Raw genomic sequence first — 72,089 nt, forward strand, 5'->3', positions numbered from 1 at the left:
GCTATTCAGATATTGCTAAGTGTCTTCACAATGAACTGTCTCTACTTCTTACAATAGAACCCTGATTTTTTTTCAGGGCAGCAATGTGTCTAGCTAATACAATCTATTTCCTAGCCTACTTTCTGTAGTTCTGGTAAATTAGATGTGTGCTGAGAATTACTGGGAAAGTTTTACTTTCCTGATAAAGGTGCCACCCATTTCTTATTCCCTAATTCTTCCCTCATCTTCTTCCTGGCCCCAATGGATATGAGAAGCTGGAGGTAGAATGTCATCTTGAGACTATGTAGGGTCACCAACTGTCCTGGTTTACCAGGGACTAAGGAGGTTTCTCAGTGTGTTACTTTCAGTTTTAAAACTAGGACAGGTTGGTCATCCTACCATGAGCTGACAATGAAGTGAAAGATACTTAGGATGGCAGAGAGAAAGATGAAGGGGGCTTCCCGAGTTCTGTTGAGCTACTATGTAAGCCATGCCATCAGGCTTTTTATTACACAAGAGAAACAAGCCCTTATGTATTAAGCCATTGGGTGTGGGTTCTGTTACACTTGCTCAGACACAATCTCTAACCGCACTCACTACCTTGATACAATCTGGTCTCTTTGAAGTGGATCATAGTCCATTTGAATGGTGTAACCTGCAGTTGTGCAGTGAACAGCCTATGCAGCTGTATCTGGTGACCCTTACCCAAACTACACTTCCCTAAAGCCATGAACCTCCTAATGTTTCAACCACGATTTGACCTTACAGACAATCCTCTTTTTCAGATACACTCCTTCTCAAAATATCTCCAAACCATTTCCCTTTCTTTCTTCCATGTGAACTCTTAGAAAAAAGGATTACTTCTCCTTCTCAAAGTGTACCTCTCCCAGGATAAAGTTGGTCATTTTTCTTCCCACCTCCTCTGGGCTCTCAGTTCACCTGATCTGATTGAAAAATATTCAGTTTTATTATCCTTTTTTGATTATAACAACCAATTTGATGAGATTCTCACATAAAGGTATGATCCTTGGGTAAACCAGTTTGTCCCCATGTTAGATATTCTAATATTAAAAGTAAAATTTTGATTTTTAATGAGTTTGTTCACCCAAAATTTAGATCTATCTTTTATCTGCATAAGTTTCTTAATTATGTGTTCTTAGCAAAATATAGAATCCCCTAAGAAAAAAGAAACAGAAATGAAACAAAACCTTTTTATTACTTAAGGCTAATGCTAAACCAAAATGTTTTATTCTTTTTAAATTTTGAAGTAGTCAATCTCTAGGCATTCAGAAATTAAATCAACATTATTGAGATTATGTGCTTCTGATTTAGATTACCCCCTGACACACCATCCCAGTTATATATAAAACTATGTTGGCAAATTGAGAGGGCAGCTTCTGATTCTCATTTATTTTAAGGCACTTTGCTAGAACCAGATGTTTTTTGTTTGAAAATATCATATGGCTGTCTGACAGGCTAGAATCAGAGATGTTCTTGTTGAGTAAAGGTTTCTAATATGATAAGAAATATGCAGTGGGGAGAAAAGAAACTTGGAAATAAATATAAATTCTCATTCAGTCTATAAAATTTTAAAAAGTTCACTTCTGTCTTATTTCTCTAGTTCTCAAATGGATAGAAAACTAGGATGGTATAAATAATGTTTCAGTTCTTCAGAACTACTTCAATTTCCCAAAAGACTAGATGAAGAGAGAGACAGAGAAATAACGTAATAATTGCAGAACACTAGGATATTTCTTATTTCCATCAGGTAGTGTTTTAGTTATTTATTACTATATAACAAATGACTCCACAACTTAGAGGCTTAAAATAGCAATCATTTTGATATCTCTTATGGTTCTGTGGTTCGACTGGGCTCAGCTGGACAATGCTGCCAGTGGGCTCACCTGGGGCTCTTCGTGAGGTTGCATTTAATGGTAGCTGGGGCTGGAGTCATCAGGAGGCCCAACTAAGATGCTGGGCTGGCTGGACCTCTCCACATCTCCATCTGACCTCAAGTCCTCTCCATGTGGCCTTCTTGTGTGGTCTCTCCACATGGTCTCTTCAGCAGGGTAGCCAGACTTCTTCAATAGTGATTCCCAAAGTTGAGCATTCCAAGACGGGACACAGAAGCTGCCCGTCCTCTTCAGATCTAGGTCTGGAGTGAATATAACATCACTTCTGCCACATTCCATTGGTTAATGCAAGTCACAGGTCAGACCAGGTACAGTGGTGAGACAACTGCTTAAGCGTGTAAATTTCATCAGGTATGGTTCCTTGGGGGTGTCTCTGTCCTACCTACTCTGGACTGGTAGCATTAACAGTTGGAAGAAAGGCATAAAAACATTGCTTCCTTTTTCAGGAGCATGGGGATCTATACATGTGCCTTTCGGAAAATAATTTGGGATGGTATTTTCAGTATGGTTCTAGAATAGCGATCATCTCTGATAGGGGGCTTGCTGTGTTTCATGGTTAAAAGGCTTGGCAGATGGCGGACCTCAAACAATTCAGTTCCAGACTTGGGATTTTAGTCACATTTTTCAGTCAGAAGAATTTTTAAAAACAAAGAGGGCTTACTCAAAATTAAATGAACACGTAAGGGATGAGCTAAAGGAATGATCACATTTTAGGGTAACTGAAGAGTGCTAATAAGAAATATAGGCACCCAGATAAAACTGACTATTAAGGAAATTATCAATTACCTTTCGGAGGTCATTTGACATCTAGCCTAATAAAACAAACGAGCTTTCTGAGAAGTTAACTGCCTGCCATGGGCCTCTTGGCGCTGCACTGATATATTGTACAACTGTCTCTGCCTGCACCATCACCATTAATATAAACGAGTTCCGTGGTAACGTGTGTGGGATAGGAAGCGTGGGATTCCCAGGAGCCTCTGTGACCTTAGAAAAATGCCTTCCAAGATGAGTTACTCCCACAGACACTTCGTTCAGCTTATTTTTATGCTTTCTAGTATATAATACTTATCTTCCAAACTAATACAAACCTATCTCTCAGAGGTTGCTAATACCAAGGCATGTTGGCCTAGTGAGTAACAGGCCTGGAAAAAGACAAAATAAGGAATGCTTCTAGAAGAGCAGAGGACAATAATATCTCTCATTTATCTGGGAACCTATCAAGTTAATAACTATGTACAGCAAATTGAGATTAATTATATTAATATTTCACTGTAATTTGGTCAAAGAATGCATAGTGGACATAATAAAGTTATGCAAGTCTACTTTGATCAATGACATTTAGGATTAGTTTCAAGTTACTATAATTATATCTAATTATTGCTATTTTTACATATAACCACGTGACATAGGAGTCAGGAAGGTAATATTGCTAAATCAGTTTCGATTGTCCTCATATGTTTAAAATGAGGTTCAGAGACTACTTCATGAATGACTTTTATTAGGATGAAAGATTTGATAAAAGGATGATGGCGACTCTGTGTTTGGGTATGGGCTTATAGAATAAAAAGTAGGAAAATGCAATTATAAGAATCCATTGGAGGGACACATTTTAGAGGATCCTAATTTGCTTCTTTAAATTCCTTGCTGTATTTGAGAGGTAGACCAGAAGATGAATTCCGGATTCATTCTGTCATGTGTACCGTAGGTGTAATTTTGGAGTCTATTGAGAGTTTTTGTTCTAAAAGATTGTAGATAAGGTGGAGCCTTGTAAGCAGCTACTCAGTAACCACAGCTAGTGTGTCTGAATTCCCCTTGGCTGGTAATTCTGCAAAATAGATCTTATTTTGGAGTTTGTTTAATTCTTTGAAAGAAAGGCCTATACCTTACACATTTTGTAAGTAAAAAACTCTTTTTAGGCTTGTCTTCAAGAACAGGAACAAATACAGCTGGCAACGGTAATTTTAACATGTAAGGCTTAAAGAAGCATTCTTTTAAAAAGGGTATTTAAGAGGGCAGCCACAGCTGGATGTTCCTATCATTATGCTTACTTTGTCAATCAAAGGCTTTCTATAGTCTAGGACCACATCAAGTCCAATTAACATAACTAACATAACTTGTGCATGTTTGTGTAAACCGAGCACTGTTACTATTAGTAGTATTAAAATAATCTGGAATAGGTTTAGTAGACCTTCCTTCATATTTATTTCCAGCTTCTACCATGGTCGTGTTTCATAGTGTGTGAGATACATTAGCAATGAACAGAGTTCTTTAAATTTGCAGGGAAATCTGAAAGACTGCCAGCAATAACTCTTTTCTGGACTCTTTCCAGATGCAAAGTAACTAACCCCTTCCTCTCAAGGATAGTGTGCAGGATACTAGCTGAAAAAACAAAATTCAGCTTGATATGAGAGGCTAGGTATAGCCAACTCCTGGTCTTGGTAGTAGTCAGTGAAACTTTCAAGCTTGCTGATCCTACCAGGTCCTTGGTGTGCTAGTCAGGTGTGACCTGGCCTGCTGCTGCTGCCTTTGACATGCATGAACTCACCAGGCTGCCACTTCTGAGAATCAGTGGCAAACATGGAAAGTTAAAGGTAAAGTATATCTGAAATACATGAAACAGAGGCTGAGTCACCCTGTAATAGAGCATATATCAAGTAGGCTGAATGATTTTACAATGAACAGCGTTCTTTAAATTTGTGACATAATCTGAAAGACTGCCAGTGATAACTACTTAAAGAATTACTTTGTCACAAACTACTATGTAAAAAATAGATAAGTAACAAGGATATACTGTACAGCACAGGGAAATATAGCCATTGTTCTGTAATAACTTTAAATGAAGTATAATCTATAAAAATATTGAATGTTGTACACTTAAACTAATATAATATTGTAAATCAACTCTACTTCAATTAAAAGAGATGAATTACTCTGTAAATAAACCTGAGTGACCTACACTAGTTAAACTAGAGGACTAAAATGAGTCCTCTAAATTTTCACAGCATTTCATTGAGAATCACTGAAACTCCAAAATCAAAGTGTTCGTCTTCTGCAGATTTTTAAAGTATCGTAATTACTGAAAAAAAAGGCTTCAAAGAGAAGATACTGAAATTTATCTCAATCAAAGAAGGAATTAAATGTATTACTTGATGAGAGTACAAATATTATAAAAGACCCCGTTTTCAAATTTATAATTGGGCTTTGGATTATCTCAACTTGTGGGGAGAATCTTGATGGAGCTGCTGTTTTTAATTGGATAAAATTATATTTTGTATCCAAATGGGTTAAAAATCAGAAGACATATAATTTTGCAGTATCTAAATTTAATTGAAACCATCAACATAAACATACATAAAGAAAATTTATATGAGGAGCTTTGTTTTATAAAAATTTTTGTTGAAAGATGTTACTCTGTTTTAAAAAACACACACCTCAAAAAAGATTTCAGCTGAAAAAATTGTACATTTGAGCTGAAAAACAGAAATTAGAATGTATTTTATAAGAATATATTTTCTTTATCAGAGTTTGCTTTGAACTTACTACGTACCTCAGTACTTACAGGAAAATTTTTCAATTAGAATTGTTATGGTCCACCGAGAAGCATTAGTTGAAGGCGTCAATAATTTCAAATTTATGCAACCGTGAAGAAGATTTCAGGCAATTTTATGAACAAATTAAAAATAAGGAAAATCATATTTAAGAAAATGCATTCTTTAGAAAAATACCAGTACTTGATGGTGGAGAAAATATGCTAAGAAATTGATTAAAGTATGTGAAAATGCACTGAGAGTAAATATGTAAATACTCTGCCTATGTCATTTTTAGCATTCAGGTAATTGGTAAAAAGATGTTTTGTAAAATTTGGTATGTAAATATATATTTATGTTTTAATATATATTTTATTGTTATTTTTTGAAAAATAATGTTTAAATAGAATATCTCTGTCAAATACAATAGAACCAAGTTTTCAGTCAATAAATATCTAAGAATTATACAATTTTAATTGTTTTTATTGTCTCCTTTTTGTTCTCAAAAATGCCCTGGTTTGGTCAATAAATAGGCCCACTAAGCCAGACTTTTTTTTTTTTTTTTTAAACAGTGGAGATTTCAGACTTTTGGTGAGAGAGACAGTAATTTGGCCGAGAGGAGTTGGAAAGAGCTTAAAAAATATCATTGCTTCATATCAAAAACTGGTGAGATAAATGGATATTCTGAAAAGAAAGAATGGCTATAGCAGTCCCAAGTTTCCTTTGCCATCTGTGTCCATCCATCTTTATACCCTAGCACTATGCCCAGCATAATACCATACCTATAGTAAGTCTCTAAGTAAGTGAGTGTGACAAAAAGGAACAGACATGCTTTACATGCAAGGAAACTTGCTACATATCTACAGGGGTGTGAAGGGCACAGTCCCTGCTGTTCAGAAGTTTTTCTATTAGGGAAAGCAAAAAGCCATAAAAATGAAACGTGAAATAAACTTTAAAGTAAAAAAAATTCTAAATGGGTCTGAAGATTAATTACAGCTTAGTTATTGCTGAAGTTATTTAGAACAGCTTTCCATGATGGTTAGTTACCTTAAAAAAATAGGCTCACTAAATCAAAAGTTTCTGTAACTTCTCTCCCTATTGGGCAGAAATTATTTTAATTATTGTATTAGCAAATAGTTTAATGGAAATGATTAAACGATGTACATATCTCTTATTTAAAATTTTCTCTAAGCATATAATTTTACAACCATGAAACTGAAAGAGTCAACTTTTCCAATGACAATAATGTATGGCAAACAAGTTAAGTGGTAATTAAAATTGCTTAAGCAAACTAATATCAAAATTGTATCTTTTTAAAAATCAATTTTCATCACTCTAATTCTTGAGGATTTATATTCTTCTGCCTTTTTTGCTTGTGTTTTGGAAAAGAACCTCAGAATTTGCAACAAATGTGTTAAAGTTAAAGATTAAGATCAACAAACCTCAAATGCCATGGATAGCCAAGGAATAAACAGAATGGAAGAGTAAGCACAAGCACAATCCATTTTTCTAGTTAAGAGTGAGAGCTAAACTTTGGAATTCCTAAAAACAGATGGGAGACTGGCTCAACATTTGAGAAATAAGCACATTTAAATTAATGGAGAATGGGAGGAAAGCTCATGGTTTTAGCATAAATAATAAAATAATAAAGATACATTTCCTACTCCATCAGTTGACAGTACTTTCCCAGCAGAAATCTGGAATCTAATCCAGGTCCACGTGAATGCAAACAACTGGCTTGTCTAGTTCAAAAGTGACTGCCCTGTGGTCAGGTTCTCTAGGGCAGTTCATGTTATTCTGCATTCTGACCTCGACCATGGTCTTTTTCTCATATAGTGGCCTCTGTGGGTAATCAATCGGTCCAGAAGGGCAGGGGCCTGAGACCCAATCGTGATTGCTTTCAACCTCCATCTGGCTATGTCCTTCACATGAGGCAGGTGGGAACATCGCCCCACACCCCTACGATTTTTAGTTTTACAACCTTCTACCCGGTCTTTACTTGCTTCTCTTAGCCCCAGACTGAGAAAGTTAAAGCATCACCGGAATTTAATAGATTGAAAGGGGACCCGGATGACAGGAATACAACGGGCCTGGAGTGGCCTTTGGGGACAAGAGGGTTAAGGGAGTGGCAAGGGGCAACACTCCCAGCTCAACTGCCCCTCCTAACATCGGACACGGCCCCCAAAGCCAGCGGAGTCCCTCAGCCTGGAAGACAAAGGAAGGCTCAGGGCCGAGTGGTGAAGAGGGGGGGGCAGCGACTCGCGTGAGCTCGGGGACGCGAGAACGCAGCCCCCGCCCCCTTCTCCGCCCCGTCCCCGAGAAAGGCGGAGCCCCGAGGCGGCCCCCAGAAAGGTCTCCCCGCGGCGCAGGCAGCGGGTCCCAGGCGGCTGCACACGCCCAGGCACGGGCGGCGACTGGACGGCGCTGTGGGGGGAGGGGCGAGGCAAGGGGGCGGAGCCGGCGGCCGAAGAAAGGCCTGGCGGCCGGGAGGGGCGGGGCTTGTGCCGAAGGGGCGGGGCTGCTGGGCGGGGCGGAGCCGGCCGGTCCGGGGCTGCCTGAGACAGTCACTGCCCTGACGACGACGGCGGCGGCGGCGGCGGCGGCGGCGGTTGGCCATTGGGGGCTGGGAGGAGCACAGCCAAGGCTGCTGGGGCAGCTGGAACTGGCAGTTGCCGGGGTCCAAGAGGAGGATCTGGATCCCGGAGCGTGCTCCGGGCCGGGCGGAGGAAGCGGCTGCAGCTGGAATCTGGGGAGCGCTGGCGGCGGCGGCGGCTTCTCAGCGAAGCAAGTGTCTGAAGCTGAGAGTCCTCGGCGGCGGCGGCGGTGGCGGTGGCGGCGGCCGGGACCGAGGTAACCGAGGGGCGGCGGCGGCGGCGGCGGTGGAAGCGAGGCCCCACGCTCAGGTCGGATTCTTGGGGGCATGTGCCTGGGGCTACGACCTGACCCACCCACCCAGCCACCCTGTCCAGCCTCCGGCCCCAGACCCGACTTCTCCCGTCGTTCCGCCGCGGGCCGTGCGGGGGCGGGAGCGGCGCCCGGGGTAGGGGCGCGGAGCTGGACGCCGACCGGAGGCGACCCCTCCTCAAGGATTGGCAAGGACGTCGGGCACCCCCTCCCCCTTCAAAAGACACACCCCGATCTCGGGGCGGGGCGGGGTGTCGAGGCGTTCCCAGCCTTCTGGAAGGAAGACCTCGGTGTGGAGGCTGCACCTCCGTCCGTGGCCTCTCCAAGGTGGCCCCCCTGTGGCTCCTTGGGGCTGTTGAAACCAAAGGTGGTTCCCGTCGCTGGGAATCCCGGAGTTCCTTTTGTCTATCAGCTGAAACTAGAGGCCGGAACTGTAGGCGAACACCCACCAGTCCTGAAGCCCTCTGCTCCTTATCCCTTTCCTGCCTGGAGGGCATGCAGCCTTTTCTCCTGCCACAGTAGTAGATTTCATTCCTAACCCCCCTCCGAAACGTTCCCCCCTTCGGCTCAGAGGAAGGAAGGATTCCCATAGTACGTGTGTTTGGATTTATCTTTCATGTAAGCTCACCCGCCTTTTTTTCTTTCCAATCCATTCCCATCTAGCCACAACCCTGATAATCATCCCCTAGGTTTTTTGCAAACTATCAACAAAGAAGTGTGGCTAGTCGTGTAAACAGAGTCCTTGACTGGCTGGGCTGTGCAAGTTAATGGAGCTTCCTGAACTGGCGCTGTTCTACCAAGCTGGTTGGAAAGACCTTGTTGGCTAGAGTTAAGGATGTTACTGCATGTGCCTAAAGTCTTTTTTTTTTTTTTTCTCCTTTCTACAGTGAGGTTTTAAAAATCCAGGGTAACTTGATTAAAATGTAGCTGTTTGGGAAGCCTAACTATAGGCAGAAAAATACAGAAAGGAAAATGTAGTTATGATTTTGGGGTAGTTGTCCAACTTTTTGAAACTGCCAAAGATGAAGTGAATGGATTTTTGAGATTACTGTAACTGGTAAATTGTATTCTTTGATAAGTAAGCTTCTGCATGTGATATTTTGCACTGAGATATTTTTGTTTTATTTTAGTTACTGGTGGGAATTATTGATTACCTGGACATCTTAAACTGAGAAGCCTGTGAACAGGTTCATTAAGAATCTATCTTGAAAAATGCATTTTATGAATGCTTTGAATTAAGGAGGTGTTAACAGTGGTTTGCCATTTTTGCCACATAAGAGACAGTAATCTGAAACAGTTCCCTCCCTGGCAGTTGCCAATATGCTTAAAACTGGCAGGGTCTAGTACTTTGAGTGACTATCTTTCAACAAGGAGTAGAGCACTAACAATCTACTGTATAAATGTAATCTCTTTGGTAGCATTTACTATAATGGACACCTTTTCTGCATCTAATTTTCAGATACAGACTTAACGCTTGCGATCTGGAAAAGCATTTTGTACAAATTGAAAGATTGGGCTTTCTCTTCAGTTTTCCAGATGTATTGTCTCATCTGCATACTTGAAACATCCACAATCACATAAACTCCAGATGTAACCATGGAGTTTTGCGACCCATCAAGATATAGGAAAAGTGTTGGCCAAGGTTCGGAACCAGGCAGTTTTCCATCAGTTCAACAATTCATATAAACTAATATATTCTCTGCTGATGATCAGGAATAAAGAGCCAGATAAAGTCATGCACATTCTGTTGGCAGATGGACTATGTGGCTGTTGAATTTTACTGTAACTGGTTACTCTGTCATTCAAAATCAACTTAATATGCAAGTTACGTCCTAATGGATGTAAAGACCTGTGTTGATGTACCCAGATTCTAGCAAATGTTGACGCTAAGAAACCTATTATGACTAATCCTTGGGAAGAGAAAGTCTGCAAAATGGCTCAAACGAGTTTACTGCAGGGGAAGCAGTTTTACTGTAGGGAGTGGGTTTTCCACAAGCTTCAGCATTGCCTCCAGGAGAAAACTAACTGCTGCAACAGTGCTGTCAACACGCCACCCCTTGTAGTGAATTCTGGGAATAATGCTAGTGTTGTCTCTGGAAAAGGAGCTGCCTGGGGTGTGTTATTGGTAGGAGGGCCTGGCAGTGGCAAGACAGCCTTATGCACTGAGCTCTTGTGGCCAAGTTCACCTACAAGCTTGCAGAGAGGTTTACATCGCCAGGCTTTGGCCTTTCATTTCTGCAAAGCCCAGGACTCTGATACTTTGTGTGTTGGAGGGTTTATTAGAGGTCTGGTTGCCCAGATCTGCCGCAGTGGACTTCTCCAAGGATATGAGGACAAGCTAAGGGATCCAGCAGTTCAAAGCCTCCTACAGCCCGGGGAATGTGAGAGAAACCCAGCTGAAGCATTTAAAAGGTAACAATAAGTATGTCATGGTGTTCTGGTTTCTGTGCAAAAATTAAAGTTTTTTTGTGTTTGTTTCTTAACTTTGCCAGTGCTTTTACTACCGCTGTATATTTGGGGATAATCTGTGGTTATGAATACACCTGTTTACTTTGTTGAAGGAAATAAAATTTAAGCTTTGTATTGTAAGGATATGGATTAAAAGTATATCTTTTACTTGTTTAATAACAGAATGTGAAGCACTGAAGAAACTTAATTTGAGAGGTGTGGTATTCTTGCAGACTTTTTAATGTGTAAGTGCCGTCCAGTAAAACTCAGGGCAAATCTGTTATCTTTTGCTGTGAGTCATCAAAATCAGCGTTAGAATTGTTATATCATTCTTAAATTAATGAGGAAATAGGTTAGGCAATACCTGTATCACAAGTATGAGATGCCAGGTTTGATGGACAGTGTTCAATATGGAATCACTGTGTATGGAATCAATAATGCAGTCTTTAATATTAAACTTAACTTTTAAGAGACTTAAGTCTCTGTACATAAACAGCTCTTTTCCTCTTGACTTACTGCTTTTTCTGGAGATACTATCACTAGTTGAAGAGCTGAGTTTTCATTTCTTATAAGTACTTTCATAAACTGCATTTATTGACACCTTAGAAAATGTTTCCAAGAGCTTATAGTCTAAGTTGAACTTAGTCTAACTAAATTATGCAATTTTTCTTATTGGAATTAGCTATGTAAATTTCTAATACCTTTAAATATTTAAAATCAAGTCTGATAACTATATTTTTGATATATTCTGATTCTAAGCAAATCTTTCTCTATAGTATCAGATTTTCTTGAAAAAGATCCTTCTACTCAGATGGATTTTCTGTAATTTTTTTTCCTGTGTGAATTTTAGTTACTCATTGAAGGGGAATAAGAAGCAAATAGAGCTGTGTGTAAATTGATTTTTATTAATTTTGATTTTCTGATTGACAGAAGGAGCTAATCACTTTGTATTCCCAGTCTGTACTTGGTTAGGGAAAGCCTAGTCTTTCCACTTGGACCATTTTGGTGCTCTTATTAATCTTCCACTGGATCTTTCAAAAACTTGGGTCACTTTCTTTTTCATTAAAGTAATGAATCATTAAATAAATTAGGTAACTTTGATATTGGAAAAGCTGTTTCTGATAATTCACAGAGCTACATTTCCTTCAAGACTGCGAAGCAGTAAGATAACCATAGTTGAATGCACACATGAGATCACAATTAAAAGTTAAAAAGAAATATTTTTACATAGTCTATGGCATTAGATGATCTAGGCCTCTGCTTTTGGACAAATAGTTAAGATTTCATTGTGGGTTTTATTAGTGACTGATTGACTTGTTAGATAAGTCCTTTAGAGAGTTTTATAGGAATGTATTTTTGATAGGAATTTTATTTAGGCAGGGTTAGATGTAATTCAACAAGTAGACAATGGAGCAAAAGATAATTATTTTCAAAGAGTTGCAATATTTTGAGGGAGACAGAGCTGGAGGTAATTATAACATGATGGGAGATGAAATATACACAAAGAAAAGTATTTTTTTTTTCATTTTTGACAAAAACAACCTCCCAAACCAGTTTGTGTATTGTTACTTTCTTAACATCTAACACTTGATAATATTGATGGCTTCATATATTCATGTGTGAAACAATTTAATAAAAATAGAAAATTGATAAAGGTAAATCTTAGTTCTTCACAGATCCACAAAGTTGGGGAAATTTCAGAGTGATTCAGTAATTAATGCTTTTTATCTGCTTTTCTTCGGTTTTACTTCCTAATTTTTTATCCCTATTTTTTTTACCCTTAATGATACTAGATATAGTATGTAGTGCTGCAAGCTAGCTTCTTACATGAAGTCACATAGCTAAGTGGTAACTTGTTAATTACCAGTTTTTTGAAATCATATTTTCTTCACGATAATTAAAGACTGAAAGGAACTTTATGTTAATCTTAAACTTCATGTTAAATATTGCTACTTCTTTTTCTTCTGACATGGTAGAGTATAGTCTGTTGATTCTGAGATTTAGTTGTCAAGAAATTTCTTCTGACACCTATTCATTCATTCTTACAGCAAATGTTTATTGAGAGCCTTTTGTGTTTTAAGCACAGTTCAGCTGGAGATATTTATTGAGAACTGTCTGTGTGTTACGTGGAATTCAGATGTGGATAAATCAGTGAACTGAACAGACAAAATACCCTGTCTTCATGGAGCTTTAAGTTCTTACGCTAATATTTATCTTATTTCTATAAAAAGAAATAATATTGATACTTCGGGTATCAATATATAGATACTTGCTGTAGATGCAGCACATGAACATTTTAACACGAATGGAATTAGATCATCTGTTGAAGAGAATGATGAATGAAGACACATTAATTTCTTATTTTTGTTCTTTTCCATTTTTCTTCACTGGTTAAAGTGAAAAGCCATTGTTACTACATTTAGAATATATATATTTTATCTGTTTCTGTTGGTGGAACTAAGTTGATGACAATTACATTTTTACTTGTTTTGAGAACCAAATGCTGATTTCTTTCATTCTGCCTCCCACTTCAGGCTTTTATTGCAAAACTTTGCCTTTTGTGTTTAATTGTCTTTTCTAGAGTTAATGTTAGAGGTAGAGTTTCCTAGTAGGCCTCTAACTGTAAAACAAATTCCAGTTGTTTTTGACAGAAGGATCAAGGCACCTAAGTTATGGAATGAGGGAGGGGCTAGTGGTTTTAGATCCTGTGATTGGCTTAGAAGCACAACTGAAGATGGTTATTTTTTCAACCAGAAACTTCTTTCTGAACTTTACTGTCATGGTCCTTGAACCCCCAAGGGTCTTTTTTGGAGAGTTAGATGGATGTGGAATGGAAGTACAAAGCTTTGTTCCTAGTGGATATCATTCTCTTTTATTTCTGGTTCACAATCTGCAAGGCCAGGTGTGAGTCAGTTCTGTGTGTGATGTCAATTTTTCTGAGTCGAGTAAAAAGATTTTGTTCTGTGTAATGTTGATAGGAATTAATTAAACATCTTCAGTGGTATCACAAATTAAGTGTAAATGGAATAAAATCATGATGAAGAATTAAGGATGAATGACTCTAAACTTTGAGAGTTTAGTAGAAAAGTCGTGTGAGAAGTGGTGAAAGACAACAATGGCTTGTTAGAAAAGGATTGGGAGTTGGAAGACTGGACTGTGACCTTTGTTTTTATGTTGAATAAGAATCCTTGGGCTTCCCTGGTGGCGCAGTGGTTGAGAGTCCGCCTACCGATGCAGGGGACACGGGTTTGTTCCCAGGTCCGGGAAGATCCCACATGCCGAAGAGCGGCTGGGCCCGCGAGCCATGGCCGCTGAGCCTGCGCCACAACAGTGAGAGGCCCGCGTACTGCAAAAAAAAAAAAAAAAAGAATCTTTGAATGGAGAAATTTTCTTTCTAATCTTTTTATCTCCCTCTTGAACATTTTATAGTTCTTCACTGGTATCTCTTTAGATTTTTAACTTCTTTTGTAATTATTTATGCGTACATGTTCTGTAATCTCCTCTATTAGGCATATGTTTCTTCGTGACATTATTCATGACTGATTAATATTTTATGCTTACCATAGCGCTTTGAACAGCACTTTGCATGTCGTAAGTGCTAAATGATTATCATTTGAAGGAATGAATAATACTACTTACCTATCTAGAATGTGCTTGAACCTGATTGAAAGACAGCTGAAGTGCTTGCATAAGAAAGGAAATTGAAATGTTATATCATTTAGGTCAGTTTTAAATGCAGACCAGACTGGTACAGTGATTATTAATTTATTAACCTGCTGTCTGCTCTTTAGCATGTATGAATGTGGATTGGTCCAGATAGTTTTACGTGGCCAGATGTCTGTCTTCTGTCTTAACTGTAGTATTAAGAGTATACTCCAAGTATTTTTGGCAAACTCAACAAAGGGGCAAAGAACAGAATGGGACTGGAACGTGTGTTTGCTTCTTACCCTCAGTTGTGGGGTATTTTCAAGGCAAAATATTTCCTTTCCATTATCTGTCTTGAATATCTAAGACTATTTAAGATAACCATCATTATCTATTCTTAAACATTGTCAGATTAAAAGGTCTTGTAAAGGTGTCTTTACAGTTCACATTTTGAATAAAATAAATGAAAATATAATTTTCATAATCAAAATTCTACATTTCTTTTAGTGTAATAGTGTCAGTTTCCACTGAGTTGTCTGTTGCTTCCAGCTCTTATGTTATTTTGACTTTGATATGGACTTCCATGCATTCAAACCCTTGCACTTTCCCTTCCTAAAATCTTTTCCTTTTACCCTAGCCTTTCTCTTTTATACTTCATGTCTTAGTGCTGCTTCCTTTGGTTCCTGGTACCTTTATCATTTGCTGAACTAGTCCTCAACATTTAATCAGTTCTGTAGTGGCATAACATATTGCTCCGTATTTATACTGTTTAACATCAGCCACGTTCTTAATTCTGCTTGGCCATTTTTTTATTTACTTCTTGATAACTCAGACTTTATTTTGGATCAGAAAGAGTAAAGTAGTGCCCTATAGGTTGAATATATTTTTTATCCACTTCAGGAAATTTCACACACCTATCCAGATTTGGGGGTTTTCTTGAAAAAAAATTGGAAATTTTGACGGTATTAGCTTTTCATTTTTTTTGAAGCAATAATCTGGTGGCACTGTGTCAGCTGCTGTCTTTATGTGGGGCCTACACATTCTAATTTGATTCCATCTCCTCCACTCTCTATTATTCTATCCCAAGACTACTTCGTTTGTTTATATATGCCAGCCTGGCTCCTGTGGGCATTTGCAAACGTGAACATGTTTTCTATTTCTCTGAGTAGAGAAACACTATAATTTTTATCTCCCCCCAAATTTGCTATTACATTATCTTGAATTTGTACATGCAAGTACTACTACTTCTTCCCTATCACCTCATTTTATCTTAGCATACTAAAATCTGACTTCTGTGTCTACATGTTCAGAGAAAGATGTTTACGCATAATAGCTTCTGAATCCACTACTCAGGTGATCTTTAGCCTTAGATGATATATGTTAGGACTTTCTTCATTATTTGTGCTTTCTTGCATTCAGAATCTCCTGTCTGACTGTATTCTTTGGTGGCCCTTCCTCTAGGTTCTCACTGGCCGTTTGTCCAACAAAGCTTCCTTAGATCTTCTCTCTTTGTATATACGCTCCTTCAGTAATTTTATTTACTTACATGGCTACCAATGCTCATGTCTAATGTGATAGCAATCAGATCTACATCAACAGCCTTTGTCTTCATTCTGATCAACATATATCTTTTCACTGGAGTGTCTGTCACCTTCCTCTGTTCAATCCAGCGTCTGTTTTAGCATTTCTCTTTGTTGACTCATTCATTCATTTCTTTTTTTTATATATAAATTTATTTATTATTTTATTTATTTATTTTCGGCTACTTTGGTTCCTTGTTGCTGTGCACGGCTTCCTCTAGTTGCAGTGAGCGGGGGCTACTCTTCGTTGCGGTGCGCGGGCTTCTCGTTGCTGTGGCTTCTCTTATTACGGAGCACGGGCTCTAGGCATGTGGGCTTCAGGAGCTGTGGCACGCGGGCTCAGTAGTTGTGCCTCGCAGGCTCTAGAGCACAGGCTCAGTAGTTGTAGCACACGGGCTTAGTTGCCCCGCAGCATGTGGGATCTTCCTGGATCAGGGCTCGAACCCGTGTCCCCTGCATTGGCAGGCAGATTCTTAACCACTGCGCCACCAGGGAAGCCGCATTCATTTCTTAAACAAATAATCAGCACCTGCTATGCGCCAGATGTGTGCTAATGTCCAGATAACAGGACTAAAGTGGTGAGCCAAACAGGACACTGAGCTCAGTGGGGGGAAATACATTGAACAAATAATCACAAAAATAAATGTAAAAATGGAGCTTTGGTAAGTGCTAAGAAGGAGGGACACAGGCTGATAAGAAAGCATGTAATATGAGGCTTGATTGTTGTCTTGGGTTCTGGGAAAACTGACTCTCTTATCTAAGTTGTTCCATAATTACTCTTATTTCCTAGACCCTTTCTGCTTAAAAGTATGATCTTAAGATCAACAATAGTGGCACCACCTGGGAGGTTATTATAAATGCAGAATCTTGAATCCACTGAACTGAATCTGCCTTTTAACAAGATTCCTAAGTGAATTCTGTGCACCTTGAAGTTGGAGAAGCACTGCCCAGGCTAGATTCTAGAGTTTTCTTCGATTATTTTCTATTATATTTCTCTATTCTATGGTATTTAATCTTTTTCTTGGAATGGTTCTTGAATTCTTTTCCCCTAATCTAGAATTTTTGTTCAACACCTCCTGGGTGCTTTACTTAACCTTAGCCTCTCTATATGTAATTCATTTTGGTAACAGTTGGCCAATTAACCGTAGTAAAACAGTGCTTTCTTTAGGTCATTCCTCTGAGCCTGTGATAACCTCTACAACAAATTTAAGTTTCTCTGCTTGGCTTTAAAAGCTCTTCATAATTTGGTTCTCTTCCATCTAAAGTATGTATCATGTTTCCAAACTTCACCAGAACACATTAAGCTCATTTATTCTTTCAAGAAATATTTTTAAGCATGTGAGACAATGTTAAAGTCGACAAGAGATATGGATAAGAATAGTCTTATTTTTCTTAGTGTTTAGTAAGAACTTGATATACATAGTAAGGATATGGACCTTTTGTTTGTTATATATTTTGCAGATTTTTTTTTAGTTTCTTTTTTAGCCCTTAACTTTGTTTTTAGCAATTTTGCTTTTAGCAGTTTTGCTTTTTAGGAAATATCTATAAAGTATAATGGCTTCTATACAATGAAATGGTTTGATTTTATAAAGTAAAATAAGTAAATACTTATTTTTCTCCCCTTAAAAAAAATCTTTGAAGTGTATTCTGATTGGTTGCCTGTCTTTACTGTCTAGTTGTTCTAGTGATGTCTTTGACCATACTATACAATTGTTTTAAATTTCAAACCAGTTTCTTTCTTTCATGTTATCTTAATCTCAGAAATATGCCTAATGTCATTTTTTTTTTCTCTAACACATGTAGTGTAGCTAAATATAGTCTTTGGTAATAAAGTAGAATTTGAAAATGTTCATGTAATTACTTAATAAAAATAGGTATTAATTAAGAGAACTAATTATATCTTACTTGTGGTTATCTTGAGAAATGATTTGGAACATTCCAAAGACTGGTGACCTTTTACAGTTGTGACTCATGATTTGAATATATAGACACTGGTGTGGATTGAATTATTTGCTTTTGTTCTTCTTCTCTCCATGTATCCTTGGTCTTTGCCATGTGACATTGCAGTCCTTCTGCTAGAGGAGAAGCGTACTTCTCTGCCTTTTGATTTCGGCTCAGCCATGTGATTTGCTTTGGCCAGTGGGATGTTAGTAGACATTACCCAAACAGAGGCTTTTAACATGTGTGTGAGTGATTGGGCTTGTCCTTTTTGTGTCTCATTACATTCAGAAGAACATGTTCTGGCGAGCTTGTTGGTCCAAAGAGGATGAGGGAGATGTGGAGTAAACCAGACCCAACCGAAAGCTTGACTCCATGCCTGGAGTACAACGAACTCATAGACACAGAAGTATAAATGATTGTTATTTCAAGCCACTGTGTTTTGGGGTGGTTGTGGTATATCACTGTTGTGGAAATAGCTAACAATACAAAAATTAAGGAAATAACATTTCAAATAGGAAATCGTTAATTTTCATAAAAAATCTAGGAGTCCTCATTGATTCTTCAATTTCACTCACCCCCTACACTCAATCCATCAGGTACTTTTGTTCTGTTTACAAGATAAAACAAATACCTCAACTTTTCTTCATCTCCATTGCTGCCACTCCCATTATCCCTTTCAGTGGTGTCCTAACTGGTCTTCTTCTTGCTATTGTTGTCCCTCTTATCTTCACAAAGCAGTTAAGGATAATCAGATCTTGTTAACTCTCTGCTTAAAACCTGCAGATAGCTTCTCACTACCTTCAGAATAAAATCTAAGCTTTACATGGTCTAGCCCTTACCTAGCCTTTGACTTCAGCCTGTACTGTTTTCAGCCTTGTTCATTGGTTCTTCATCCACATTGTTCTTATTATTGTTCTGAAATAGGTCACATTCTGGCCAACAGATTTTTGTATGGCTACTTGCTCTGGTATCACTTAATGTACCAGCTTTAATGTTACCTCCTCTGAGATCTTCCCTTCTCCACTGAATCTTTACAAGTCTCCCCACCCGGTCATTTTCTTAAATCACAACATCCCACTTTGTTTTCTTTATTTCTTAATTTTCAGTGTCTATCATGATTGGAAATTATTTTGTGCATTTGTTCACTTTGACTTTCTGTCTACCTTCCGGAATGAGCAGAGTACTTGCCTGTCTTGTGTCTTTATATCTCCAGGGCTTAGAATATAGCAGAGACTCAGTATTTCCTGAATTAATGAGTAACTGTATTTTACTTTAAAACGTTATAATTTTGTCACATTGATAATTTGTATTGCTCAACCATATTCAGCTTTGAAATATTCTATTTTCCTGTGGAATAATACTATACATATAGATTATATAGTTATAGATGAAAAGTATCATCAGTATTTTTGATGATTTCATTAGTGTCAACAATTCGTATTGAAATTAATTTTTATCAGTGGAAAATCTTTTTAATAGCATCAGATTTATGTTATGTGACATGAATCATATGAGGTCATAAATCCATAGTTTCATCTGTAGAATTCTTATTCTTTCAGCCATTGTCATTTAAATTTCATATTCACTTAGAAAGGAGAAAAAACTTTTGTAGCTTAAATCTCAGCTAATATGTTTGTTAAATTGTTACTTTAGGGAGAGAAGCAACTTGCAAACAGAGACCTTCACAGGAATTTAAAGGGAAAAAATAATGGTACTAAAGGGGAAGAAATTGTAGAAAATAAATTTACAGAGGAAATGATAGATTGCTCCTACCGCCAAAGGTTCAGTTATACAGGAAAGTTAATAAAATTGAAAAACAAAGATGCATGCACTTCCTCATTTTGCCATATTTGCTCTAAATCTGGGTTTCCTGTTTCTGTTTTAAAGAAAAAATAATCCACATTTGAAGCCACCCAGGTATCCCGTTAAGTCTGATCTACTCATACCCCATAGGTGACCCCTCCTGTGAGTTTACTTTTTATGCCTATGTAGTTTGACCAGTTTATATACATAGGGAGATATATATGTATATACACATATATATATATACACATATATATGTATATATATATCTAGGGAGATATATATATATATAGGGAGATATATATGTATATACACATACTTGTTACATGCTCTAGTTCTGTACATTTTTGATTCCACATCAGCAATTCTCAAACTTTTTTATTCTAGGTCCCCTTTATACTCTTGAAGATTATTGCACACACCAAAGAATTTGTTTATGTGGGTTGTATTTATAAATATTTGCTTATTTAAAATTTAAACTGATATTTAAATATGTATTAATATATTTAATAATAAATCTTTATCTATTAACATAAATAACATTTTAATGAAAGAATAACTATACTGTCCAAGACCAAAAAAAACCACTTAAAGAGTGGCGTTGTTTTACATTGTTTTGCAAATCTTTTTAATATTAGGCTTAATAAAAGACAGCTGGATTATCGTGGTTCTGTTTCTGCATGCAGTCTCTAGAAAACTCCACTTTATCCTTGAGAGAGAACAAGAATGAAAAAGGCAAATGACATCTTAGTTTTATTATGACACTGAATAGGGGACTCCAAGAGATCCCCAGACTACAATGTGGAAACCATTGTTCTGTATAAACAGTACTGTGTTGCTGGCACTATTCTGCAACATTTTCTGTGTAACATTTTTTTTTATGTTTAGCCAAGTTTTTATATGTGGATCTACATGATTCACTTTACCATATGGTATATAATTTCATTCTTTATACTATAATTCATTTGTTGTCATGTTGATACTCATTTAAGATGTATTCAACTTTTTCAACTTTACAAAACAGTTACGAACATTCTTGGGTATTCTGGTGTGCATATACTAGGAATAAAATAGTGAAGGGTGATTCGAGGTTGAATACTTAGAAGTGAAATTTTGGATCATAAGGTGTGTATATCCATCTTCAACTCTGAGGAGATAGTACCAACTACCCTTTAAAATTACATCAGTGTATCCTCTTGTAGTACTGTGTAATTTGAGTTTCCATTACTCTACTAGGTCACGAATACTTGCCATAATGTCAGAGTTCTTTATGTTCTGGAAAGTGAATGTGAAATGGTACCTTATTTTAAATATCCTTGATCCTGTGGCTCATCATTTTGCTTGTGAAATTTTTGTTTTGAAATGTACAAAAAAGAATAGAGTCAAATATATCAATCTTTTCTTTTTTAAAATTGTTTTAGTTCTCATAACTTTAATAATTTTATTTATTCATTTATAAATTTATTTATTTTATTTATTTTGGCTGCGTTGGGTCTTCATTGCTGCCTGTGGGCTTTCTCTAGTTGCAGCGAGAGAGGGCTACTCTTTGTTGTGGTGCGTGGGCTTCTCATTGTGGTGGCTTCTCTTGTTGCAGAGCACGGGCTCTAGGCGCGCCGGCTTCAGTAGTTGTGGCACGTGGCTCAGTAGTTGTGGCCCGTGGGCTCTAGAGCGCAGGCTCATTAGTTGTGGCGCACGGGCTTGGTTGCTCCATGGCGTGTGGGATCTTCCTGGACCAGGGATCGAACCCGTGTCCCCTGCATTGGCAGGTGGATTCTTAACCACTTCGCCACCAGGGAAGTCCCTCAATCTTTTCTTTTTATGATTTCCTTTACACTTTGGCCTTTTTGGGTCTTAATATTCAAAAACTTGTTTTCTACTTGATTATTCTAGCAGCATTTGTTGAATGGCTCATCTTTCACTATTGATTTGTGATACCACTGCGGTGAGATACACACACACACACACACACACACACACACACTTGCATGTATTTCCGAGTTCTCTATTTTACTTTGGTTTATTCGTTCATTCATTGATTTATCAAATATGTATTAGATACCAGGAATGCGCCAGATGCCATTCTTAATACTGAGATGTATTAGTAAAAAAAGAAGTGGCAAATATCCTCTGTGTTTATGGAGCTTACATTTTGAGGGTTGGGGTGGGTGGTTAGTAGAAAAATAAAAAGTTAAGAAGATAGTATATAATACATAGCATATCACTGCGCAATAAGTGCTACGTGGAAAATCAAAGCAGAGTTAGGATGGTAGGAGTGATGCGCTGAGTAGGTTGGGGGAGGAGTGTTGCTATTTATGTAGGGGAGGTTAGGGCATCCTGAAGGAAGTATCCAGACTGAGGATATATCAAGTGCAAAGTCTTGAGGTGGGAGTTGGCTTAATATTATCCAAGAGAAGCAAGGGGGAGCCTGTGTGGCTGGAACAGAGTGAGCAAGTAGTTGAGTATATGAGACAAGTCGAGATGTAGTTAGGAGCCACATAATGTATGGACTTGGAGGCCATTGTAAGGACATTCATTTTTACTTTGAGTCTTTTAAACAGAGTAGTGAAACATCATATGACATGATTTTAAAGGATCACACTAGCTACTGTGTTGAGAACTGGGGTGGTAAATGTGGAAGCAGGGAAACCAGTAAGTGGCCAGTGCAGCAGTCAAGGTGAGAGACAGTGTACTTGGACTAAGGTGAAGCGGTAGAGGTGGTGAGAAGTGTTGTATTCTGATTATTTTTAAGATTGACCTGATAGCACATTGAAAGGTGGAATATGAGAAAAACAGAGGAGTAAAGGATGGTTCTAAGATACTTGGCTTGAGAAATTGTAAAGATGGAGTTGTCTTTTACTGAAAAGAAGACTGACAGGAGCAAGGTGGAGTTTGAGGTCAGAAGTTTCCTTTTGCATATGTTCAGCATTAGATGTCTGAAGTTAGGTAAGCAATTAGATTTACAAGGCTAGATTCAAAGGAGAGGTGCTGTCTCTATATATCAATTTGGTTTCAATGGAATATAGGTGGTATTTAAGAGCATTAAGTAGCTTATGTAAGGAATGAATGTAAATAGAGAAGAGAGAAGATCCAAGATCTGAACCTTAGTGTACCTCCAACTTCAAAGGTTGAGAATGTATGAAGAAAAAGTAGCTAGTATGAAAGGAGCAGAAAGCCAGGTGACAAAGTGAAGACAGTGTCATTAGAAGGAGGAAGTGATAGGCTAAGTCAGGTATTTGCTGAGTTGAGGACTGATTTTAGTAACATGGAGGTCTTGGGGTATAGGTGGAGTGGAAAATAAACCTTGATTATAATAAGATCATGAATAAGTGAGAGGAGTAAATAGGCAGTAAATATCGGCAGAAGTTTTGAGGCATTTTGCTGTAAAGAAGGGGAGCAGCAAAGTTGAATAATAGCTGGAGAAGGATATGTGTTTGAGGGTGATAAAGAAGAGATGAGATTGATGATTCGAGAGAGAAAGGGTAAAGTGCTGGAAATAAATCATTGAGAAGGTAAGATAAGGAAGGATCTGTTATTAGAGTGGATGGGATAGGAGCACAGATGGTTCATCCATAGTTAGAGGAGGGAAGGCAGTGTATGTAGATAAAAGTGCAGGTGGGTTGGGAGAGTAGATGTTGCAGTGAGTTTGTGGAAGTTCTCTTCTAATTATATGCCTTGAAGGGTGTGTGTGTGTGTGTGTGTGTGTGTGTGTGTGTGTGTGTGCACACATTTTTATATTAAATGTTACTTATATGTATTTAAATAATTTTTTATTATCTAGGAAACCAGGTCAATAGTTGCAAGTGAATGTGGGGAGTAAGGAAATCATGGAGGTTTGAGAAGAACGAAGTGTAAAATATCATCTAGGCAAGTGGGGCATGGATGGTTTAGTGTTTCTCCAAGTGCGGTGTAGACCCCTGCAAGGTCAAAGTTATTTTTAAAATAATACTAACACATAACACACTATTTGTTTTTTCACTCTTGTTCTCTTTTGAGGGTATAGTGGAGGCCACATGAGAGACTGAGTGCACAAATATTCTGGCTGAGATTTTTATTAGGGTTGCATTGAGTCTTTAGATGAATTTGTGGGAATTGACCTGTTTGCAGTGTTGAATCTCCTAACCCATGAATATATCTCCTAATTCAGTGTTGAATATCCTAATCCATGAATATATCTCCTAATTCAGTGTTGAATCTCTTAATCCATGAATATCATGCTAACAATATTATCTAGATTATTTAAGTCTGTATTTATTGTCTCTTTCCTCTAGATTACCAATCATGTATTTCTGCCCTTTTTCTGTCTGATAATTTTTGATTGTATGTCAGACAGTGTGTTAAATGACTAGAGCTCCAGATAGTATCTTTCATCAGAGAAGGTTTTCGTTTTTCTCATTTGGGCAGAGAGAGTGAGGGGCTGATATAATCAGGGATGGAGGTGGGCTGGGGCTCCTTTGTAGTCTTAGTAAGACTGCTAGTTTATTCCTATTATTTTGGTGTGGACCTTCTAAGCTTTTGATTGAGAGTTCCAAAAGGACTTGATAATTCAGTTCTTCCCCAAGAAATATTTATTTAGTCCTTTGACTTCCTGCCCTTTATACCTTCAAATTCTAACAAGTGTCTTGAAGGGGATGGGTTTTGTGTTTAAAGCAAGTACCCTCCCATTAGCAGAATTTTGTCTTCAACATACAGACTATGGGAGATTTCATGCTGGCTTTTAGACACACTCATCCTAGTTCCCTAGCTTTTTAAATACAACCCAGAATTTAGCAAATGTACCTTGGAGAAAATCAGCCTCTTGTTAGGGACACCTCAGATTTGCACTTTCTCTGAAAGAGACATAGCTGACCTCTGAAAGTTGTGCTGATTTTATTCCTCTGGTAGAGTCCCTCAGGGTGGCCCAAGCCTGATTCTCAGTCCATACTTAAAATCACTGTATGCCTCAAATCAGCAAATGACCCCTGAGGAGAAAGCAGCAGGTGGTTTGGTTTTTTGTTTTTGTTTTGCTCATTTTGGATCAAACTCCCATCCTCTGGAGTTCTAATTCATTTTGTTCTCTTGCTTCAACAGCTTTCTCTTATCTTTAAAAATGTAAATTTTGTAACGGATAACATTTTTTTTCTAGCTATTGCAGCGGGAGTTTTGGGCTGCTGCCACCTACTGCATTTTATCTGGCAGTGGAAGTCCCTATGAGGAAGATTTCTCTGGTTCTCTCCTGTTTTATTTGATTTGTGGCTTTGCTTGTTAAATAATTCCTTTTTTAAAAATTGGATTTTATTCCCTCTTTTATTTATCTGAATATCACAACTACATTTTCTTTACGTTCTTTGGCCGTTTTGTAAGTTACTTTCATTTGAACATGAACACGTATTCCGATTGTTGAGTTTGCTGCTTTCTCTCTGAGCACTATAAATTTTGTAATTTTTTTTTTCACTCTCCTGTTTGGTTCACCACTTCTACCTCTGCTCTCCTTTCTCTGATTGCCGATTGCCTCCACCACTCCGCACCCTCAGTGCAGTCTAGGATGAGGACCAATAATTGAGATACGAAGCTCGCACTCCAAGCCGATACAAGTGATTTTGTAGATTTAGTCACTGACCCATGATCATTTTAGGTTCAGTTCCTGTCTCCAAAGAGGCTGATTTTTTGCCCTCCCTGCTGCTTCTTAAAAGCCATAGCCCTAGGCAGTAGTCTGTGCTTTTTGTTTCCTTCTTTCATTAGTAATAAGGAAAGCCCCTGTTCCAGCCCCTGGTTTCATACAGTGAGCCTGAGTCCTATTAGTAGAGGCAGGACTACTACCTCACCCCTTTTACTTCCACCATCTAATCCCCAGGCTGCCATTGCAGACAAGTTTGACAAGCTGAAATTTTCGGTTCACTCACAGCATTATGCTTCTTTTCTGTTTCTGATACTTTGAAATGTTTATTTTATTTTTGACTCTGGTTATGTTTTTCTTATTTCATTTTGTTTTTATATTCCATCATTCCCTGCTATATTTCAGCAAAGGGGAAACAGTGCATAAAAGCATGAAGTTACAACAATATCTTGGTCAAAGTTTAGAGGGAAATTTTACCCTACATTTTGGCCAAGCTCCTGACCTGACTTTAATTATCAATTGTACTTATTAGATTTTTTTTATTGAGTATATAAATTTGATCCCTAACTGGTTTGAGGTATCTTATACCCTGTTCCACATTTTCACATGCTTTAATTTACTGGAGGGTATTTTCATTCCTAAGGAAAGAAAATAGGGAAACAACCTAAGTGTCCACTGACTTAGATAAATTGATAAAGAAATTTTGATATGCATATATACACATAATTCAGCCATAGTAAAAGAAGGAAATTCTGCCATTTCTGGCAGCATGGATGGATCTTGAGGGCATTATGCTGAGTGAAATAAGTCAGACATAGAGACAAATGCTGTATGATTTCACCTGTGTTTGGAATCTAAAAAACCCAACTCATTGAAATGGAGATCAGCTTTGCAGTTCCCAGAGGCAGGGGTTAGGAGGTGGGGGCATTAGGTGAAGGTGGTCAAAAGGTACAAACTTCCAGTTATAAGAGGTGTAATGTACAGCATGGCAACTATAGTTAGCGGTACTGTATTGTATATTTGAAAGGTGCTAGGTGACTAGATCTTAAAAGTTGGAAAAAAAAATTATTAACTGTGAGATGATGGATATTAACTAAGCTTATTGTGGTGACATTTTACAATATGTTCATATATGTGTTGTATACCTTAAACTTATACAATGTAATATGTCAATATATATCTTAATGAAATGGGAGAAAAAGAGAAAAGTAAAACCTGTGTTTGTTTTCCTAAGACAAGATATATTAAGTAAGAATTATTAGTGATTTAGTTTTTCTACTTCTCGTCTTTTTAAAAAACATTTATTTTAAAGCATAGCCTTTCGAAAGAATTTAATCATTTCATTAATAAAATGATGGGCCAGTATGTCAGCATTGTACTTCCAGATGGTTTTGGAAAGTGCTAGGTATTTAGGATTACCCTTCTAGGTAAACTTCAAATGTATAATATTTTGATGCTAAATTTCACCAGATAGTAGTGAGATTTTAGACGGCAGAATTCAAAGTGGGTAATCTGGTAATATTATGTATAATTTTTTTTTTGGTTGAAAAAACTTTCCTTTCTCAATTGAATTCCCTTTGCAACTTTGTGAAAAATCAGCTTCCTGTATTTATACTGGTCTGTTTCTAGACTTTGATGTGTCTGTCTTTTGCAAATACCATACTATTTTTTTAAATTTACAGACTTTATTTTTTTAGGTTCACTGCTTTTAAGGGGAACGTGTAGAGAGTTTCCATTTATTCCCATCCCTGCACACACACAGCCTCCTCCGCTATCGACATCCTGCATCACAGTGGTGCATTTGTTATAACTGATGAACCTGCATTGACATATCATTAACACCCAAAGTCCATAGTTGACATTAGCGTTCTCACTTGGTGTTGTACATCCTATGGGTTTTAAGAAATATATAATAAATGTATCCACCATTATTGTACCATACACAGTAGTTTTACTGCCCTAAAAATCCTCTATGCTCTGCCTATTCATCACTCCCTCCTCGTAGCCTTGGGCAACCACTGATCTTGTCACCATTTCCATAGTTTTGCCTTAAGAATGTTTGACAGTCAGAATCATACAGTATGTAGCCTTTTCATATTGGCTTTTTTCACTGGGTAATATACATTTGATTCCTCCATGTCTTTTCATGGCCTGATAGATGTACCATAGTTTATTAACATTCACCTACTGAAGGACATCTTGGTTGCTTCCGAAGTTTGGCAGTTATGAATAAAGCTGTTATATACACCATGTGTGCAGGTGTTTGCATGGACATACTTTTTCAGTTCATTTAGGTAAATACCAGGGACACAATTGCTGTTTTGTATGGGAAGAGTATGTTTAGTTTTCTATGAAACTGCCAAACTGTCTTCCAAACTTGCTATGCACCATTTTGCATTCCCACCAGCAGCGAATGAGAGTTCCTGTTGCTCCACATCCTTGCCAGTATTTGGTGTTGTCAGCGCTTGGATTTTGGCCATTCTAACTTATATGTCGCAGCTTGTCTTAATTTGCAATTCCCTAATGACATATGATGTTGAACTTCTTTTCATCCGCTTACCTGCTATCTGTAGCTTCTTTGGTGAGGTGTCTGTTCAGGTCTTTTGCCTATTTTTTATTCAGTTTGTTTTCCAGTGTCCAGGCGCATCTGCCCCAGGTAAGTAAGTGCTTGCGTTCTGTGTCTGCCTGCAGATGTCTGTGTCACCTTAGATTTTGGGCTAGTCGGTTGCCCTGTGACCTAAGCACTCTCGTAGGTTCATGAAAAGTCTTGAACTTGCAGTTTGCCTGGCTTATTTTGTTGTAAGACTGGGAGGGAGGCTCTTAACTAGTTCTCTACTCCTGAGGGAGTGAGCCAGAGAATGAGATGAAACTCAATGTTCAACAGTGAAAACCTTAAGAAACTATCGTACGTATAGTATCTGTCTAATAGTATACTCCTTACAATACTTGTAGGAGCTTTTAAAAGTTAATTAGCCTCTTGAGAAAGAGGCAGTAAGTAAATTCACTGTATTAAAAAAAAAATGGATTTCATTTCAGAATTGCCCTAATGGTCTTTTAGCTGCCTTTCTGCCTGAAAATCAGAAGGCCAGCTACAGAAGCATGATGCTGCCAGTGCTTATTTTCGACATAGAATTGAAAATGGGGGGAGAGCTAGCTCAAGGACTTCAAATTACATTCATAAAAGTATTAATGTAATATATATTGCCTGAACTTTAATAATGCACCTAAGAAATGTAAGACATTTAATAACATATGTCTACGCAGGTAAAATCCTGCGGCACACTGCTGGTTTTAAAGATGGTGGTTATCTTTGTATGAATGTGATAATCTAATACTATCACATTATCTCATTTTGAAGATAATATATACATATATATTCACAAACAGGAAAATCTGTTTTAGACTTCTAAAGCACTCTTGCTTTGTGTGTGTATACTTTGATGGGATTGTCATTTATAAAATGATAAAATGTAATCTGGTAGAGGTGTGGATCTGTGTGTCACTTGGTGGTGTAGGTATCCCCATATGGTGCTTTTGATGGAATAAATAAAAGGAAACTGAATATGGGAATTCTGAGTCTAGAAAATTTTTTATCTAGTGTTTCAGAGTAGCAGTTTTCCTATTAATTACCATTCATTCATGAAGCAGATTTTACTGAGTGTTTGTGATGTGCAAATAATGGTTTTGAGTGCTGGGAATCTAGCAGTGCACAGGACGGGCACCATCCCGGGGGAGGCAGCACGGAAGTGGAGGAGCTTCACCCCAGCCTTACAGTGAAAGCGGTACACGAGATAACGCAATAAATTACTTTGAGGATGGGATCAACACTACAAAGAAAACAGGATGAGTTGTTAGAGGAACAGTAATACACGATGAAGGCCATTTAAGACATGGTGACCAAGGAAAACCTCTTCAGGGATAAACTTTGTGTTGAAATCTGAAGGAAGAGAAGTTCGGCCTCGGGGAGCTTTCTAGGCAGAGGGAGTACCAAGTACATAGGCCCTGACTGGAGGAAAGCTTGCTGTTAGGACTGAAAGGGGGACAGTGGCTGGAATAAAAGGGAGGACTCAGGAATTAGTCCTAGGGTTTTGACTTAAGAAACTAGGGGGGTGATGGGATACCACTAACTGACATGGGGAAAATGGGTGGGGAGGAACTTATTTGGGGGGTAAATTGAGAGAATGCTTCTTTAAACATGTTAAATTTGAGACGCCTGTAGGACATCCACATGGAGATGGTAGCAGACAGTTTCGAGTTTAGAGGTGATGTCAAGACTAGAAAAAATTACTCAACATTTTTAAAGCCATAGTTTGGCTTCTGGTTTTGACATGACTGACTAAGGCCTGGGAAATAGTCTAATAGCAAGAAAGTGAAACTATGAGAGACCTGTAAACCCCAGCCTCAAGATAAATGTGGAAGTTAATACCAAACTGAGATGCAGACAAAACTGACACAACATTTACTCTTTGAAATAAATGTAATACCCTGAACATCATCAAGAGCATAAAGACCCTCATTTGGAACCACGGAGACAGGTTATAGACTTATGCTAGAAGTTTCCCTGGACCCAGTTAAGCAGAAAGGAAGAACAAAGAGTGCTGGGAAGAATGAGTCTCACAGATGAGCTCTGTGCAGGAGTCAGACATCTGGGGGTAATGGCGAGGGGGCTGTGGTGAGAAAGGCCTTGTGTACATCCCCACAGCTTCTCAGCTTAATTGGTTGGGGAGAAGTAGAAGCGCAAAGAAGTTGTTCATGCCCATGACTCTGAGTCATAAGGAGATTCTTAGAAGCCTGGACACTGGACACACTAACCTGCAATTGCTGATCCAGAAAGAAGTTATCTTACTGAAGAGCTGTCACAAGATATGTAAAAATATATCTCAAAACCAGTAGGGAGAAGGGGTCTAAAAAACAGCACCAGACTAGGACTTCCAAAACTATGTTGAATAAGAGTGGCGAGAGTGGACATCCTTGTCTTGTTTCTGATCTTAGAGGAAATGCTTTTAGTTTTTCACCATTGAGGACGATGTTGGCTATGGGTTTTTCGTACATGGCCTTTATTATGTTGAGGTAGTTCCCTCTATTGCCCATTTTCTGGAGAGTTTTTATCATAAATGGGTGTTGAATTGTGTCAAAAGCTTTTTCTGCATCTATTGAGATGATCATATGGTTTTTCTCCTTCAATTTGTTAATATGGTGTATCACATTGATTGATTTGCATATATTGAAGAATCCTTGCATCCCTGGGATAAACCCCACTTTATCATGGTGTATGATCCTTTTAATGTGCTGTTGGCTTCTGTTTGCTAATGTTTTGTTCAGGATTTTTGCATCTATGTTCATCAGTGATATTGGGCTATAATTTTCTTTTTTTGTGACATCTTTTTCTGGTTTTGGTAATGGATAAAGAAGGCACATATATACAATGGAATGTTACTCAGCTATAAAAAGAAATGAAATTGAGTTATTTGTAATGAGGTAGATGGACCTAGAGTCTGTCATACAGAGTGAAGTAAGTCAGAAAGAGAAAAACAAATACCATATGCTAACACATATATATGGAATTAAAAAAAACATGGTACTGATGAACCTAGTTGCAGGGCAGGAATAAAGAGGTGGACATAGAGAATGGACTTGATGTGGGATGGGAGGGCGAAGCTGGGGTGAAGTGAGAATAGCATCGACATATATACACTACAGAATGTAAAATAGTTGGCTAGTGGAAATTGGCTCGGTGCTTTGCGATGACCTAGAGGGGTGGGATAGGGAGGATGGGAGGGAGGGGATATGGCGACACGTGTATGTATATGGCTGATTTGCTTTGCTGTGCAACAGAAACTAACACAGTATTGTGAAGCAACTATACTCTAATAAAGATCTAGTAAAAAAAAAAATCTTATATTTTTAACAGTCTATTTTAAGTGAATAACAAGTTTGAAGGCATAATAAAGCTCTACATTTTACTCTTCCTCCCCCCAAAAACAAAAACAAAACAAAAAAAAGCACCAGAAATGCTCACCAGAAAAATATTGCCATGGAACAAAAAGAAAACCGTAGCCAAATATATTGTCTTAAATGAAAACATAATTAATGAGCAATTGCCTGACTTCAGCAGTTGCATGAAGCAGAGATATAAGTGCTTGGAAAAGAGATGGTGAGACAACAGAATGAGATGAAACTTAGCCAAAATATATATGGGGATTTACTCTGTCTGTGAAAAGAGAGATATTTCAAACCAAGTCAATAAGAGAAAGATAATTTAGTAAATAGTTTGGGGATAACTGTGGAGCCACGTGGGGAAAAAAATTGGAAACCTAGTTCACATCTTATGTCAAAACTAATGTGATTAAAAAATAAAATTTTCAAAGCTTTTGAAGAAAACATGAGGAAGTGTTTTTTTTTAACCTTTAGAGTAGGGAAGTCCCCTCAGAAATGAAACATATAAAACTCAGAATTCATAAAAGAAAAAAGACTGATGTGTTAACATATAAAACTCAGAATTCATAAAAGAAAAAAGACTGATATATAAAAGTAAAAAAACAGAGAAATTGTACATTTCAAAAAAAAAAAACCCTTTAAAAGTCAAAAGAAAAGTAACGATGGAAAATATTAGCAACAAAATCATTTTCTTAATACTCTCCAAAAAAGAGAAACATTAATCTTTTGGAAAATGGATAAAGGATATGAAGACACAGTTTAAAGAAAAAGAAATAAAACTCCTAGACATTTGTAAATAAGATTGACCTCATGATAAGGAAATGTCAACTAAAAGCATAATGATGCCATTTTCTGCATATCTGTGGAAAATAATGTTAATTGCTATAATGGAGGGGCTAGGGAAACAGGCACTCTTACGCAACTGTTGGGAGGGTATGCTTATATAATTTCTAGAGGGTATTTTGACAATATCTGTGAAGATACACACAGATATGCCCCTTAACCTAGCAACTCTAATCCTAGTAATATGTCCTACAGATATACTTGTATATTTTTAAATGGTATGTATAAGAATATAGTAAATTTAACCTGAATCATATGAATAATCACATTAAATGTAAATGGTAAATACACTAGTATAAATGGCAGTTTGTCTGATTAGATAAAAATGTAAGATCTAATTATATGTTACCTAAGACAAATATACATAAAGAGACATATAGCTTAATTTAAAAAGAATGAAAAAATATATACCTGACTGTTTTAGCTTACTGCCCTTGGGTTCCTTTGTTTTTGAGGCAGAGATAGCAGTATGCTGATTTTTTTTTTGAATTTTATTATATTTATTTTTTTATACAGCAGGTTCTTATTAGTTATCCATTTTATACATATTAGTGTATATATGTCAATCCCAATTGCCCAATTCATCACACCACCACCCCCACTCCCCGCCACTTTCCCCCCTTGGTATCCATACGTTTGTTCTCTACATCTGTGTCTCTATTTCTGCCCTGCAAACCGGTTCATCTGTACCATTTTTCTAGGTTCCACGTATATGCGTTAATATACGATATTTGTTTTTCTCTTTCTGACTTACTTCACTCTGTATGACAGTCTCTAGATCCATCCACATCTCTGCAAATGACCCAATTTCATTCCTTTTTATGGCTGAGTAATATTCCATTGTATATGTACCACATCTTCTTTATCCATTCGTCTGTCGATGGCCATTTAGGTTGCTTCCCTGTCCTGGCTATTGTAAATAGTGCTGCAATGAACATTGGGGTGCATGTGTCTCTTTGAATTATGGCTTTCTCTGGGTATATGCCCAGTAGTGGGATTGCTGGATCTTATAGTAATTCTATTTTTAGTTTTTTAAGGAACCTCCATACTGTTCTCCATAGTGGCTGTATCAATTTACATTCCCACCAACAGTGCAAGAGGGTTCCCTTTTCTCCACACCCTCTCTAAGCAGTATGCTGATTTTTAACTGCACAGGGGCTCGGTGCCCCTAACCCCCAAGTTGCTCAAGGGTCAGTTGTATATAGAACAATTGAACAACACTATCACCACTTGACCTAATGGACATTTAAAGAACAGTCCATCCAACAATAGCACACACAGTCTTTTCAAATGCTTACACGTTTACTAAGTTAGACATTCTGGACCATAGAACAATGCTTAATAAATTTAAAGGTGTGCAAGTTATTCAAAGTATGTTATCTGATCACAATTGAATTTAAATAATGGTAACACAGGAACATAAAATACCTGGTGGGAGGTCCCCAAATATTTAAAAACTATACCACTCACTTCTCAGTAACCTGTTTCAAAGAAGAAATCAAAGGGAAATTATTTTGAATTGGATGATAGTGAAAATACTTGAGGGAAATTCATGACATTAAAGGATTATATTAGAAGTATGAAACAATGATTTCAGTTTGTATTATAAGGAACTAGGAAAAGAAGAACACATAACCTGGAGTAAGCAAAAGACGGGGAATAATCATCAAATCCTATCAATTTCACCCACCAAATTTCCCTCAGATCTGTCTACTTCATTCTGACCTTGCTGCTTACTACCTTATTTATAACATTGGTTCTAGATAGACAGTAGACCATCGTGGGTAAGAGTGTAGACTAGGGGGTGACTGACCATCCTGGTTTGCCCAGGAGTGGGGCGTGGGGGGCATGGACAGGGAGGAGGAATGGCTGGTTCTCAGCACTTAGAACTGGTAAAGTCCTAGGCAAACCAGGCTGAATGGTCTACCCTTGTGCAGGTTCTAGAGCCAGACCCTGAACTTCAGTCCCTTCCTTGAGCTTTGGATAAGTGACTTCTCCTTGTGTGCCTTGTTTTCCTCATCTGGAAATGGGTATTACAGTAGTACCCATCTTAAAGACTTAATGTGAGAATCAAGTGAGTTGATGCAGATGTGAAGTACTTAAATGCAATAAAGCAGTGAATTAAAGTTAGCAGTGATGGCCTTGGTAACAGCAGTTCAGGATGGAGATTGTTTTTTCTTTTTTTTCCCTTAAATTCTGAGCAGTGGCCTCCTATCGCACTCTTTCCTTCTAGACTTACTCTGTTTCAGGCTTTTCTTCAACTGTAGCTAGTTATCGTTCTAAACACAGATATAAACATATCAGTTCTGTGCTTAAACTACTTCACTGGCTCCTTAGTACCCTTAGGTCAGAGTTCACATTTCAAAATACTTTGTAAGTCCCAGCATTTACTCTTTCAGTAATTTTCTTCAGTATGTTGTTCACTGGTCCTTCTCTTCCCCCAGCCTGTGCGTGTCCTATTGCCTTAACTCGATTTTTTTTTCCTGTGTCTGTTGCCTTACTCTCGAACTTTCTCCTGACTAAGCTCCTCTCCTAACTTTGCTGACCTCTCCCCTTACCCTGTCCTGATCAAAAACAGGTTAGGTGGGGGCTCCCCCCTGGTGGCGCAGTGGTTAAGAATCCGCCTGCCAATGTAGGGGACACGGGTTCGAGCCCTGGTCTGGGAAGATCCCACATGCTGTGGAGCAACTAAGCCCGTGCACCACAACTACTGAGCCTGTGCTCTAGAGCCCATGAGCCACAACCATTGAGCCCACATGCCACAACTACTGAAGCCTGCATGCCTAGAGTCCGTGCTCCACAAGAGAAGCCACTGCAATGAGAAGCCCGTGCACCGCAACGAAGAGTAGCCCCCGCTTGCCGCAACTAGAGAAAACCCGCGCAGCAACGAAGACCCAACACAGCCAAAAATAAATTAATAAAATTAATAAAATTTAAAAAAAAAAGTAGTTAAGATTATGGTCTCTCTCAAGTGGCACTGATTATAGGATATTACTATAGTATATTATGATAGTATATTTTATATGTACTATATATAGAAATATATATATACTGTATATGTATATATGTACTGTATACGTAGGTAAATATATAACACTGGTTTTACGTCAGCCTTCTTTGTTCTCATAGTAGAGGAACTATATACATAAGGTACAATAAAGGACATTTTCCTAAATTTATAACATTCCTTCTGCCAGGATGGCCCTGCCTTCCCTTTATTGTAAAATTTATTGCAAATTTATTACTATTCCTGGAGAATTTTAATTGATCCTTCAAAACTTAGTTCATCTTGAGCACCTAATATTTGAATGTTTCTCTGACATTTTCTTCCTTTCTTATCTACTTCCCTTGATTTGATCATTTCTTATCCACTGTGTTAGTAATTTTACTGCTTTTTTTGGTAGCACTGAGCAGCCTACATTGAAGTTATTTGTTTTCCAGTATAGGCTACAACAGTGTGAAGTCTTTACTTAGGATCTCCTATGGGTACAGCACTGCTAGGTTCTGGGGTTATACTCATGAGCGAGACTGACATAGTCCCCGTTCTTTTGATGCTTAACCTCTAAAGAGAGAAATAAGAATTAATGACATTGAGTAAGTTTAACATTACAAACTTGATAATGCTGTGAAAGAGAAATACTTGATGTTGTGAAAGCATATTATAGGGTCTTGGTTTTGAGAAAGTGACTCTCAAGCTTACCATTGAAGACCAAGGAGGAGTTAATTACATGAAGAGAGAAGGGAAGCACAGACCAGGCAGAGGAGACTGCAAAGCAAAAGGCCCTTGTGTAATTGTATCTAGTAAAAGTCATGGAAAAAGCTAGTATGGCTGGAGGAACATTGTGAAAAGTTTGACCTGCTGCAGTAGGAGCTCTGGAGGGAGTGGCTGGAGGCATGTGGATTAGTGTGGTTCCTGGGTGAACGAGATGACGGCAGTTTGGAGTAGGGTGATGATACAGACCAGGGTGGGTTTGAAGACTTTTATAAAGAAGCATTGACAGGACTTAGTGATACATTGGATCTGGGTTGCTATCAGGATTGAAAGATTAAGAAGAGAGTTGTAGAAAGGATTATCTGTATGTTTCTGGTGTTCATGATTAGATGGATTCTGTCCTCTTCACCGTTGTATCTTTCAGTACCTCATTGAGCATATGGAATGCTCATGTAAATATTTGTTGAAAATGAATGAGTATTGTTTCAGTTATGAAAAATTGTATTCAACTTCAGTATAAATTATCTGAGTAGGAAATGTGTTGGGATTAAACCTAATAATTTATCCTTTACATTGAAATTTGAACATACATCAAATGGAATCTAGACTGTAGTTTATCTTTGAAAAGTCTTTTAAAGTGAAACTTGTGTATGACAAACTAGATGAAGTGCAGTCATTTTGTGAGAGACATGATGATAAAATCTTCTAAATTCTAGAGAACTCTTGATATCTTTTCTATTACTGAAGTGATGCCCAGTTTCTTTTTCCTTTCCAATACATTTCAGCTTTGTGATAAACAATTCAAGCTTTTATTATTGATAAAAATGTCAGGAAAGGAATAGTGAAATCTTGTTTCAGGTTCCTACTGCCCTTCTTAAGAATGCTGAATCAGTACACACACACACACACACACACACACACTTTATTGTGGAAAATGTTGTTGTTATTGGAAATGTGAACTATTTAGGACCAGTATTCTCATTAAAGTAAGGAATTGAAACTTGTACAATAGTTTTAATCTAAAACATTAATTTTTTCTTAAAACAATATTTATAACCTGTAATTCTAGTGTTTGGATAATAAACCTTAATATCATAGCCAGTAACATTCAAAATGCTCATATGGATGTGTTTCACAGGTGTGTCCTGCTCCCTCTTTTGGGAATGAAGCCTCCCCAGCAAAGCCTCTATCTGCTTGTGGATTCAGTGGATGAAGGGTGTAATGTTATGGAAGGTGAACAGACGTCTACCAGCTTATCTGGGACTGTGGCAGAGCTTTTAGCTGGTCACCATGAGTTCTTTCCACCATGGCTATTACTTCTCTGTTCTGCCCGAAAACAGAGCAAAGCTGTTACTAAAATGTTTACCGGTAAGCGTAATTCCTGCCATCTTCAAATGTTTTTCATTGATGAACTAAATAATGCATGTGTTTCTTTCTTAGAGGAGAGTACTCAGTTGAAAATCTGGTCATTGCTTCTGCTATCCTGTCAGCTGTTCTATCTGTTCTATCAGCTGTTTTCAACTGTACTTTTTAAAAGTTGTATTAAAAACAAGCCATAGAATATTTTAAGATCATTTAATAGAACCTTTTTTTTTCAAGATTCTTTATCTAGCATCTTTAGTAAAGGTTACGAGTATTTCATGCCATCTTAGCTGCTTTATGTCTGTGGGGCTGCCATTTTTATGCTGATGTGTCCTGATCAGCTTGCGATGTTTCTTCTAACGGGACTGAGAGTAGTGAATATGCATACTAAAAATCAGGGGCAGTTTCTCTAAGACGTTTTTCCTGGTTTAAGAGGAGAGACAGAGTCAACAGCCATTCACGATACCTCTTGAAGTAGATCCTTTTTTTAACCCTTTTCTGATGTGTGAGAAAACAATCTATACAATGTAGAGAAGTACCTCATCAGGTTTTTTTCTTCCTTTACTTTTCTTGTTTCCCGACTCTACTTTTTTACTACCACAATAAAGCTGTGGTTTCTCCTATTAGATTATGTAAAGCCCTTTTTTTCTTTGTGCTATGGGAAGTAAAAGGAGCATAAAACAAGGACCACTCACAGGATTTATAGTGTAACTGGAAAGACAATTAAGTTATTGGTTAATTAGCCATATCACTTGTAAATAGTTCTATACATTTTACAGAATGGTGAAACCCTACTAATTTGTTAAAATGGTTTCCTTTAACCAGATTTATTCCCTCTTTTAGATTCCCTTGCTACTAATAACAGCACTTTTGATTTGATTTCCGTTATACTATTCTGTTCTGTTGTTATTGAAAATCTAGTTGATAAAAGTTGGGGGATTAACAGGATAACAGCTAATACTTAATGTAGCTCTTAGTATGTCAGGTCCAGATAAAGTTAAATCCCCTTTTGGTCTATGGCATCCCATTTCTTTCCCTTCCTCATTTGAGACGACCAGTATTATTAGTTTATTTTCTGTCCTTTCAACTCATATTTGTATTCTGTATATTTTTATAGTTCACATAAATAAAACACTGCATACACCATCCTAGCTATTCCCATTTACTGACTATGTGACCTTATGCAGCTTACCAACATGACCTGTGCCTCAGTGCCCTTATCTATAAAATGAGGATTACACATTCCTATTACTTTCCCCACAGAGTGTTTGTGAGTCTAAATGACAAATTACATGTGAAGCACTTAGAACAATGCCTAGTACATAATAAGTGCTTCATAAGTGTATTGGTGCTATTATTATTATTATCACTATATCCTTTTGTTTGATAGCATTGTTTTTGAGCCCTATTCCTATTACTACTTATAAACCCAGTTCATTGGTTTTAACTGCTGTATATTATTCCTTCCCATGAATAAATCTCCAATTTTCCCATTATCCTATTCATGGACATTTAATTATTTCAGTTTTTCATTATTACAAAAAATGCTTCATGAACGTGCTCAAACACGTCTTGTGCACGTGTGCTAAAGGTTTACATTACAAACCCAGACAGAATTACTAGAGTGTGTACGTTTTGAGCTTTAGTTAATTTTGCCAAATTGCTATCTGGTGTGCTTGAAATAATTTATGCTCCTGCCGGCAACACATGAGATTTCCCCTTTCTCTATATTTTCGTCAGTTCACGTTTGTTATTTTCAGATCTGCATTTTTCTGCCTTAGGGGCTTGCGTTTGACGTTCCCTCTGACGGGAGTGACCTTCTCCTGAACTTCTTACTATCTTAACATTTCGATCTCTTCTCAAATACCAGTCTCCTGCAGGCTTCTCCATATTCTTCTATCCAATTTCTATTTTTGCCACCTCAACTACTTAGTCACACATTTTTCTTCCTATGTCTTATTACTCTTTAAAATTGCTTACATTTTACATTTGTTTTCTTACTTGGGTGTCTCCTCCACTAAGATACAGCCTCCATAAGAACAGGAAATTTGCTTGTCTTGTCCACCACTGTATCTCCTCAACATCTAGATCAGAGCTTGGAACAAAGCAAAGAAATGAATTTGCGTTTCTTTGAACTAGGTCTTGGAGAAAGCAGCGAACCAAGAAGGAATAAGGAGGAACTGAATATGGTCTTGTTCTCTTACCATACTCCTTCTTATTAAAAATGCTGAGCTGTAATAAGCATCAGATCACATCTCTGTTGATGATAGGTTTGGAATTTGGTAGTAAACGTTGAAGAATATTACTAAAGTTATGAATACATATTTTCAAGTTGCTTTCCAGAAAGATATATATCATATATTTCTACCTGAGAGCGTTGGTTTCTCGGAACTTCCACCAGTATTGAATTATATATTTTCATATTTGCAGATTTAGTGTGTGAAAAATAGTATCTCATTTTTATTTATACTTATTTACTATTGAATTCTTCCCCCTTATGCTTAATTTATCAATTTGTCTCTTTTTTTTCCTTTGAGTTAGTACTTTCTCACCTTTACCTAGGTTTCCTCCAGGAAGTTAGTGGTATTCGTATTGATTATTAAGAGGGCTTTTATTTCATATTTTTTTTATTCTTTGCAGCTATTTTCTTCAGCTTTTTAAAACTGTAGTAATTCTTTTGAAGTCCCTTATATTCACTCTAATGTATTGTCCTTTACTATTGTATATTCTTATTTTTACATTTAGTGATTTTTATCCTTATAGTATATATTCTACCGAATGGTGTGAAATAAGACTCTTATCTGGATACTTTATCAAATCACAGATCTTCTCAGCACTGTTTATTAACTCCCTGTACCACTAGTTGTCAGTGCTTCTTTTATCTTAAGTGTAGGCATATGTGCATGTATGTGTGTGTGTGTGTTATTGATGTATTTCTAAACCATCTGTCTGCTCTTCTAAACTGTCTGTTGGCGTTTTTATGCAACTGTCACATTGGTTTAATATTTAAAATTTTCTTGTACGGTTACTTCCCAGTCGTCCTTGCCATCAATATTATTCTAAAATATGTGTTTTTACTTTTATTCCACTAGATTGACTTGAACAGCTTTTTAAAAATTATAACTACTAATGATGTAAACCAAATTATTACATTTGGTTAAAATTTAGGAAAAGTTTGACATTTAAAATATGCTTTCCTTCTGTCCATGAACATAGCATTTTTTTCACTTATTAAAAAATTTTTTCAGCGTTCCTTATGTCCTGCATGTTTCTGCTTTCTACTGTTGTTTTAATGAAATATATGGATTTTGAATTGAGATGTATGCATTCCAAATTAGAATTGTCAGGTGCAACTTATCTCACAGGCTTGACATAAGAAGAAGTGTTATGTATGATAAGTACTGGAAGTGCTGCTTTAAAAATAATTGACTCTCAATAAATGTTGATCTCTTATATTTCTTTCAGAACCAAACCAAGAACCAAACCTGTTACTGTGGAGGGTTAGCCTAGATTCTGTCTTAATTACCTCAAGTTTCAATCATGATATCTTAGTTATGTAGGTTTAAATTACAGATATTTATTCATAATAGGCAATATGATCTTTCATGTCAATCATTATGTACAAGATCACTTCGGAAACTTTAAAACACTGTACAATGTAAGGTGGTAGTTATTATTTTTAAAAATCCTTTTTATTAGCAACATGCCAGGTGTTTTCCAGCTTAAATTGTTTTAATGAATTTATAAAGTCAAAAGCAAATGAACACACAAAAAAGGTTTGGAGGCAAGTTATCTCATATCACTGATAAATGTAGAATGTTATACATTTCTAGGCATGTTTTAAATTCTTCAGATCAGGAGTGTCTTTTTTCGTAATTAAAATTTATCATTTGAAATTAATCTCTGTTGAGACTAATCAGTTAATATGTTTAATCAATCAATTGAATGTATGTAAATATATATAATTACACATTCCATTTTATATAGATTTAGAGGTATGCAAATTTGTTATTTCTTCATGTGTCATTCCTGGTAGGTTGTGTTTTTCAATAAATTTGTCCATTTCATCTAAGTAATTCAAGATTAGTGTCACAAAACTGAATTTTTCAACTTTCTCTCCAAACCTGTTATTTGTCCTTTAGTGGTCTCTTTTTCCATGCTTTTGGCCACACCACAAATGAATGTCAACTTTGACTCCTGTTCTCTTTCCTTCTCCACACTTACTAAGCTCTACGCAATCTAGCTCTTATTAGTAATTTCCAGCTCCAACTTTTATTTTTATCTGTTGCTGCTACTGCTTTGGTTGTTGAGGTTTTCAGTGATTCTTTTTTGTTTTTTGAATTTTATTTTATTATTATGTTTTTACACAGCAGGTTCTTATTAGTTATCTGTTTTATACATATTAGTGTATATATTGTCAGTCCCAATCTCCCAATTCATCCCACCACCACCACCCCTTTTTTAAAAAATTAATTAATTATTTATTTATTTTTTGTCTGCATTGGGTCTTTGTTGCTGTGTGTGGGCTTTCTCTAGTTGTGGTGAGCGGGGGCTACTCTTCGTTGCAGTGCGTGGGCTTCTCATTGCGGTGGCTTCTCTTGTTGTGGAGCACGGGCTCTAGGCGTGTGGGCTTCAGTAGTTGTGGCACATGGGCTCTAGAGCGCAGGCTCAGTAGTTGTGGCGCACGGGCTTAGTTGCTCCACGACATGTGGGATCTTCCCGGACCAGGGCTCAAACCCGTGTCCCCTGCATCAGCAGGCGGATTCTTAGCCACTGCGCCACTAGTGAAGTCCTAGTGATTCTTATGTAGACTTTATCACAGCCTCTATAAGAGGCTGTGCCTCTAGAGTTGACTCCACCTGTTCGTCTTCAGTGATGTTAGAATAGTCTTTCAGAATGTGGATCTGCCTTGGTCCTCACTGACTTCTCACCACAAAGTGAGAGTCTCATTTCCTCACATAGTACCTGGCATATAGTAGGTGATATATACATTTGTTTTATTCAATTGAGTAAGAGTATTTTACTCAGTATTAATTGACCATCACTAATCTTTGCTGAATTTCTAGATTTATTCCTCTTAAGAGAGTTCATTCACTTAGGAGTTTTTTTCTTCTGGAAGATGAATTACACAGTTGTCTAATATATCCATGTCTATAAAACAGGATATCATCTCCCTTCGGAAAATGATATGGTTTCCTTTAAAGAACTTAAAGTGAGTTTTGAATAGCTGTAACTAGTATGGTTTTAGGTTGGTTTGAAGTTTATTAAGTTGCTTTATTTTCACAGTGCTGAAATTTTGTTAGCATAATTTGACCAAGTTGCATCTTCAGATTCAAGCTGTTTATTGACAATCTAAGATTTAATTATTTTAATTTGGTAACATGTAAAATAATGTAATTTAAAGGCAGTGACAGGTGATATTCTAACTGTATGTAAATATTCAATTCCATAATTAAGACTAGTGTACCTTCAGTTATGTGGATGGAAACATGTAAATTTTTCACATGGAAAAGACCAGCTTATAAAAATAAACAAACCTTATTTATGTCTCCTGCAACTTTTTTTCCTAATCATTTGGGGGGTCAGAAAACCTTCCCAACGTGCTTGGCTATGTATGTAAGATGTCTAACGCTCATTTAGTATCTCTTATCATGGAAGTTGAGAAGAGCACTGAGCCACTAAACGAATAAGAAATAGTTCCATTTGTGGATAGGAAAATGAAATCGTTTATCTGCCATCAGTGTGTTTCTCCAGAAGGAAAAGAAAACTGACTCATATACTTCTAGGTGTCTATTGACTGGTTTATTAGTATTAACTGACTTACTATTGATTTGTTTGCTTCTCAGTTTGTCACATGTTGAAGACATTCTCTTTGACTATATGGAAACTTTGGTAATCATTTTCAATTGACATCTACTTTTTTGTCCTTAGGTTTTCGAAAAATAAGTTTAGATGACCTTCGGAAGGCATATATCGTTAAGGATGTTCAGCAGTACATTCTTCATCGCTTAGATCAAGAAGAAGCTTTGCGGCAACACCTCACAAAAGAAACTGCAGAGATGTTAAATCAACTGCATATTAAGAGCAGCGGATGCTTTCTTTATCTAGAACGAGTTCTCGATGGAGTTGTAGAAAATTTTATTATGTTAAGAGAGATTCGTGACATCCCAGGAACTCTAAATGGTCTGTATCTCTGGCTGTGTCAGAGACTTTTTGTAAGAAAACAGTTTGCAAAGGTTCAGCCTATTTTGAATGTGATTCTTGCAGCCTGCCGACCTCTGACCATAACGGAATTATATCATGCAGTATGGACCAAAAGTATGTCATTAAGCTTGGAAGACTTTCAGCGCAAGTTAGATGTCCTCTCCAAACTTCTTGTTGATGGACTAGGAGATACTAAAATACTGTTTCACTATAGTTTTGCAGAGTGGCTTCTGGATGTGAAACACTGCACTCAGAAGTATTTATGTAATGCAGCAGAAGGACACCGAATGTTGGCTATGAGTTATACCTGTCAAGCCAAGAATTTAACACCATTGGAAGCACAAGAATTTGCATTGCACTTAATTAATTCAAACTTACAGTTAGAGACAGCTGAGTTAGCTCTGTGGATGATATGGAATGGTACACCTGTCAGAGACTCCCTGTCTACACTAATACCCAAGGAGCAAGAAGTGCTACAGCTGTTGGTGAAAGCTGGCGCTCACGTCAACAGTGAAGATGATCGCACATCATGCATAGTCCGACAAGCCTTAGAAAGAGAGGATTCCATCCGGACATTACTAGATAATGGAGCATCAGTAAATCAGTGTGATTCAAATGGGAGAACATTACTGGCTAACGCTGCTTACAGTGGCAACCTTGATGTGGTGAATTTACTCGTCTCTAGGGGAGCAGATTTAGAGATAGAGGATGCTCATGGGCACACACCACTTACCCTAGCTGCTAGACAGGGACATACCAAGGTGGTTAATTGTTTGATTGGTTGTGGAGCAAATATTAATCATACTGATCAGGATGGCTGGACAGCATTAAGATCCGCTGCTTGGGGTGGCCATACTGAGGTCGTCTCTGCACTCCTGTATGCTGGCGTCAAAGTGGACTGTGCAGACGCTGATAGCCGAACAGCTTTGAGAGCAGCAGCCTGGGGGGGCCATGAGGACATTGTACTTAACTTGCTACAACATGGTGCTGAAGTCAACAAAGCTGATAATGAAGGTCGAACTGCTTTGATAGCAGCAGCCTACATGGGACATAGAGAGATTGTGGAACACCTCCTGGACCACGGAGCGGAAGTGAATCACGAGGACGTCGATGGCAGGACTGCACTCTCTGTGGCTGCACTTTGTGTTCCTGCAAGTAAAGGACATGCATCGGTTGTTAGCCTTTTAATCGATCGAGGTGCTGAAGTGGATCATTGTGATAAAGATGGCATGACTCCACTGCTGGTGGCTGCCTATGAAGGACACGTCGATGTGGTTGACTTGCTTCTAGAGGGGGGAGCAGATGTCGACCACACAGATAACAATGGTCGTACACCCTTGTTAGCAGCAGCTTCTATGGGTCATGCTTCGGTTGTAAACACACTTCTGTTTTGGGGCGCAGCTGTGGACAGCATTGACAGTGAAGGGAGGACAGTCCTCAGCATAGCTTCAGCCCAAGGAAATGTTGAAGTTGTACGTACTCTACTGGATAGGGGGTTAGATGAAAATCACAGGGATGATGCTGGATGGACACCTTTGCATATGGCAGCTTTTGAAGGTCACAGATTAATATGTGAAGCACTTATTGAACAAGGTGCTAGAACAAATGAAATCGATAATGATGGGCGGATACCTTTCATATTAGCTTCGCAAGAGGGTCATTATGATTGTGTTCAAGTATTATTGGAAAACAAATCCAACATTGATCACAGAGGTTATGATGGAAGAAATGCACTGCGGGTTGCTGCATTAGAAGGACACAGGGACATTGTTGAATTACTTTTTAGCCACGGAGCTGATGTGAACTACAAAGATGCTGATGGTAGGCCTACTCTTTATATTTTGGCCTTAGAAAACCAACTTACAATGGCTGAATATTTTTTAGAAAATGGTGCAAATGTAGAAGCAAGTGATGCTGAAGGAAGGACAGCACTTCATGTTTCCTGCTGGCAAGGCCATTTGGAAATGGTGCAGGTTCTGATCACCTACCATGCTGACGTCAACGCTGCAGACAATGAAAAGCGCTCTGCTCTGCAGTCCGCAGCCTGGCAGGGCCATGTAAAAGTGGTGCAGCTTCTGATCGAGCATGGCGCCATGGTGGACCATACCTGTAATCAGGGTGCAACTGCGCTCTGCATTGCGGCCCAGGAAGGGCACATTGATGTTGTGCAGGTTTTATTAGAGCACGGTGCTGATCCAAACCATGCTGATCAATTTGGACGCACTGCTATGCGTGTTGCAGCCAAAAATGGACATTCTCAAATAATTAAATTATTAGAAAAATATGGTGCATCCAGTTTGAATGGCTGTTCTCCATCCCCTGTCCACACAATGGAGCAAAAGCCTCTACAGTCAGTGTCTTCAAAAATGCAGTCATTAACAATTAAATCAAATAGCTCTGGCAGTACTGGTGGAGGGGACGTGCAGCCTTCGCTGCGCGGGTTACCGAATGGGCCAGCCCACGCATTCAGTTCTCCTTCAGAATCTCCGGACTCGACAGTCGATCGGCAGAAGTCGTCATTGTCAAATAATTCCCTGAAAAGCTCAAAAAATTCATCTTTGAGAACTACTTCATCTACAGCCACGGCTCAAACGGTGCCAATTGACAGCTTTCACAGCTTGTCATTTACAGAACAAATTCAGCAGCATTCGTTGCCGCGCAGCAGAAGTCGACAGTCAGTTGTTTCCCCGTCTTCCACAACACAGTCCTTGGGACAGAGCCATCACTCACCGAGCAGTGAGTTTGAGTGGAGTCAAGTAAAGCCCAGTTTGAAGTCAACTAAAACAAATAAAGGGGGGAAATCAGAAAATGCCAACAAATCTGGGTCGGCTGGGAAAAAAGCTAAACAAAATAATTCTTCACAGCCAAAGGTTCTAGAATATGAAATGACTCAGTTTGATAAAAGAGGACCTACAGCCAAATCTGGGACTAGTGCACCATCTAAACAGACGCCAGCAGAATCGCAGTGCAAAATTATACCTTCAGCTCAGCAAGAAATCGGTCGATCGCAACAGCAGTTTCTTATTCACCAACAAAGTGGGGAACAGAAGAAGAGAAACGGAATAATGACAAATCCAAATTATCATCTTCAGAGCAACCAGGTTTTTCTTGGTAGGGTTTCAGTCCCACGAACAGTACAGGATAGAGGGCATCAGGAAGTGCTGGAAGGATATCCTTCCTCGGAGACGGAATTAAGCCTTAAACAAGCCCTGAAGCTTCAGATTGAGGGTTCTGACCCAAGCTTCAACTATAAAAAGGAAACACCATTATAAAAGGTAACATTTCATCAACATGAAGAATAAATGTCCAAAGTGTAGTTCCCTCTACTTAGAATACTCTTCCCTAATCCACACGGCCACCTCATCACTCTTCCTGTCGTCTTCTCAGCAAGACCCTCCCTCGTCACTCTTTGGAATTTGAATTCTCCCACCTCCAGCACTCCCTTTCCCCCTTTCCTGCTTTACATTAGCCACAGTACTTACTATTTAACATGCTTTATATATTTTATTTATTGTGTTTATTATTTGTCTCCTCTCTACTGAAATGTAAGCTTTGTGAGAGTAGGGATTTTTATCTCTTTGGTTCACCACTGTATTCCAGGTACTTGGAATACTGCTTGGACCTATAGTAGTTTCTCAGTAGAAATGTGTTGAGTAAGTGAATGAATGAGTGGGTGAATGAATATGCTATTTCATTAGATTAAATTCAGATTAAGAATTCCCTCCTATACGATCATTTCCCCCTCTTAAAAGTTCTCTGATGGTAACAGAGGCAGGGGCTATTTCAGTAATACTCCCTTTTGGGTTTGAATAAGGTAGTGTATATAGTGCTTAGTAGGTAGTTAGTGAATGTTAATTTCCTTCCTTTTCCCACCCTGGAAGAAATAAAAGATTTAACCATGAAAGGTAATTTTTATTATGAAAGATCCCTTAAGAATCTTCCAAGTAAAATTTACACATATCAAGAATAGGTGTGGAAAGATGATAAATGGATGTATTGGCAAGAGGGTATTTAGGACCCAGTATATTTAGACGTAAGAATTAAATGTTTAAACCTCAAAGTTATATTTATTAAATAAAAACATTTTTTCTTCTCCTTTTCACTACAGTGGATGCTACAGTAATTACATAGGGGAAGTTAATGGGAAAACAGGTGCATAATTTTATATTATGGATACTTTTTCTGAAGTACATTTCTCATATTCAGGATAAATTCAGATTTCACTAGGAATTTTTGCTAACTTATACTACAGTTATATTTATCCCACTTTGCTTAATCATTTTTCATCCTCTAACAAAATTGTACTCTTTTTTTTAACAAACTTGAAATCTTTCTTTTGCTTTTTTGTCTTTGGAGATAAATTTTTAGGGATGTTTTAGGTAAAACATTATTATACATACATTTCCTATACCTCCTAATAATAAACACCCTTCACTGTGAATCTACAGACAACTGGTCAAATCTCATTCAACAATAATTTGTCTAAAAGTAGTTGATACATTCTCCGATGGGATTTATTTTAAAAATATTTAGTTCTGATGGTACAGCCCTCCAACTCATTCTATCTTTTGTAAAGGTTAAGTATAGATATATATTATACAGTAAAACATATGAATTAAGGTAAACACTTTGTGGAATCTTTAAAAGTGATTTATACGTTACATAATGAATCTCTAAAGGGTCTACTTTTGTGCTTTACATAGTCAATATATGTATATATTCTTTTGTAGGGTTTTAAAACTAGATGTAGTTAGATAATAAGTATAATATAGAAATTAATTTTTTTTTTTAACTTTTGCATTAGTTTCCTATTCTGTGAAACAGAGGACATTGTGATTGGAGTGATTCTTCAGCTACTGGATGAAAACATAAAATGCCTGTTGATTTGCTGAAAAAAAAAAAAATGAAGAATGTGATATCTGCAGTACAGTTACCTTAAATAAAATACTGTAATGTGCCTAAACAGTAAGGCTGCCTTCTCAGTGTAACCCTCTGTACTTAAAAAATTTCATTTTCTGTGCTTTGTATCAACTACCCAAGAGTAAGCACTTTTTTTTTTTTTTAAATGCAGATACATACTGCAGTTCCTTGATAAAAGCTGAAAAAGATTTTGAGTAAAGTATTTTAAGTTAAGATTTGATAAATGTGCATGTGCCATGATCAAATATATATGAAAAGGCAGTGTTCTTTGTATTTATTTTTTTCTTTCTGTGGCAAACAAAACTTAAGCATACTGTTTCAGTTGTATTTGCCTTGTTGTAGTGTATGGCTTGTTTCCTGTATCCTTAAAAATGTCACTCAATAAAATAAATCATACAACTATTTTATGTTCACTACACCTTCAGCACTGGTTAAAAATGTGTTTCTATTTAATGCCACATCGAGGTGAAAAAAGTTTCATGAAAGATTTTTAAAATGTCTAGTATTTTAGGGATCTGCTCTAAGTAGTTTATATTTGGATTTCCCAGTAGAATCCTCCTAATCTTCGGCTAAAGGTGTCAAAAAAAAAAAAAGAAAAGAAAAAAAGAAAGAAAAGAAAACTCACACACACACAGACTATAGGCAGAATAAAGTTCTGCTTCATTCACTGGGATGCAGTTTCACCTTCCACTCATTTGTCATTCCACCTCCAAGAAGACAGATGATCATTCCTGAGGCATGAAAATTCTCAGGGACAGAGCCAGGCCTCAGTGGCATGTGTGTAGAGGGAGATGCACCTGTCTATCTGAGGGTAGATTTTTGATCCCTGAACAATTCATTGACTACCCTTTCTCTCTTCCATCCAGTTAAATAAAATATCTACCACTGTAAATTGTGATGGTAGCTTCTCTCTCAGTTGTTTCTCTTTTGTAAATCACTGCATGACCAAAATAGCCCCCACTCAAAATCAGTTGGGTCAGTTTTAGTGATTAGTTGGATGAATATTCTTGATGAATATAATACGTGTTTTCCTTCACTGATGACCCCACTAACCTAGCGGCCGTAGCACAGGTGTATTTTTTTTTTTTTTTTTTTACTGCTATTTGATAAATGGTAGTGATGGATTTGCACTTTTCTGTCCACATACTCTTTCCTGTTTTTCTCTTTGGACAATCGCTTCCAGAATGATGGATGCCAGGGTTAAGGGTGAAGTCTGTAACCGAGGAAAACAAAGTTGACCGCTCAAATGAGCATGTGACCCAGAGCTTTAGCCTCCTGGGTGGACTCTAAACCAGTTGAGCTAGCTTAGTGGGTTGTGTGCATGTCTGGAAAGATTAAAATTTATTGTTTAGAAACCAAGGTTGTAGGTTTGATCTTTGAAAAAGCCCTGGGATCTTACAAAAAAAACCCAGAAATTCTGTTCTTTCTATGTGCGTAAGGAGGAATAAGGGAAGAGAATTTGGAGATTCAGCACAAAACCATTGCTACTACTACTGGAAAAAATCTTTAGAAAATGTCTTAGTAACTGAGGTCAGTAATGTCATCTTCATATATGAAGGACATATACATGATACATTGTTCACAGAAACAGAAATGTATAATTGGTTGTGATAAATGTTTCACTTGATCTTCCTATAAGGCTTTTATTTTTGCTTCTGTTTTTTAAAGTCAGCAAAACTTATGTGTTTATGTCATCAGTAAGTCATAATCAAGAATAGGAGATAAGTTGATAAGTTCAATTAATATTAAGGTGACATGGCAATATTGATAACTCGAATGTGAATGTTTCAAGTATTGAATTTTTGTCCCTATGGGACATTTATTAAATACGCTTAATAGGACTCTTGCAAAGTAGCCTTAAAAGTGTTAATGATTCTGTTAATAAATATGAACACATCCTATTATAACCAACTTTACTCATATCTCAAATACAGTACATTTATGTAATTTTAGAAGATGAAGCTCCAGTTTCTTATTAGGTGTATTTTTCTTTAGAAAGAGAACCCTGAAAGCTGCCAGTTTTTCTAGTAAACCTTGAATTATTGGAATTGTATTTATTTAATTTTATTGTTTTTACAAAAATGCACCTTGTGGCCAAAGGGCAAAGTTATGACTCATTACATAAGGGATTTATGTTTTCTGAAGAGCTAAATGTTTTCATATCCATACTATATACACTTGAAACAGTTGGTAGGAAGAGAACCTGTTGGAAAAATATGATTTTCAAAAGTAAATATTCCTCTGGATGTTTTTATATTAATTAAGCTTTGGAATAGAACAGCAATGGCTTTCAGTTAGAATATGGATGAAAAGGGGGCTGAAGATGCCCTGCTTTGCTTATTTGTTTCTGTGGGGATTTATTTAATACCATGACCGACAATAGCTTCTGCTTCACTAAGAGAGTAAAAATAGTCCCACAAATATAAAACTCCTAAAGAGCTATTTTTTAAATAAAAATGTTTAAATTTTGTAAATCACTTGATGCCGTGACACAACCATGATGCCATGTGCTTATAACAGTTTTATACCATTCCGTGTGTGCTTCCCTAACAGTCATGAGTTGATAATAAAGGAAGTGACAACAAATACAGCAATGAAAAATAAAATCTCCATGTTTGTAGGAAAGGTTTTGGAAGGAAAATTGACCAGAACTCAGTATGTCCTGCAAAGTACAGCCAGTTATATCATGTCCTTCACCCTCATCCCCATGCCTACTGGGATCCTCACCAATAATAGTTCACTGATTAAAAAAACAGGAGTAAGTACTTTTTCCCATGTTGTTTGCCTATGCAAATGTTTGTTTTACTTTAATGTCTTCCACTTACACTTCTCAGCAAATGTAGTTTCAGACAAATGCTTTTTCTTTTTTCATTTTTCCCTTGGTTTGGGGTATGTAAATAGCCTAAAATGTACATTGAATTTCACATTGTAAAAGTTTTATTTTATTCCTTGTATTATATTAAGCAAAAATCCCTATGTATATGAAAGTGCATAATAAATATATTTGCTTTACAGAGGATATCTTGTTTTAATTTTATCCTTGAACCAACAGAACATCCATGTGGTTGGAGTGATTCTTACGTGCTTGCAGTAAAAACAACTGCTAGTTGTTTTAAGTTAACTTCTTTTAAGTACATACTGAGCAAATGAATTTTGGAAACATTTCATAAAGAAATGAGATATAAAACCTTTCAAAGGAACGTAGAAAAACAAAAAGATCTAGCCTTAGTATCTTCCTAAAGTTTCTATAAGGACTTAATGTTCTCCTCCCACCCCCAAAAACATACTGTATCTCACCATGTCAGGTTTCCTGCCTCTGAAATTGCAGTAATCCAATAAATTGTGTGCATGTGTGTGTGCTCCTTGATCCTCAGAGTATCATGGGCATCTTAAATTTGATATTTTGGGGTTTTATTGCAAACAATGGTCATTTTCTAAATAATTTTCTATGTATTCTTCACTCAGTAAACTTAAGTCACTTCTTCAAGACCTTCTGCTTCTTCCACCAGAACACAGTGTTTTGTGTGTGTGTGTGTGTGTGTGTGTGTCTTTTAGAGGTTTCTAAAAGGGCCAACAAGGCATGTTCTGTTAGGTAATTTTACAATAATTACAGGGTTCTATAGTCATTACCTCACATTCTTTATAAAATTGTTGGAATAATAAAAGTCTTACTCTAAAAATTTTTAATATATTTTTTTTAAACACAAGTGGGTGATGTACATAGAGGAATTTTAAAACAGACTGGTTGACTAAATAAACTTACATGGAATTTTCTAGCTGGTGGTCCAAGGAAATACACTGGGAACTTGGCAATGACTAACATTTTCACTCCTTTGCTCTAACAGTTGGAGGGAATCCAACTAATAAGTAGTGAGATACATATCAAAGGCATAGATTCCCGAATTTCTGGGAAAATTTTATTCATCATGCAAATATATGCACTAATCTCATCTTTAAGATAGGGTCTCTGCTTGCTTGTTTTGCTAATATAGTAAAATTAGAATTATCCAATATTAAAATGGAGTCATTTGAAATTTACTGCATATTTAGATTTCTTAGACTTTTAAATACACACTGTCATTACCAAACTGGCAAAATTTAGCTACATTCTAATGACCATATTCTTAGAAGAATATATTTTTAATGTTTAGAAAAAGCCCCTGTGTACATCTAGCTTTCTACTTATTCTTGTTCTAAATTGATACAAAGGTATGTCCCAAAAGAACTGATGCTGCAATTTTAATGAGTGTCTGTTACTCCTATTTTGTTTGTAAACTTAGGTTGAAATATACACAGCAAGAAACACAAATCCTAAGTTCCTATCCTATACATTTTTATAAAGTGAACAGACCTGTTTAACCATCGCCCTGATCAAGAAGTAGGCCGTAATCATACTCTCAGAAACCTCCCTTGCCGCTTCCTAGACATTACCCCCAACAAAGAAAACCACTATTCTGCCTTTCTTCACAATAGATTAGTATTGACTATTTATTTAAGCTTCATAGAAATGGAATCAAACAATATGCCCTTTTTGTGCTATTTTCTTTCCCTTAATGTTATGTTTCTAAAATTTATCCACACTATGTGAAACAGTGGTGTACCTCTTTTCGTTGCTATAGTATTGTTTGTCTTTTAAAACTGTTGTATAATATTGCATTGTGTGAATTTACCATACTTTCAAAAATCCATTTTACTACTAATGGGTATTTGGATTGTTTTGGTTTTGGGCTCTTGGAAATTCTGCAGGCAGTTACATTTTTGTGCATACTTTTGGTGTCCATATGTATACATTTCTTTTTCATAATGAGTGAAATTACTGCATCTTATGGTATGTGTATGATTAGCTTTAATAATGTCAAACAATTTTCCCAAGTGATTGTATCAATTTCTACACACATCAGTCATATACAATAGTCTCTTATTGCTCTACATCCTTGTCAATACTTGGTATTGTTTAATTTTCTTCTTTTTTCTTTTCTCTTTTTTTTGTCATTCTGTTTGATTGTATTCTAGTATTGCATTTGAGGTTTGAATTTGCATTTCCCAGATGACTAAAGAAATTAGACATTTTACATATGATTTTTGTCTATTCGTATATGCTGACTTGTGAAGAAATTTGCCCTTTTTCCCCCTTGGGTTTCTTGGTTCTTAGAAATTCTTTTATGTTTTGGATATAAATCCTTGTTATAATATATACAATGCAGATATCTTCTCTGATTCTGTGCTTTGCCCTTTCACTCTCATAATGGCATGTTTTAATAGAGGTTCTTATTTAATATTTTTTAGAAGTTAATGCTTTTTTGTGTCCTATTGTATAAATATTTGCCTGGCCCAAGGTCATGATGATAGTCTCCTATGTTTTCTTCTAATAGGTTTTTGTTTTACCTTGATGAGTTATCAAATTAATCCAGCATTATCTATTTCTCATTGTATTTTAGTATCATTTTGTCATAAATCACGTATTCTTATATGGGTAGGTCTTTTTTGTCCATCCTTGAGCCAATATCAGACACATTCAATTACTGTGGCTTTAGAAGTTTTAATATCTAGTAGTGTGAATCCTCCCACTCTTTTCTTCAAGATTGCCATGGCTCTTCTTAGCATTGTTTTGCGTTTCCATAGAACTTTTTAAATCAGCTTCTCAGTTGTCATTTCAAAAAGAAACTTGCCAAGAGATTTCGACTGAGACTGCATTGAATCTGCAGATCAATTTGGAGCTGGGTGAATTGATCTGTTTATACATTTAGTCTTCCAATCAATGAACTTGTGTATCTTTCATTATTTTCAGTAATGTCTCTTAATTTTCTGTGTAGAGGTATGTGCATCTATTAGAGGTATTCCTAGATAATTTGTTGCTCATTGATGCTGTTGTAAATGGTATTTTTATTTCATTTTCTATTTGTTATATATAGAAGTCGTTTCAGTATATTGATCATGTATTCATAAGTCTTGCTGAATTTTTTAATGTGAGGTATAACTTACATACAATAAAATTCATCCTTTTTAAGGATAGTTTGATGAGTTTTGACAAATGTATACAATATCAACACCACCACAGTTGAGATATAGAATATTTCCATCACTTCATAAAGTTCCTTTGTACATGCCCTTTGGAAATCAATTCTCTCTTCTCACCCCCAGCCTCTGACAACCACTGGTCTGATTTCTTAATAGTTTTGCCTTTTTAGAAATATCTTATTTGCATTTAGATATTTGTGTCAACATATGATTTCATTTGTCTTGGGTAAATATTTAAGAGTGGGATTGCTGAGTTGCAAGGTGCGTATACTTTCACATTTATAAGAAATTAATGAAACCCTTTACAAGGTGGCTCTACCATTTTGCATTCTCGCCCACAGTGGATGAGATTTCCAGTGTCTCCACATTTTCACCCACACTTGGAATTGTCAGTCTTTTTAATTGAAATTGTCATTGAGATGACTGTAGCCTCACATGCGGTTGTAAGAAATAATAGATACCCTATGTACCCTTTCTCTAATTTCCTCACATGGTAGCATCTGGGGAAACTACAGAACAATATCACAGGCAAGATATTATCATTGATAAGATCCACCAATCTTATTCCAATTTCCGTTTTACACGTTCTCGTGTGTGCACGCACGCACACGCACGTGCACACATTTAGTTCCGTTCAGTTTTATCATTTGTGTATGTTCCTATATCCAACACAACAGTCAAAATACAAAACAGTTCCGTGCCTACAAGGATCCCTTGTGTTGCTTTCATAACTACACTCACCTGCTTCCTGTCCAGCCCCTCCATTCTTAATTCCTGGCAACCACTAATCCAGTCTCCATTTTCATAATTTTATTATTTCGAAATTGTTAAATAAATAGAATCATAGCATATGTAATGTTTTTGGCTTGGCTTTTCTCACTCAGCAGAGTTCCCTTGAGGTTTATCTAAGTTGCGTGTGTCAGTAGTTGTTTTTCTTTTTACTGCTGAATATTTCATGGTGTGTACATGCCACAGTTTAGTTGACGATTCACCCATTGATGGGCATGTGGACTGTTTCCAGTTTTGAGCTGTTATGAATAAAGCTGCTATCAATATCTGTGTATAGATTTTTTTTGTGAATATAAGGTTTCATTTCTCTAGAATAAATGCCCAGACTTCAATTGCTGAGTCACATGGTAATTGCATGTTTACTTTTTTAAGAAGCAGCCACACTTTTCCAGAGTAACTATATCATTTTACATTTTCATCAGCAATGTGCGAGTGCTCCAATTTCCTCACATCCTTGCCAGAATTTGTTGTCACTGTTTTTTATTTCAGCCATTCCGATAAATATATAGTAGTAGCTCATGTTTCAATTTGAATTTCTCTAATGACTAATGATGTGGAACATCTCTTCATGTGTCTATTTGCCATCTATATATTCTGTTCAGTGAAATGTTTGTGTTGTTTGCCTATTTTCCAATTGGATTTTTTGGGGATTTTTAATGTAGAGTTTTTTATTTGTTCTAGATACTAATCCTTTGTCAGATACATGGTTTGCAATATTTTCTCACAGTCAGTAGCTTGTCTTCATTTTTTTTATATACTCTTTTACAGAGCAAAAGTTTTAAATTTTGGTGCACTCCAATTTATCAATTTTTTTCATTACGGATTGTGCTTTTTCTGTCAAATCTAAGAACTCTTTTCTTAGCCCTAGACCCCGAAGACTTTTGTCCTTTTTTTCTAAATGTTTTACAGTTTTTACATTTTACATTTACGTTTAGGTTGAGTTCATTTTTTTTTGGCTATGAAAGTCCAATTACTTTCAGCAACTTTTGTTGAAAAGTTTATTCTTCCTTCACTGATTTGCTTTGGCACCTTTGTCAAAAATCAGTTCAGCATCTTTGTGTGGGTCTATTTCTGGGTTCTCTATCCTGTTCTTTTGATTGAATTGTGTCAATTTGATTGAATTCAATTTGATTGAATTTGATCGTGTGTCTCTTACTCTGCCAATACTGCTCTATCTTGATTGCAGTAGATATACAGTAAGCCTTAATATAAAGTATCATGATTCCTCCCATATTACTTTTTTTTCAGATTTTCTAGGGCCTGTGCCTCTCAGTGGAAATTTTAGCTAGTCTAGAGCTAAGTAAATTTATTTATATCTTTGATTTCTTTCATCAGCTTTTGTAATTTTTCATTTACAGATCCTGTAAATGTTTTGTTAAGTATATATCTAAGAAATTCATGTTCTTTGAAGCAATTATAGATTGAGCTTTTAATTTCAGTTTACACATATTCTTTGTTAGTGTACTAATTTTTATGGGTAATCTTGCAGAGTTCACTCATTTTTATTTAAGTGAATTTAACAGGGTCAGTACACAAACACAAAAATATTATTTATACTAGCAACAAATTGGAAAAAGAAAATTTAAAAATACTATTTACAAAAGCATCAGGAAAAAACTGAAATACTTAGGGATAAATTTAACAAAATATGTGCAACAAATATACACTGAAAACTACAAAACACTGCTGAGAGAAATAGAGTGATATATTGTCTTCATGAATCAGAGAACTCAATATTCATAAGAAGTGCATTCTCCCCAAATTATCTATAGATTCAATCAAGGTCCCATCAGGGTATTTGTGTGGATATTAACAAAATGATTTGAAAATTTACATGGAAATGCGAAGGACTTAGGGTAGTCAAAATATCGTTGAAAAAGAAAAAAATTGGATTTACTGTAAAAGTAATCAAGATAGTATGGTATTGGCATAATGATAGAGATAGATCAGTGGAACAGAAATGAGTTCATGAACAGATCTACACATATTTGTTCCACTGACTTTCAACAAAATGCCAAAGTAACTCAATAGTGAAAGGACAGTATTTTCATCAAATGAATATTTGTGTCTAAAATAAAGAACTTGTACTACACAATAATAAGAAAACCTAATTTCATCCTAGTTGAGAAAATGGGCAAAATATTCAAAAATACTACATTAAAGAAGATATACAGATGGCAAATAAACATGTGAAAAGAGGCTCAACATTAATTTGCAGGAGAAACCAATTTAAAATCACAATGAGATTTAACTATATATCCACAAGAATGGCTAAAATTTTTTAAAGGCTGACAAAGAACTTTCTATTCCAATAAGGTGGAACATAGTCATACCCATGTTTTACATATTCCTTATGGCTGCTCTCACACTATGAAAATATAGTTAAATAGTTGCAACAGAGATTGTATGTATGACCCATTAAGCCAAAATTACTCACTATCTTTCCATTTACAGAAAAAAAAATTTGCATTATTTATTTGAGATCTTCTTTCAAATATAATAATTTAATGCTACAAAATTTCCTCTAGGCACTGCTTTAACCACATTCTACAAATGGCATATTGTTTTTCTTTTGCATCCAGTCAAAAGTATCTTCTGATTACCCTGTGATTTCTCTTTTTGACCCAAGTGTATTTAGATATGTATTGTTTGCTTTCTAAATATTTGGGTATACTTTCAGATTTTTCTGGAAAGATACATTTTGATTACTCATTCTTGGCTATTCCATTGGCATTAGAGAACATACTTTTTATGACTTCAATCTTTTTACATTTGTTGAGGTTGTTCCATGGCCCAGAATACACCTATCTTAGTAATGTTTCATGTATGTACGGTTGAAAAAACACTTATACTGTTGTTGGATGAAATGTTATATATATATCAATTATGTCCAGTTGGTTAAGTATTGTTCAGCTCTTACGTTTTCTTGTTTACTTGTTCTACTGAATGGACAAGGAGTACTAAAATCTTTAATTATAATTGCAGATTTGTCTTTCTCCTTTCAGATCTTTCAGATTTTGTATATGAATTTAAAACCATTGTGCCCTCTTGATGCATTGACCCCTTTATCCTTATTCAATATACCCCTTTATCCTTGGCAAAATTCCTTATTCTGAAGTCTCTTTTGTCTGATATTAATGCAGCCATTACAACTTTCTTCAAAGTCTTTTTTCCTGGTATATTCTTCCATCCTTTTACTTTCTGCTTTTTTATTATTGGAGTATAATTGCTTTACGATGTTGTGTTAGTTTCTGCTGTACAATGAAGTGAATCAGCTATATGTGTACATATATCCCCTCCCTCTTGGATCTCCCCCACCATCCCACCCATCTAGGTCATCACAGAGCACCAAACTGAGCTCCCTGTGCTATACAGCAGGTTCCCACTAGCTATCTATTTTACACATAGTAGTGTATATATGTCAATCCTAATCTCCTTTACGTTTAACCTATTTATTTATTTATATTTGAAGTGGGTTTCTTATACATGGTATGTAGCTGGTCCTTGCTTCTTTTTATCCAATTAACAATCTGTCTTCTGATTGGAATATTTGATCATTTACGTTTAATATAGCTAATATAACGGAGTTTGTCTACTGTCTTGCTACTTGTTTTATGTTTGTCTCCTTTGTTCTTTGTTCCTTTATTCTCTGTTTTCCTGTTTTATTTTGGAGTACCATTTTATGGTTCCATGTTATTCCAACTATTAGCTATTATTTATAGCTTTTAATTTTGTTTTTTAATGATTGCTCTAGGGTCTACTGTATACATCATTAACTTATCACTGTGTTCCTTCAGATAAGATTACACTTTACATATAGTTTAACAACCTTATAATAATATGTTTCCATTTTCTCTTTCCCACACTTTGTGTTATTGTTATCATATATTTTATATCTACACATGACTTAAACCCCACAATGTATTCTTACTATTTTTGCTCTAGACATTCAGCTATTTTTAAAGATTAAAAGAAAGCCAAAACTTTATATTTACCCATTTTTTACCATTTCTAGCACTCTTCATTTCTTTGTTTTATTTTTTTTCACATCTTTATTGGAGTATAAATGCTTTACAATGTTGTGTTAGTTTCTGCTGTGCAACAAAGTGAATCAGCTATACATATACATATATCCCCATATCCCCCCCTCCCCTGACCTCCCTCTCATGCTCCCTATCCCATCCCTCTGGGTGGTCACAAAGCATCGAGTTGATCTCCTTGTGCTATGCGGCTGCTTCCCACTAGCCATCCATTTTACATTTGGTAGTGTATATATGTCAATGCTACTCTCTCACTTCATCCCAGCTTCCCCTTCCCCCACATGCCCTCAAGTCTGTTCTCTATGTCTGCGTCTTTATTCCTGCCCTGCTACTAGGTTCATCAGTACCGCTTTTTAAAATTCCATATATATGCGTTAATATATGGTATTTGTTTTTCTCTTTCTGACGTACTTCACTCTGTATGACAGACTCTAGGTCCATCCACCTCACCACAAATAACTCAATTTCGATTCTTTTTATGGCTGAGTAATATTCCATTGTATATACGTGTCGCATCTCCTTTATCCATTCATCTGTTCATGGACATTTAGGTTGCTTCCATGTGCTGGTTATTATAAATAGTGCTGCAATGAACACTTGATAAATGCGTCATTATGGCAAATGGAATATTGTATGTTTTCTCAGTGTATTAGGCTAAAATTCTCAATAAATAATTCTCTAATAACCTGCTTGCTTCAACCTATTTAAAATTTCCTAAAGATTCCATTCAGTCATCTGATTATCTTTACTCAACACTCTGAACCTAATTTTAACCTCTATGAAAATACTCATATTTAAATCTGCTATTTAATAATGTACTATGTTAAAACAATAACATAACTTGGGGGAGGAAATTTTAAAGGGTGTTTGTGGACTTATTCAAAATCCCATTAGCGATAATAGTGTTAGATATGTATCTAACATTAACAGATTCTTAGGTTTTGACTATTATCACCACTCTGAATCTCGAACTATTTCTTTTTAAATGTAAAGATCAGCCATGGCCAGACATTATAAGAATTATCACATGGAAATGGCACAGCAAGAAATTCCTTATAATAAGGTGGACCACTGAATGTGGATGTGGCTTTCTCCAAGGCCAATATTATGAAAGGTGAGTGTGTGGCTCTGAGCAGCACTGAGAGCGCAAACACACTACTCGCTGAAATCACATCAGTCATGCTTTTGTAGGAGGGAAGGGAGATGCTGGGAGTCATGTCTGTTCACATATTTGATTTGAGTACTTCCAGAACTGCTTATTTACTGATTTGGTAATAAATCTAAGCGGAAACAATGGTAAACAGATGACTCATCATTCTTGTCAGTCTTTTAACCACACCTAGCCCTTGTGATCTAGCCTAGTTCAATAGATTAGGAATTGGAGCATAGTGGGTATTTGCGCATTACTTTGAACATTTTCTCTTAAGAATTTGAGGATGAGTTTTATATTAGACATACAGCACCATTATTACATATGACATTAACTTTATGTGTCAACTGGGCTAGGCTATAGTGCCCAGATGTTTGGTCAAACACCTGTTTAGATGTTGCTGTGAAGATATTTTTAAAATGTGATTAACATTTAAATCAGTGGACTTTGAGTAAAGCAGATTACCCTTCATAATGTGGGTGGACCTCATTCAATCAGTTGAAGACTTTAAGAGAAAAAGACTGAGGTCGTCTGAGAAAGAAGAATTTCTGCCTCCAGATGCCTCCGGACTCAAGATGAAACATCAGTCTTTCCTGTTCTCTACCCTGCTGGCCTGATCTGCAGAATTCAAACTTGCCAGTCCCACAATCGTATAAGCCAATTTATTAAAATACTCTGTATCTCTCTGTCTGTCTTTCTCTTATTATTCTGTTTCTCTAAAGTATCCTGACTAATACAGTAAATTTTTTTAAAAAATTGAATTCAAGAACATGATAAAGGAGATAAATTAGCCATAATAATTAAGAGAATTTCTCATACTAATATTACATTTTTATCAGAATTTCCAAGATAAGTTGAATTTTGTAATTTTCTTTACTTTGATTAACGATACATGAAGAAAAACCACAAGTTAGTTATATGTGCATGAATGTTCAACTCAGTACATGGACTTCAGAAAATAATACATGGTGTGCACAAAACATGCATTCAACATGAGGGTATATCCACATAGGTACAATAACGATAGATCAAACTCATATATCCACTCACACAAATCATTAACACTCAAGGAGATTCAAATCATTTTGAGAAACTGGCTGGTTTGTTCCAAGTAAGTGGAAAACTCAATTTCCTTTAGGGAAAACTTCTAATATGATACTACTACTTAGCAATAGTGTCAAATTTTTTTTTTTTTTTTTGCGGTACACGGGCCTCTCACTGTTGTGGCCTCTCCCGTTGTGGAGCACAGGCTCCAGACGCGCAGGCTCAGCGGCCATGGCTCACGGGCCCAGCCACTCCGCGGCATGTGGGATCTTCCTGGACCGGGGCACGAACCCGCGTCCCCTCCATCGGCAGGCGGACTCTCAACCACTGCGCCACCAGGGAAGCCCCAGGAAACACTTCTTTTTCATTACTGTTGTATTTTATTTTCTGTTTTTTATTGTTCTTTTTCTTCGTTATGCTAAACAAATTGTCTTCTTTTCTCCCACTGTAATCTTCTTTTTGATAGGACTTGAGTCTTACTCATCTTTGTATCTTTTAGATTGTCTTGTACATAGTAAGCGTTCAATTACTATTCTTTTTATTGCAGTTTCTTTTTATTCAGAAACAGCTGCATGGTACTGAGAAACATTTCAATCCTTCTATTTTAGGCCACTTGTTAAAACACACTCTTGGCTTAACCAAGCTCAAAGAGGGATCAAACTCAGTACAAAATAGTATGCATTTTCTTATTCCTGCTTTCCCATCTGTTTGTATTACAGTCACTCAGTTTGTATTGAATACCGCAGAAGAACAAGCCAATTATTCATCACTTACTAGTTTGAACATATGTGATTGACTGCTTGATTGCTTTTAGCTGATAACCTGACCTGACCTCTTTGTATTGGAGACTATTAAGTTGAATTCAGTTAATTATTTTAAGAAGAACTTAATAGCTGTCACTAAAGTCAAGAAAACATACATGTGCCTTTTAATTATTCAGCAAACATGGAAACCCAGCAGTTTTCATGGATTCAAAAGAATAAGTGGGGACATTTGATTCAGATTTGAACTTAGCTCTTGCTAACCTCAGAACCCAGATACTTTCCATCAAGCAAAATTGCCTCCTTCTCCTAGGAATCCTTTCTCCATATTACAGTGGTTCCTTCCTTGTGAAATTTGGATATGAGATTATATTTTTAACAGAAAAAAATTTTAAAAAATTCTATTTGGTACTATATCAATTTAGTATTGTTAAACTTTTGAACTGAGATTACATTTTCACCTGATATTTGTTATGTAAAATATTAAAAAAAAAAAAAAAAAAGTGTGGGTTGTCAGCCCCATTCCGCGTCGCCAACGCATCACTTCCCCTGGCTAACCATCCCTTTCTCTGAGAATCCACCATACGTTCTTTTGGTGCAATAATATAGGCATCCGATCTGAGACCTGGTAATAAGTCATTTGATGTAAATTTCAATAGAAGCTAAAATGGAAATAGTTGAATCAGTGGGGAATATAGTCCATTAAAAATGAAATAAAATTGGTGAAATAGAAGAAGAAAATGTGTATCAAGGTGGAAAGTAAAAGAAAATGTTTCAACTTAAGCCAAAGGCAATGTATTTGGGGGAAATTAGAAACTAAAAAAATTCATGAGAAATGTGAAGAACCTGGCCTGGACATAGGCAGAGTTCAAGTTATCCCTAGATTCTAGAAAAAGGATGTTTAGAAATAGCAGGAAATATTTGTTTAGGGAGCCACTGCAGGGATGAATAAATGCCAGTTGCTTTCATTGTCTTTGTTACTCTGTTTAAGTTCCAGTGAGGTTAGCCTGGGTCATATCCCCGTCTCTTAAGAGGGAGAAGACGGACATCTAATTATATTCTTGAAGATAGTATCCAATAGGAAATACAGAATTCTCAAGAGGGAATCAGGGTGTTATTAGGAAAGGGAAATAAGTGCTAGGCAACCCCAACTAGAAAATGCCAGTTATAACTGCTTATGTAAACTGAGATGTATCAAGAACTGTGAAAGCTCTGAGATTTTACTCTACTTGCAAGCTCACAAGTCACAAGCCTGCCACAGTTTCACAGATGCCAGCAGAAGACACAAGACTTCTGGATCAGAGACAAAAGACTTTATTACGCATACCACAGCAGGCAGCACGAGCTTCATGTTTGCTTTGGTTCTCCCTGTCCCTAAGCTCTACAGGGATGATAGGGAGGCAGGTCCAGAAAGATTCTACATGCACAGTGGTTGTACATCAAAGCTAAGGAACTCAGAGCCTGGGAAACCCTCATTCTTATAAAGGGGCTGCTATCAAACTTGCCCAATCCTTACCCTGGAGAGAGCCATTGTCTTTATTATTTTGGGCCGCAAAGAATCTGCCCTCTGAACTGGAAGGAGATAGTCTATCTCCAAGGCTGTTTGCTAAACAAACATCTTTGAAAAGCTAGTGCAGAACAAAATATGTCACAAGACAGGCAGAAACATGAGAGATCTAGGGAGAATTGTCTACCAGCGAGGTCAGAGGATGAGCTGACAGAGGCAAAGAAACATTGATAGATGAACATCTGATTCAAATCAAAGACGGAAGGAAAGCCAATGTCAAAGACATTAAAACTCAAGTTCAAAAGGACTAGAGGATAAAGATTAAGGACAAAGAGCTGAAAGATTTGGGTTTTGTAGATTCAGAGAGACCAAGGCTGTGGTGATGGTGCAGGTGTTGGTGGTGTCCTCAACCACCGATTGTCACTTGTTTGGGTCAGACGGGCTTAGAACGCCAAGAACAGGGTGGACATTTTGTCAATTTGTGCCTCCATCTGTTTGGTAGAACTTGAGGAATATCAATGTATTTATGAAGAAGATACAGGAACATGCTGAAATCAGGCAGAGCTCAGTTTGGGATTCAACCAAGAGATCAGCTCTACGCCATCGCCAAATGACAGAGCTCTTACCCGTGATGCTGCACTGAATGAGCTGTTCTTTGGTTAATTCCCAGAGTAGTACCTGGGCCCTTCATAATTTCCTAAGAAGGAAGAAGACTGTGGCCATTGTGCTTTGAAATATTTTCCCCATGGAGCCTCACTATGTATGATATAGGTGTCTTCTCTGTCCAAGCTTACAGGTACTTCTTGGGAGGAAAAAAAGCCATTCTCTGTCAGTGCAGATCCCAGTCCTTCCCACAGGGCAGTGATGAGAGTGCAAGTGTGGGCCTTGAACTAAGAGTGACACCCTAGAACCTTAATGGGAGAAGATGGGCAAGTGTGGGCAAGATCTCTCATTATCTTGCCTATTATCTCTCTTGTAATGTTCCTCTTAGGAATATTTGAAGAAACAGTTCTTGGTTTCGGTTTTTAAAATATGTCATTGGCTTAAAGGGTAAAAATTAGTATTAAAGAAAAAACAGTCTGAAGGTAAACTTTTTTTTAACTGAAGCATACAGTAATATAGATTGAAAAGTCAGGATTTAAAGCAGTTAGCCCCATAAAGGTAGATACTTCTACCCAAACAATTTAAAATTGTTCTACCTAAACAATTTAAAACATATTTTAATGGAAAAACATTCTCAGTCAATTTTGAAAATTAAGCAATGAAAAGGCTAATGAGAATATAAAATAAAACTTATATTAAGCAAGAAATGTGTAATCGCTTATAAAGTCATATAGAAGCTTTATCCTATGACAAAGTATTTCCTCCTTTTTTGGTAGTGACACTATTCAAATCTTGAGCAATGAATTACTCACAGTACTTTGTAATATATCAAAGAGAATTTTGACCTCATTGTACTAAAGCTGCTATTTAGTATATATTTCAGTCAAATACATTCTTCATTTGAGAATGAAGATTTGAAGGTGATCCAGAATTTCTAATGGATAAAAAACAATTTTTAAATAAGAATAACTATTCCTCTAAGTTTTGAAAATGCATGTATGGATTGGTTTAAAAACCCTCACAGTTTTTCAATTGATTTGTTGTTAGTTAGGAACATTATCTCTGAAATGAATGTTGTTATAATCCTGCTTAAATCAATTATTTTTAATGTAAAATTTACCTTGGATCAAAGGATTTCCAAACCCAGTTGTCCATCAGAATCACTTTAGCAACTTCCCAATATTTTCTGAAAATCAGTTGTGCTTGTGAAGCACTGCCTTGGGTCATCTAGTTCAACTTCTGCCTTTAACAGAATGACTCAGAAAACTTAGTCTCAATCGTATGATAGAGCTTCTTAAGCCAAGCTGAATGATTTCCCATCCCCACCCCAATGTCTAAGATTCTTTGTTCCACTTTTCACATTGATTATTCTGACATTCTTCCTTCCCCACAAGGGAATACAGAGTGAACTTGGAGTATTTCAAAGGACAGTGGATCGTATTTCCTTTTTCAACCTGTCACACTATGAACAGAGATGCTTCTGTTTTCCTGTCAGAGATCAGTATAGAAAACAGCAGTGTATAACACAGTGGTCTGCAATTTTTTAATCCAATTTTTCAAGTGAAGAGAGATAACCATGCTCTATGAAAATACAACCATGACACATATGAAATACATTATGAACCTTGAATGTGCATAGACTAAACAGTAGTATTGAGTTTCCTACTATCTGTAATCATATCTAAATACCTAAGAGGTCTAAGTTTCTGTATGAAGAAATCAATCTAATAATTAGAGCAAGAATTTGCTCAAATGCAAACAAACTTTTTATTTTGCTTTTGCAAAAATGGTTCAGAGTTCCTGTGTATTCTTTACCTGATTCTCCCAATGGTAACATATTACATAAACATAGTACACTTATTAAAAACAGGAAATTGACATTGAAACAATTATAAAAAGCTATAGAATTTATTTGTATTTCACAAGTGTTTCATGCACTTTCTTCATTTTTTTAATAGTTCTATGAAATTTTATCATGCACATAGATTCATATAACCATCACCACAATCAGGACACAGAACTGTTCCATCATCCCCCCAAAACTGTCACCTACTCTCCCTTTATAACCACACTTTTCCCACAAACCAAGCCCCTAGTTGCTACAATGACAAACGAATTCATAAATAAGTTTGATTTAAAAACCCAATGTCATTGAATTACATATATATATTCATTAATGAAATTGTCTAGCTTTGCGTTGAAAAGCCAGTGATTACTTCTCGTACAAACATGAAATGCAAAGCAGCAATTTCCCTTTCTCTTCTGAATATTTTGCAAAAGTTACAAGTTGAACACTAACAAAATCTGCATGCTTCATTTTCAGTGAAATTAGAAGTCAGATAATTCAGACTCCATTAAAAGGGTCAGGTCTGCCATGAGCAGGTAACAGTGCCTCCAAATTTCTTGCAATGAAGAGCAGCAAATATTGTTTGAGGGAAAGTGGATAGCAAGATGGGCCAATGACAGCAGATCCTAGATAATCTAAATAAAAACAAAATAGCCCCGGTCCGGGAGGATCCCGCGTGCCGCGCAGCGGCTGAGCTCGTGAGCCATGGCCGCTGAGCCTGCGCATCCGGAGCCTGCGTACCGCAAAAAAAAAAAAAAAAAAAGGCAGCAAAAAAGCACTTTCTTATGGTAAGGGATCCACCTGAGGTAACCAACCTATATCTGCACACCTGGAGAGCTAATGTTTAATATTATTCAAATAAATTTGGAAACCTGGATAACATGAATCATTTCCTTAGAAAATATAATTTACCATGAATGACCCTGGAAAGAGTCTTAAAAATCTAAGCATATTATTTCCATAGAAGATATACAGGTATCTTGGGAAAAAAAGGAAGCAAGAGTAGATGGTTCACAGAGAAACTCTACCTGATACTGAGCAGAAAATTCTAATGTTTTTAAAACTGTTCTAAAATGCTCTTAAAAAAAAAAACCAAACTTCCTAATACTTTGTATGCAGCTTCATATTGCATGGTTCCAATACACATGAATTTCAGTTATTACAGTTTAGTTAAATAACACCAGTTCCTCAACAGTAGGGTTCAAATTTCAGTCACCATGCTATATTAACTATGAATAATTGTATAAAGTAAAAAACTTCACTGCTAGCTCTCTAGTCCACAAATCATTATGTACATAACAGATATGCATTATGATCAGTGATCATCATGTCACCTCTTTCAAAGTCTGTTGGTGACTGGTTGATTGGTCACTGAGTATCTGTTACTCACTTCATGAACAGACAGCAAAACACATAATTGTGTTGCTTTCTTATCTCCCAGTGCTAAACCCATGCAACATTTTTCAAAAATGGATTATTGAAAGAAGAAATTGGCCAACAAAGATTAAAGTGTGACAAAGACATGGAAATTGATGATGCTGGAGTGAAAGTGGATGAAATTAGAAGATTTGAAAATGGCAACGGCAAAGCAAAGATAGGATGAAATCTAGATCTGCATGATGTTATGGTACAAACCATGTTGAAAAAGTTTGATGAATATAAAAACTAAGCTAAAGTTGCGTTAACATCTTTTAGTTTAGAATTTACTAAGCACAGAAAGCCACTATGATTGAAACATAGAATTTGCTTCTACTTTTAAGTGGAGACTGTAATAAAAAATCCCAACCAGTTTAGCTAGGATTCAAGCTAAAACATTAAAGTTAGTTGTTGCATTGAAAGAAAACAGGGACCATGAGGAGACCGAAAAGAGCTTTCACTGCCAGTAAAGGCTGGTTTTTGTTGTCTCAGAAGATAGTGTAAATTGACTTATGTGAAGTTATCGGTGAAACTGTTAACACAAATATGTATGCTGCTGTGAAATCTGCACCCAGATTCCAAGGATTATTAAGATCACTGTGCAGGGTTTCAGTATGCATGGTCATTTTTACAGTTTAACACTGTAGTGCAAAGTGAGGACTGCCAGTGTAAATTGATACCAAATCATGGCAAAGCTTGTGCAAAAAGAAAATAACAGACCAATAGACTGATCTCACTTATGATTTTTGATGCAAAAAATCTTAAGTAAATATCAGCCACCAGAAGCCCACACCACATTAAAAAATATTTTATTATAACCAGTGGGGTTATTCCAGGAATTCAAGCAAGATTTGATATCTGGAAAGCTATTAATATAGCAGTTCTTTTAATTACATACTTATAGAGAAAAACATATATATTTCATGGTGGCTGAAAAGACATATGACAAATGACAACAATAGTTCTTGATAAAAAAAACTACAGAAATAGAATAAAATTTGTTTCCTAGTATAAAAGTCAGCTTTATGCTTAATAAAGAAATATGAGTTACCTTCCCACTAAAGCCAGAATAAATCAAGAAAATTCACTATCACCACCATTATTAATATTGTTCTGACATTAGTAGCCAACACAATTAGAAAAAGAAAAAAAAAGTTGAGTTTGTAAAGAAGGTAAAATCACTGTGTGCAATGTCATCATATTCTTGGAAAAACCCAAGTGAATCAACTGAGAAACCACAGTAGGCAATTAGAGATTTCAATAAAGCAATAAGGACACAATAAACACACAGTTTCAGTAATTTTCACACATACAAAAAATAACCAAGTGGAACGTATAGTGAAAGAAGTACACTAAAATGGCATTTTTCATCTATCAGAACGACAAAACTCCCCAAATTTGATATTTAAAAGACTTTTTTCTTTAAAGTCCGTGAGAAAGTAGGCGTGATCATGTATCACAGGTGGGCATAAAACTGCTGCAATCCCTATGGAAAGCAATTTACTACATAAGAAAGCTGCAAACTCATTTACTCTTTGATCTCGCAATCCCACTTTTATAGTTTATCTGCAGATATGCCTATACATGTTTGAAATGATGAAGGTACACGTTTATTCATTGAAGCATTGTTTGAATAATCGAAAGAGCTGGCAAACAAAAACGAAAGCACAGCAACGAAATGAAAATTGAAATGGTGAGAAGTTTGAAAAATGTCCATCAATAGGAGACTGATTAAATAAATTATTGCCTATCTATACAACGGACACGGCAAATAAGAAACGACAGTTCAATGTAGTAACATAACACTAAGGAATCTCCAAGAGATTTTGTCCTGTGAGGAAAAAGCTTAGTGCAGAACAATGTGCCTGCTACCTTTTGCATAAGAAAGACCACAAGATCTGCAGGAAACAATCTTGTTGAGCTCACAGATAGGAGGAGAATGGAAACCCATGAGGCCACGGTGGAGGCAGACTTTTAAGCTGGATACCGCTTATTTATTTACCAAGTGAGTTTATTCCCAATTCAAAATGAAAAGTCAATGAAATAAATTCTTTTAAACTTATTCTCTAGGTCAATATTTTAAAATATTATTCATTCACTCAAAGCCCATCTCTTCTTTTTCCTGCACGTAAGTAGGCCCCATTTGCCAATTTGTACATCAGTGGCAACCCTGCCACGATGATTCATTAGGGCATCACTTCAGCGTACCCTGGGTTGCAACCCCATGAATTAGCTAAGGATGTGAAACTGTTTCTTGCCTGGGCGGCAGGCCTGGAGAAAGGTGTGAACTTCTCAAGTCAGCCTTAATTTCAAATCCAGAATCTACCATTTCCTAGCACTATGACCTTAGGCAAATTCCTTGACCTCTCTTAGCTTCAGTTTACTTTTCCCAAAAAGAAGATAATAATATCTTCACTGCAAGGTGGGGAAGATTAAAGGAGTTAATATATAAAACACCTGCTGAGGCACAAAACAAATCTTAGTTGCTTTTTCCTTTTTTTTTATGTGACTTGCCAAGTTTAACAAATGATATTCTAAATTAACCGGCTTAATAAATGTCCCTTATTCATTCATTAATAACTTTTGTAGTGACTGATGATCTGATTAAGTGTGAATAGTTCTGATTTAACCTTTAGCCATATCAGGTTTTTGATTTTTCTGGTATTGTGACTAAAGCTATTGATAAAGCCTATGCAAGTTCAGTCTCGGTGACTAATTGAAATGAACAGCATATTCCTTCATAAAATGTTGACTGACTGCTGGTTTATGGATTTCTTGGGACAAGTTAATTCCATCAAAACAACTGAATGGATTTTTCTGTGCAGACTTTCTTTTTCCCCTGACTAATCAGGATTAGTTGTAGTGTACACAGCTATATGCTTTGATTTAGCGACTAAGACAGCACAAAATTTTATACCTCATAAATGCCGTGTTAGTAATCTAGGTAAAGTAGAGATAAAATTTTTAAAAATGGACAAAATCCAATTAAAAGCCAAACTAGCATTAGCAATAAGCTTTCTCTTCAAAGACTAATAAATATTCTGAAATATTCTACTTAGGAAAATGAAACCTCAGGTTAGGTCCTTCAGTGGGAACGTTTGAGTTATTTGGGAATCCCCATGAAGAGACTGATAAGACTTGTAGAAACTAGTGATAAAACTTACAGCTGGAAGTCAAGATTTACAGGTGAGACACAGGTACACACTTCTTCAAAGTGATAGCACTTGTTCCCCCAATTAAATTTCTGAAGAATTATTTTGAAATTTCAAGTCATAAGTGGGTAGTTATCTTTGAGAACAATCTATAAGGGAAATAGTACTGCAAGATTTGTAGTTGTGTTTGCGCACAGTTTTGCAATTTAAAAAAGCCAAAGGACAACGCAAACTGTAATACGGACTAAATGAATAAAACTAGCTTTCTCTTTTCTTCTCATTTTGCCTTTATTGGATGAAGGCACTTTTCGCCAGGTTCTGAGAAAAAAGAGGTCTTTAGAACCACAAGGATTGATAATAATATCATAAACGGCCCATTCATTGTCCCTAAAAAATTATTTAAAAAATAGGGTATATAGAAAGCAGAAATGACTGGGGTTATTATTTTCAATTTTCTTTTATTTGTGGTAAAAGCTTTATTTATTTATTTTTTTCATGAAAACAGCCTCCCCTTGATGTCCATCTGCAGCTCCTGGTAGCCTTTTATAGGGAACTTGTGACTGCACTGAAGGTGAATTCTTTTAATCCAATTATAAACAGAAAAGCCATAGTAAAAGAGGGGAAAAAAAGTCACAGTATAAATCATGTAGAAGGAATGAAGTCTCTTACACAGCACATAGCTGGAAACATTACCTGTATTTGTATTCTCTTTCAATCCACAGGCAAAAACTTCCATCTACCTTCCCAGATTAAAGTATCAGCCTTTTGAATTGCTGAGAGGAAAATTAAAGTTACCTATCAGTTTTCTACAACAACGAATTGAGAATTTTTCATTTTCTTTCTCATTGCAACACATTTTAATATTTTTCCCAATAAAAGGAGAGTTCTTGTAAGACACACAGTTAGTTATCCTGGGAATTTGAGGAGATAATCAGCAGGAGATGGCACCCTTGCTGCTCCCATGATTGTGGGAAGTTAACCCTGTAATGGCTTTAGGGGATGGAGCCATCTGGTTTTACAGTTCATTACCCTTTTACTCTCAGGAGCAACACATTGTGTAAGGAGTTGCTCTTTGCTTGCTGAGCAGTTCAGAATAGACACTAACAATGGGATTAAATTCATTCTGCTGCCCTGCAGGTTTCCATCCTCAGGGTGCCCTCGATTTGAAGAATAGTAACATCAGCACAGGAGTTGGGGAAATGAGAACAGCAGGCAGAACACATGGGTGTAAAGCAATCAGAGGACGTGTCTGCAAAGAAATAGCCTGCTTAGGACAAGGCCAATAGTCAAAGCCAGAAACAGAGACTGTCCAGCAAACACCATCAGGGTGGATAGTTACAGGACACACAGCACTTGGGAAGTGACCAGAAAGAGGAGAAAATCCTTTCCTTGGGAATCCATGAATTTTAGTTAAAGGCTAACTTAGCAGTGTTCTTTCTTTAAAAAAAGAAA

At 36.7% G+C, this 72,089-nt stretch overlaps 1 protein-coding gene across 5 annotated transcripts; it reads left to right on the plus strand.

Moving 5' to 3' along the window:
- The first annotated feature begins 8,008 nt into the window (after window positions 1–8,008).
- On the plus strand, window positions 8,009–51,330 carry ANKRD50 (ankyrin repeat domain 50). 5 transcript variants are annotated; one of them, XM_022596309.3, is made up of 5 exons: window positions 8,009–8,322; window positions 9,783–10,735; window positions 36,964–37,193; window positions 43,119–46,666; window positions 48,196–51,330. In XM_022596309.3, the coding sequence occupies exons 2-4, from the start codon at window positions 10,224–10,226 to the stop codon at window positions 46,661–46,663; spliced, it is 4,287 nt and encodes a 1,428-aa protein (XP_022452017.1). In that variant the 5' UTR covers window positions 8,009–8,322; window positions 9,783–10,223; the 3' UTR covers window positions 46,664–46,666; window positions 48,196–51,330. The 5 variants fall into 5 exon arrangements, with proteins under 5 accessions (XP_022452017.1, XP_022452016.1, XP_022452018.1 ...); XM_022596308.3 differs by having other exon boundaries at window positions 8,009–8,269; XM_022596310.3 differs by lacking the exon at window positions 8,009–8,322 and adding an exon at window positions 8,339–8,941.
- Window positions 51,331–72,089: the final 20,759 nt, after the last annotated feature.

Source organism: Delphinapterus leucas, chromosome 5 (assembly GCF_059928025.1).
Source record: "Delphinapterus leucas isolate spDelLeu-1000000601 "Yukka" chromosome 5, BTC_Dleu_Yukka2, whole genome shotgun sequence".
NCBI classification, from domain to species: Eukaryota; Metazoa; Chordata; class Mammalia; order Artiodactyla; family Monodontidae; genus Delphinapterus; species Delphinapterus leucas.

Excerpts from the sequence above, each read along its gene's own strand:
- ANKRD50 (XM_022596309.3), top strand. The coding sequence starts at position 10,224 with ATGACTAATCCTTGGGAAGAGAAAGTCTGCAAAATGGCTCAAACGAGT. Across the intron at positions 10,736-36,963 it reads CCAGCTGAAGCATTTAAAAG|GTGTGTCCTGCTCCCTCTTT; the intron begins GTAACAATAAGT and ends TGTGTTTCACAG. Across the intron at positions 37,194-43,118 it reads TGTTACTAAAATGTTTACCG|GTTTTCGAAAAATAAGTTTA; the intron begins GTAAGCGTAATT and ends TTTTGTCCTTAG.